General features: G+C 43.9%; 2 protein-coding genes and 2 long non-coding RNA genes across 6 annotated transcripts; 2 read left to right on the forward strand and 2 right to left on the reverse strand.

Annotated features, from left to right (window-relative positions):
* Positions 1-4,418: 4,418 nt before the first annotated feature.
* On the reverse strand, positions 4,419-5,251 carry LOC131325310 (uncharacterized). The gene is made up of 2 exons (XR_009199655.1): positions 5,137-5,251; positions 4,419-4,957 (listed from the first exon to the last, which is right to left on the reverse strand). It is a non-coding gene; the product is annotated as an uncharacterized LOC131325310 (long non-coding RNA).
* A 3,220-nt stretch (positions 5,252-8,471) lies between these two features.
* On the forward strand, positions 8,472-18,443 carry LOC131329357 (uncharacterized). Its single transcript, XM_058362456.1, has 7 exons — positions 8,472-8,725; positions 8,817-9,345; positions 9,501-10,496; positions 15,671-15,730; positions 16,189-16,293; positions 16,450-17,032; positions 17,098-18,443. The coding sequence occupies exons 1-7, from the start codon at positions 8,472-8,474 to the stop codon at positions 18,441-18,443; spliced, it is 3,873 nt and encodes a 1,290-aa protein (XP_058218439.1).
* Positions 18,444-49,856: 31,413 nt separating this feature from the next.
* Positions 49,857-54,558, reverse strand: LOC131325316 (uncharacterized). 3 transcript variants are annotated; one of them, XR_009199659.1, is made up of 4 exons: positions 54,342-54,558; positions 52,619-54,133; positions 51,092-51,170; positions 49,857-50,223 (listed from the first exon to the last, which is right to left on the reverse strand). It is a non-coding gene; the product is annotated as an uncharacterized LOC131325316 (long non-coding RNA). The 3 variants fall into 3 exon arrangements; XR_009199658.1 differs by having other exon boundaries at positions 54,247-54,343; XR_009199657.1 differs by lacking the exon at positions 54,342-54,558 and having other exon boundaries at positions 52,619-54,233.
* Positions 54,559-64,556: 9,998 nt separating this feature from the next.
* On the forward strand, positions 64,557-65,486 carry LOC131329373 (ABC transporter C family member 14-like). Its single transcript, XM_058362472.1, has 3 exons — positions 64,557-64,842; positions 65,174-65,260; positions 65,421-65,486. Exons 1-3 carry the CDS (start codon positions 64,612-64,614, stop codon positions 65,484-65,486), a joined length of 384 nt encoding a protein of 127 aa, XP_058218455.1. The 5' UTR covers positions 64,557-64,611.
* The last annotated feature ends 6,603 nt before the right edge of the window (positions 65,487-72,089 follow it).

A 72,089-nucleotide genomic window follows, 5' to 3' on the forward strand; every position in this document is an offset into this window, starting at 1 on the left:
AACGTTTACGTGTTTAATAAATTATTGGGGTAAATAAATGTTTATGAAATATTCACAAGAATATTTTACTAGTAAAAATTTATTTAGATTGCAAATAAGAAATATTTTAGATTATATATTAGTTAATCTTTAACTTTGATAAATATTAACTAGAATAGCCTCTCATAATTTTGTTGTTATAAAAATCTCATATTAATATTTAATATAGTTAGTAAATGCTAAATTTTGCAATAAATATTTTTTTTCAATAAAAAAAAATTAGTTTGTAAAATTTATAAATAGTATGAGAGTTAAAGAAAATGTTTAAATAGTAGAAATGTTTTATAAAATTTCTAAATGAGAGAAATAGACTTAATTTTAAGTGTAGTAATTAATTGTTTGACTGAATATTATTTTGTTACTCGCATGATAAATTCTATGACATGATTAATTTTATCGCATGGTTATGTGTTGTTAGTACTTTTAGTTGAAATGTTGAACCGTGTGATATTTTGTTGTGGCTGTAGATTAGACAAATAGGTTCCCTGGGTGGTTACGAGTAGTGACTCATGTAGACGATGTTAAGTAAATGGAAATTGATAAAGTGTTGAAAGTGTGATTGTATGGATTGTGATTTGAGCCATGGTGATGGCAAGGGTAACCTATGGGGCCCTGTGTTGAAATGGGTTACCTGAGGGGCCCGGTGTTGTGACGCTAACGTATGATACGTCATGGAAAGTTTCTCTTCAAGGAAGAGAATGGGTCCCATGAGACGGTTATAGTTAGTGAGACGTTAATGTATGATACGTCATGGAAAGTTTCTCTTGGAGAAAGAGAATGGGTCCCATGAGACGGTTATAGTTAGCGTGAGGTAGTGGATGTCCGACCCTAATGTACGATACGTCATGGGATGACTCGATCCTCCTGTTATGGTCTTAAGTGAGAACATACTCGGTACATAACTTAGATGTGCTCACCTAGGACCCTGGTGCAGGACAAGCAAGAGGAAGGGTGGACCCATGAGACGATTGTAGTTAGTGGATGTGGGAGGAAAGGATCTCGCGGAGAGAATCCTTAGATTACATGTAAGATGATAGATAGTAAAGAAAAAGACGATGTGTTATTATTTTGTACCTTCGGTGTATTATGAATTATTATATTGTTGATCTGCATATTGTGGTATTGGGTTTTAGGATTTCTACTTAGTGAATTATCACTCAGGATACGTTTGTATCCTGGCAAATCGTTTGCTTCGGCATTCAATTTGCCAGAGTGTGCAGGATTCCACAGTGGAGCAGTTGATACAGGTGGGACCCCTGAAACGGAGTCTGGGCCAACGTTGCTTGGAATTCGTGTCAAAATTACACTACAAGAAAAATTACATTGGGTGACGAATGAAAATCGTCACAAATTGCTTGTTTTTCGTCACAAATAATATAGGTGACGAAAAAAAATTTGTCGACTAAAGGTTGTCGAGGATTCCTACCTGGTGACGAAATCTATTTTTCGTCACCTATAGTGTCTTTTGATGACAAAATACTTCGTCATCAAAAAGTGAATAATTTGTGACGAAATTTTTTTCCTCGCTTATTGTGCTTTTTGATGACGAAATTTTTTGTCATAAATTATTCCTTTTGGCGACGAAAAAATTCGTCACTAATGAGTTTCATCGGTGACGAAAATTTTCGTTGCAAAAGACGTTTTCATATGGGAAAAAAATCCTTCTTTCTTGCTCCTGCTAGGTTTCGAACCCGATTCTATTGAGTTTTTCGCGCAAGCTCTAACCAACTGCACCACACACACTTTTCAGTAAATATTTGAAATATCTAATATATAACATATATGTTTTACATTAAAATATATTTTGAATGCAATTTTGAACCTTTAAACATTAAAATTAGTAATTTTGATAAACATGAAAGTTGTAGGCAATTGAGTTATTGTTCAAACACAATTTGAATTATCTCAATCGGAGTTTTTAGTAAAGAGTTATGTCCGAAATACATTTAGTGACGAAGCGTAATTTATAAATTTCATCACGAAAGGTACCCATTTGATGACGAAATATATTTTTCGTCCCTGAAAGCGTTAAAATGGTGACGAAATTATTTTTCGTCACCAAAGTTAAGCATTTGGTGACGAAAAAAATATTTCGTTACTAAATTGGTCTCATTTAGCAACGAAATATATTTTTTGTCACCAAATGATTATCTTTGGCGACAAAAAATAATTTCGTCACCTTTTTTAAGCTTTTGGTGACGAAAAATGTATTTCGTCGCCAAATGGGTACTTTTGGTGACGAAAATATTTTTTTCGTCGCTAAATAGGTATAATTGATGACAAAATTATTTCGTCACGGAAGATGTCAAAACGGTGACGAATTTATTTTTTCGTCGCCAAATATACTCATTTAGTGACAAAATTAAATTTCGTCGCCACTTTTTCTTCATCAATTTTGATTTTTCTTGTAGTGTTAGAGTCGCTCTGGAGTTGCTTTTATTAAGTAAATGTACATAGATTTTTGTATTATTTTGAAATTGTAAATTTTGTATAAGGATAAATAAGGGCCTAATAGTTTGTAAAATTCAGTGTATTTTAGAGTTAATGTTCCCGAAATCCCTTGAGAAATCGGGGCGTTACATGATGCCTCATGGCTGATCATGAAAATGTTGAATTCGACGGCAACTTTTTGTAGAAAATTATAACCAACTTTCTTCCCAAGTGCCTCCTTATCAATGGAGAATGGAAAAATGAGCTGTTTTTTGGTTTGGAGGTATATTAGGACAAGAGGGGAATGAGTAACCCTATTCAGCTAAATAAGCCAACTGGCTTATTTTTTTGTCCTTATTCAATTTTTTTTTCGTATTTGTTAGTTTTTCGTTATTTTTTTGAGAATTATTGCATCGTCATAACAAGAGGAATCTAAAAAGTAAAAAATTATGATCGAAACCTTTTTTTTTTTGAATAAAGACAAAAATAAGCCAATGAGCCAATTTTTTCGTCTTTATTAAAAAAAATTAAATTTCGATCATAATTTTTTACTTTTTAGATTCCTCTCATCATAACGATGCAATAACCCCAAAAAAATGACGAAAAACTAACAAATACAAAAAAAATTCAATAAGGATAAAAACATAAGCCAGTTGGCTTATTTAGCCGAACGAGTCTATTTTAACCCCAAAAAAGGGGGCCATATGATTTTGTAGTTTAAAGGACTAATGGCGGACTAACGAAAGTTAGTAATTGAACCAAATTGAAACAAAATGAAAAGTACAGAGTGTAAATCGAGCCAATTACAACTACATGGACTAAATTGACACAAATACTTAACTACAAGGACTATTTCAGTTTTTTCCCCATTAATTAACTAACTCCCCTAACCCTCATGTATGCCGTTTGAACAAAAAAAAAAAACCAATGGATTGGGGGATTGACGTCACATATGCTAGCTATGTGTAACTTTATTTTTTGAACACATAATTTTTTAATATCATGTAAAATTCGTGACAAAAAATCCATCAGAGAGATCAATGAGACAATATGTAATTTTATTTTTATCCTCGAAATTCATTTTTTCTTATTCCTACAAAAGAGAAAAGGAAAAATGGGGCTGTATTTGAATTATTTATTGGGATAGAATCACAAAGAAGTAATTAATGGATCGACAATGGGGTTAGCACCATTGGCGAGATTAGTGTAGCCACCAAAGACGTAATCATGATTAGGATAAAAATTAAGGGGGATATTTTTGGTGCTGACTTGTCAAATGTTTAATGGTTAAGAGTTAATCGAGGAAAAAATTATTCTATACTTTGGGGCACCGCCACGTGATGTCTAAATCTTTTTTCAATCACACATTGCAGTGAGATCTATACACTTTCTATTGGAATCCACCATAGTGTGTTAGAGAAGGGGGCATGGGACACCCCGCAGCAAGAGTGTTTTGAAGGGTGTTTTGGGTTTTATTGGAAAGTCAAGATGAAGCATAGTAATTCAAACTAATTAGGATGGAGACATAAGTATGTCTAAGATACAAGACCCCTATTTAAATACCCATTTTATATACTAAGGGTTTCTAGGGTTAGGGTTTCCTAAGTTAGAAAGTCTAGGTTCGGTTTTATAATTAACAAAACAATTTAATCAATAAAGACAATCCAATAAAACATTTAGTTTTATTTGGAAAAAAAAATTGACCAAAATTCGTTTAAAACCACAACGATATATGGGACAAAAACACACATATATATAAGAAGTATAAAAAAAATTAAATCTTTGTTTCTTACTCTAGAAAGAGATACATAAAAGGAAGATTCCACAAGGAAAAAAAAAAAAACAGTGAAAATCCTAAACGAAGAAGAGGCTAGACAAGAGAAAGTGAGCCTATATATAACTCCACACGGTGATAAAAGAAGAAGAAGAAGAAGATGATGATGATGATATAAGTCCACACAAGAACCATGCTTCCATCAAGCCAGGCATGGTCATTTTATTTAAGATTTCTATTTAGTATCTTACAAAGCATGATAGTACTTGGACTACAAGCCAGGCCAAGCATCACACAGACCAAACAAGTCACACACAAGCTTATCATATCTCAGTACCATACGTTTCTATAGGCCAACCACATGGGTGTACCATGGAACGATTGGTCAGGACTAAGGACCATCGGACAAATAAGATAACATTGCATAAGTACCCTCTTCAGCATCAAGCTTGGTTCTGATATTAGGGGAATGGGTGACCTTGGCTTTCTCTTTTCCGCACCCATGTATCTGGTGGGTCAGTACTAGTGGTCTGGTGGTGGCTGCTTTGATCGGATGATTCACCAGCATCATAATTCCAGCCGTCGCTTAGGAGCCGACGGTAGTTTGCTTTTTCTGCATCGGCTTGAAGAGGTCCAAGGGTCAGAAGTAGGGTTGCAAAGAGTACAAGGAAGAAGGTGGTGGTCTTCGTCTTCATGATCGAATCATCAATTACCCTGAAAAGACAAAGCTTAGATGTATATTGAATATATAAAAACTGTTTAAAAATAGTAATAATTAAACTATCGAATTAACAAAGACAAAGCTTAGATGTATATTGAATATATAAAAACTGTTTAAAAATAGTAATAATTAAACTATCGAATTAACAATAACCCAATTAAGTACTGCACACCGTGGCTTAGAGCTAGCTTTTCTTGGTTGGAGAAAACTGAAGAAAGAATGGATCCTTAGGGTTCTATTTTATAGGGTGTGCGCATGTGAGAACAAATATTTAATGAGACAGTTCTCCTTTATCCGCGCCAACATGAGGCAATATATTCCTTTATGGCTGACGCAAAATGGCATTGCTACAATATTACTCCCTCCGTCCCTAAATAAGTGTCCGGCGCGCAAAACTAAATTTTACAAAACATGCATATTTTTCATTAAAAAATTTAATTTTTTTCACAATCTAATAGAACCCATTGCTATCTATTGATTTGTGAAAAAAATTGATTTTTTAACCAAACAAATGTATTTTTTTGAAGACCTAGTTTTTTGCGCCGGACACTTATTTAGGGACGGATAGAGTATATGTTAAAACTTAATTAGCTAATTCCTTGAAATTTGAGTACCCACCCCATTTAACTGGTGATATTACATCTAATTAGAAATTGTTTACGCATACCAAAATATACTCATAGTTTGCCTTTTGATTTGCATGGAAAAGAAAAACCCAAATAAGTAAAAGAAAATGAATCGATGAATGTAAATGTTGAACTAGGACATTTGCACAATGTTGATGGAAAGGGCATTTCCGTATTCGAGTTGTATGTTTTGGAGCGGGATGGAAAATACAATCTGCATGTCATGCCAACATTAATTCTCAAAACTGAAGGATAAAGCCCATAGGAACTAGCTTTTTGCATTATCAATCATTCTACGTTCTTCAACCACATTTGAACCAAAAGACAAAGTACCTAGCTCGTAGATTATAATCTCTTCTTCAAATTATATTCAAAACATTACTTTGTTTTGAAATTTATGATGCACACATATATATGTACATCTAAATACTCACATATTCGTAATCTATTTTACTGACAAATTAAATTTAAAAAGGCTCACTGTAGGGGGCCGAAATATCCGAAGGATCACAGGGTTCACAAGGTCCAGAAGGGGGAATGAAAGTTCGCACACTGTTTGACCCGTTATCTAAGCTGTCTCAGTTCACCTGTAAATAAGTTTGGGCTTCGGCTTGATATGCCAATATCTATCCGAAGGATAGCCGGAACCACGAGTACTTCACCGAACGTCATAAGCTATATCCGAACGTACGTACACTTGAGTTCGCTCGGGGGTCTTACCAAACGCACGGGTAAGAACATCCACTTGTTCGGATAAGTTTCTTTTCGGTAAGGACACCAAACGCTCGGATAATTCCGTATGGCAGAAGTGGGTCCTGCCGAGTGCAGGCGATTATGGAACCTTCCATAAATATCTACTGATAAGTAGGCTGTCTTTTCTGATATTCGAAGTGACATCTCTGAACGATGTGACCTTTCTGACATCGACCCATGTGGCTCTGTAAGACTTGGGAAGTGGTGTTCATTAAATGGCCCTGCTACAAGGCGCCAACCGAGTAGAACGTAACACGTGGAAAGTATGACCAACTTGCTCAGCACTCCACCCCCTTTGCCTATAAATAGAAGAGCAACATCACTAAGAAGGAGGCTCTGGACTCTTGAACAACAGCATTCTTCTCTCTACCAGCATTTTTTCTCACTAAACTTCTTCTCTTCTCCACCTACTGACTAGTTCGTCGGAGCTTCTTCCTGGAGGAACAACCCCCTCCGGTTCTGCACGTACATCAAGATTGGAGTTAGCTCTCACCGTTCCACACACGAAGATAGCTACACAGGAAGGTTCACGAAGAATTCACGCCCCCACAATTGGCGACTTTGCTGGGGATGAACACAACCTTTGGGGTGTTTTTTGTGTTCTTCATGTTCTTAACCAGTTGAAGGCCTGATTCGATCTTCATCTCAAATTCTGTTTGATCCTCACGTTTAAACGAAACAAATGGCTCAACACTTCTCACCTCCGGGTCCAGAGAACTTTACCCTTGGGTTGGAGGGCTACGGGTCTATCAACCTCGAGCCCCGTCAAACGGCTAGGACGGTTCCCCACGTGGCCCGCCAACTTTCTTTTCCACCCACCGAGTTGGATATAGCCTTGGCCGAACAGAAGCGTCAGGCGGCGGTTATTGCCATGCTACAACAACGGCTGGAGGAGCGGGACGGCGGAATGACCACAACTCCTGTGCTCGGACATCCAGCCGAGCCCAGTCGACCGAACAAACTCCGCAAACGAAGCAGACCATTTCGTCCAGCCCCAACGGCCGAACCCGCAGTTTCCGAGCAACGAACTGTATTTGAGCGTCTTGACCAAGGAGTTCCAAGACCTCGGCTGACGAGCGTTATTCGTACCGAGAACTCACGATCCTTGGCTATAGGCTCCACTGCCGGTACCAATAAAGGGGGCGCGTCAGCCCGAGCACAATTCTGTTCCGAACGACAAATGAGTCCAAGAAGTGGGGAGAGGCCCGTGGATTTAAACGATCCACCTTGGCGCACACGTACCAGCAGCAACCGGGAATATTTGGCACGATCACGACACGAATCCGAACACCACGACGTGAGGCGTTCGGTTAACTCTGGCAGTCGCCACAGAACGGACAGCAAAGGAAACCGTTCGGAACACAATAATACGATTGTCTTGTACGATCAGTTCACGGGTTTGCCGACCATGTACCAACCCATCGACCCAGGTTTTCAACCTCGGCATGCACACTTGGCGGGTTCAAGAGGAGAGGCGCGTGCGCCTTCGGTTCCAGCAACTCGGAAACCGAAGGAAAAAGAAGAGCATCACCGGCACCATCGACGAGAACGAAGAAAGACTCCAGAGCCGCGTGTTGACGTTCCCCTCCCTATTGTCCCGCAAACCCCAGTTCAAGAGGATAATTCGAAGCTCGGGAAGGCAAAGGCTTCCCCCTTCGTGGACGCTATTCAACAGGAGCGACCGCCGGACAGGTTTGTCATGTCGAAGCTGAAGCGTTATGAGGCAAAAGAAGACGCAGTCACGTTCGTTTGTCGCTTTAGACAAACTATGAGCCTACATAACTTTTCTGATGCCCTTATGTGCAAGATCTTCCCACTCACTCTCAGCGAGCCAATTATGCTATGGTACAACCAGTTGGAGCCCAAATCAATTTCTTGCTTCAACGAGCTGGAGTTGGAGTTCAGTAAACGCTTCGTCACCAGCAACATTCAGCCGAAGACATTGTCTATGCTGGTGAACATGCGGAGAGCGGCTGGAGAAACTCTTCGGCTGTATACCGAGCACTACTAGGAAGTTTATAATCTTATTCCCGATTGTGATCAAGGAGTTGCGGCCGAATCTTTTATGAACGGGCTGGATCTAACCTCGGCAATGTTCCGTGATCTCTCACGTAATCCGCCAAAAACAATGGGAGAGCTCATGGCCATAATCGACAAGGATTGCGTCCACGAAGAAGCCATGGCCGAGCGAAATCCTCCAAAGGTTCCCGAACATGCCAAGACAACAGGGGCGAAGAAACAAGTATCAAACGTTCGCCAGGGGCAAGGAGGCCAAGGCGGTTCAGGCCAAGCAACCAACAAGCCGAACAACAAGGGTCGACCTCCGCAGCACTCACAGCCGCAGTCGTGGCCAAAAACGAAGAGGGAGCCACGGCCAGACGAGTACGTTGCCGAGCATACCGTATTCACCGAACCTATCTATAAACTCCTCAACATCATCGGCAAATTGCCATTCTTTGTTTTCCGTCGGTAGCGGACCAGGGATGCGCACGTACCACAAGGAGCGCGGCCACTACACCACACAATGCCCGCCTTTCAAACGGTATCTAGAAGAGCTTGCAGCGGTTGGGCACCTGAATCAGTGGATCAACGTTCGGCGAAATCCACTTCCACCACCTCCCCCACTTATCGGCAATCTTGTAAGCGTTATACAAGGATTGGTTTCCGAAGGAAGGGCGGCCAAGCTTCGCTCAGAAATTGACAAAGTCGTCTCTTCTTTATCCGTTTGCAACATTGGCGCTTCGGGCAAGCGAAAGTGGGAGGATTCGAGCCTCGACAGTACTATGACCTTTTCATCCGACAACTTGAAAGGTGTTCAAGTCCCTCATACGGACGCCCTCGTCGTTACTGTTGCTATTGAAAAATCAACCGTACAACGGGTATTGATAGATCAAGGAAGCTCGGCGGACGTGATGTTTTACTCAACATTCCTGAGCCTCGGATTATCTCTCGCTCAGCTTCGGACAGCATCCACTCCCCTTGTTAGCTTCACTGGAGCCCCGGTTTGGCCGTTCGGCTTAATCACTCTTCCTGTGCGGGGGGGTCACGGGTTCTCGAAATTGAATTTGTGGTGGTTGCTTCTCCCAGTCCATACAACGTCATACTCGGCCGAACCTGGTTGCATGAAATGAAGGCAGTCGCTTTTACCTATCACTAGGTGGTCAAATTTATTGGATGGAATGGACGCCAAGAAAGCCTCCGAGGGGATCAAATCCAATCAAAGAAATGCTACATCAGCACTGTCACAAACAAACAGAGCTGTATGGAGGTGCAATGCGTGGAAGCCACTCCCGTTCCTATAGTCGAAGATGTGGGAGTGCCGGCCGAACGACGATCTACCGAGGAGTTAATACGCTTCCCCATCCCTGGGGGCGAAGGAAGATATTTTTTAATTGGGAGTTCTCTGAGCATCGCCGAACGCGAGGAGATGTATGACTTCCTGATGAGGAACATCGAAGTTTTTGCTTGGACTCCCCAGGACATGCCGGGAGTGGATCCTTCGTTCGCCATGCACTCATTGAATGTCGATCCAAGTAGGCGGCCGGTGGTTCAGAAAGTCCGACGCTCGTCCGCCGCGCATATCGAAGCTGTAATGACAGAGGTGGATCAACTGTTGGAGGCTGGCGTCATTCGGGAAGTCCTATACCCCACCTGGCTTGCCAATCCGGTGGTTGTGCCGAAGAAAAACGGGAAGCTGCGGGTTAATGTGGATTATACGGACCTCAACGACGCCTGCCCTATGGATAGATTCCCCCTCCCTCGGATTGAGCAAATGGTGGACGCAACGGCAGGATGCGAATGCCTGAGCTTTATGGATGCATATCGAGGCTATCACCAAATAGCTTTGGATCCGGCAGATCAGGAGAAGACGGCCTTTATTTCTCCTCGGGGCACTTACTGCTACAAGGTCGTGTCGTTCAGCTTGAAGAATGCTGGTGCGACCTTCCAACGCTCCATCACAAGGATGTTTCCTGGAATGCTCGGCAAAAAAGTAGAAGCTTATATCGATGATCTGGTTTGCAGAAGCAGGTTCGCTCGGGACCACCTTCGGGACCTGGGAGAGGTCTTTGCTGTTTTGAAACAAAGGAAGCTTCGTCTCAATGCCGAAAAGTGTGCGTTTGGCGTAAGTTCGGGAAAATTTCTTGGTTACATGGTAAGTCGCCGAGGGATCGAAGCTGATCCAGCGCAAATCCTGGCCGTGCAACAGCTCCGAGCTCCGACTACTATTAAAGAAGTACAGTGACTTACGGGAATGGTTGCTGCCCTGAGCCACTTTATCCGACGTTCGAGTGATCTCTGCCGTCCGTTTTTCCGAGCAATCACCACTAGCCAATGCAGATTCGTTTAGACCGAAGAGTGTGAACAGGCTTTGCATTTGTAGGGGGATGAAAACAATTGATGCTTTATGATCAACTGGATTGCAACGGCTTTCTCGTGCCTCTTCACCGGAACCCTAATTCGTCGTCGGAACCCTAATCTGCAAAATAGACAAGGGGTGAGCGCACCTCTGCCTCTCTTGGCAAAGGCCCTCTGATGCCAAAGTTAGTATCACATACTAGCAGTCAAATCCTAATTATCATAGGAAAGCAAGAATGCAGAGTATTGCGTACCTTTTACCTGCACAAGTATTGCGTACCTGCACATAGGCCACCATCTTTTCATTTCGAGTTTCATATTCGCCGGACAGCTGATTCACCACAAGCTGGGAATCACAATACACCGTAACCCGTTTTGCTTTAAGGGTCTTTGCACTCCTCAATCCAGCCAAGAGTGCCTCATATTCAGCCACATTATTCGATGCACTGAATCCAAGCCGAACAGATAGTTCAATCAGAACTCCTTGAGGAGGAAAAAGGACAACCCCAATTCCAGAACCAGTATTACATGCTGATCCATCGACAAATAGCTTCCATTCCTTGGGATCCTGTTCGGCTACGGGTTGATCCTTCATGGATGATGTCTTAGCCACCTGTTCCTTTCTCGTAGGAGGCAGGGGAGCAATAGTTGGGGAAATTTCTGCCACAAAATCAGCCAACACTTGGCCTTTGATTGCTGTGCGTGGCTGATATTCGAGATCATACTGGCTTAACTCCACGGACCATGTCGAGATCTTTCCCGAGAAGTCTGCCTTTCGAAGCAATGATTTTAATGGAAACTCAGTTTAAACTACAACCTTGTAGCTTTGGAAGTAGTGTGGCAGTTTCCTGGTGGCTGTCCTAAGTGTCAGGACAAGTTTTTCTAACGGCAGATATCTCGTCTCTGCATCTAGCATCGTTTTACTAACATAATATATAGGGATTTGTTCGATCCCCAAATCCCTCAGCAGGACTGCACTTACTGCATGCTCAGAAACAGCTAAGTACAAAATTAAAGGCTCACCTGGCAATGGAGTTGACAAAAGTGGGGGCTCTGCCAGATACTTCTTCAGGTCCTGGAAGGCCTGTTCACACTCTGCTCCCCATTCAAATCCCTCCCTCTTTTTCAGCAATTGAAAAAAGGGTCTGCACTTATCACTTGACCTGCTGATGAATCTGTTAAGTGCTGCTGCCATTCCAGTCAGCCTCTGGACTTCTTTAGTAGTTTTGGGACTCTGTAGCCTCTGTAGGGCAGCAATCTGATCGGGATTTGCCTCTATCCCTCTCATGGTTACCAAGTGGCCCAAGAACTTTCCTGAACCAACTCCAAACGCACATTTCGAGGCATTGAGTTTCAGTTTGTATTTCCTCAAGATTTCGAAAACTTCTTTCAAATCAGCAATATGCCCCCGTTTCTCTAGACTTTTTACCACCATATCATCTATGTAGACTTCCATAGTCTTCCCAAGGAGCTTCTTGAACATGATGGTTACAAGTCTTTGGTATGTTGCCCCAACATTCTTCAGCCCAAACGGCATAACACTATAACAGTACAACCCTCGTGGTGTAATAAACGAAGTCTTCTCTTGATCAGGTTCAAACATAGCAATCTGATGATATCCTCGATATGCATCAAGAAAACTCATTCGCTCATAACCAGAGGTTGCGTCAACCAACTGGTCAATCCTGGGCAGAGGAAAACTATCCTTAGGGCACGCTTTGTTTAGGTCTGTGAAGTTTACACAGACACGCCATTTCCCATTCTTTTTCTTCACCACAACGGTGTTGGATAACCACTCTGGGTAATGGACTTCACGTATTGCTTTAGCCTCCAGTAAACGATTGACTTCCTCAATTACTGCATCAACATGCTGCACGGCTGCCCTCTATTTTTTCTGAATAACTGGCTTGTGCTGAGGATCAATGTTTAAATGGTGACAAATCACACCTGCATCCACCCCGGGCATTTCCTCTGGCACCCATGCAAATACATCAATATATTCCTTCAGAATTCTTATTGATTCAGCCTTTTCGTCTGCTGGTAATGACTCTCCAATTAAGAAATATCTTTCAGGATCAGTCTCGTTGATCTGAATTTTCTCCAAGCCTTCAACCACTTTTTCAGCCGGAGTTCTTCCAACATCCTCGATAGTTGGTTGATCTGGTACTTCTAATGTATGAACATGGTGGACCTTTGGGGCTATTTTAATGATGGAAATCAAACACTGTTGTGCCACCTTCTGATTGCCTTTAAGTACCTCAATCCCATTTGAACCTGGGAATTTCACCATCTGGTGATAAGTCGAGGAGACTGCTCTCATCTTGTGCAACCATGTCCTCCCTATAATCGCGTTATAGGAAGAAGGAACATCGACCACTAGGAAATCTGTTCTCAACACCACTGACCCAGCCCGAACAGGTAACGTTACCTTCCCTAGGGGCCAGACTGCTCCTGCACCGAACCCAATGAGAGGTGTTGTAGACTGCTCTAAGTCTGTTTGGGCCAGCCCCAGCTTCTTGAACGCATCGTAGTACAACACCTCTGTACAACTTCCTGAGTCCACAAGGATCCTCTCAATGTCATATTCCCCAACTCGTAGGGTTACGACCAATGCATCGTTGTGGGGTATTTGGACCTCTCCTAGGTCATCATCACTGAATGCCAAGCTCTCATTGCATACATCAGTCTCTCGCCCTCTCTTGTTTCCCAATCGCATCATGTGCGGATCGTGCTTAACTTGCCTTTGTAACAGCCTAACCTCTTTTCTCGTGTAAGGTGTGGCCAACCCATGTATCATATGGATTATTCCTTTAGGGTTTTGCTCGTAACCCAGCTCCATTGCCTTCCCTTTCTCCTTAGGATCCTCTTGGATAAATTCCTTGAGATAGACCCGAGAGACCAAATCATCAAGGTGCCTCTTGTACATCTCACAATCCTCGGTCATGTGGCCCCAATCTTTGTGGTAACTGCAGTGTTGATTCGTAGCACGTTTTGCATCCTTGTCTCCACCTAGACTCGGGGGCCACTTGAAATATGGCTGATTCTTTATTCGATAAAGAATCCTGTATATTGGTTCCTTCCAAACCGTAGTGATAGAAAAGAAAGCTTTTGGGTCAGGAGCTTGCTTATCTTTGTACGGCTCTTTCTTAGCCTGCCCATATTCCCTTCTCTCTCTATAAGTCTTGGGCTCTGGCTTATCCACCTTTTTGGCAGGTGCCTTTGGCTGTTCGGCAACCGTCCTGCCATCCTCACAGAGTATGTCATCCTCCATTCTGGCGTGTTGCTCTATCCGTTCCATCAATTTAGCCAGGGTGGCTACCGGATGTTTATTCAATGAGCGGCGCAGCTCTCCCCGAACAGGCAAACCAGTCTTGAAGGTTGCAATTGCGTACTCCTCACTGCAACTTTCAATCTCGTTGAAAGTCTCCCAGTACTTCTTTGCATAATCCCTGATCTGCTCGTTCTCCTCCTGTTTCATGGTGGAAAGACTCTCAAAGGTCTTTGGGGCTTTTCTGCTTGTCAAGAACCGAGCAGTGAATTCCTCGGCCAACTGCCTCCATCCTCGTATGGATCGTGGGGCCAGTTTATGAAACCAGGATAAAGCCACCTTGCCAAGACTGGAGGGAAACATCTTGCAGAAGATGGAATCATCCCCTTCATGCATAAACATAGCTTGTTGATAATGCTGTATGTGAGCCACGGGATCCGTATTTGTCTCGTAAAGTACAAACGCACCGTGCTTCACTCTGCTCGGCAACCTAGCCTCTTGCAACCTCTTTGTAAATGGGGAGGCCACAATATTACTTAATGCCTTGCGTGCTGCTTCTCGTGCAATCACTGTCCCATCCTCGAACTCTTTGGATATGTGAGCCGTGGCTTTGGCCCAATCAGCATCAGGTCTCTCGTACCTGTCTCGATGATGTTTCCTAGTTCCCTCCTCTTCGGGGGTGGAACTTCTGTCTCTGCTCTTCCCTTTTCGTGAAGAAGCCTTTCTCTCGGGTGTTGGGCTTTTACTTTTTCTTCCCCTTTTTCGTGGAGAAGCCTCATAACGCCCTATGACAGGACTTCTGCTCCTTCTTCTTCGTGAATGGGTCTGCTTATGGACTACCAGCGTCCTTCCATCTCTTGGGGAATGCCTACGAGAGAGTCCAGAATCTTCTGGGTGCTCTCATATCCGCTGCAACTCCTGTATCTCATACTCTCGTTTCTTAATCAAACGAGCATACTTCTCGATTTCTCCTCTCTTTTTATCTAGGAGATCATTGTCATCGTGTATACTTCTTGAACGGATGTCTGACTCATCCCTTCGATGTGACATACTCCTTCTCGTGGAGCCAATAGCAGTTTTGTCTCCTTTTTCTTTGGAGTTACCTCTGTCATGTCTACCAGTTGGCTTTCTCGGAGCGCCTGGTGGGGATTTATCTCTTCCCCCACCCAACTGGTCCTTTGGACTAAACGGAGTAACTGGATCTTCTTCCATCGTACTTATTTTTCTAAAAAGCTGGTTGTTTTCCCACAGACGGCGCCAATTGTAGGGGGATGAAAACAATTGATGCTTTCTGATCAACTGGATTGCAACGGCTTTCTCGTGCCTCTTCACCGGAACCCTAATTCGTCGTCAAAACCCTAATCTGCAAAATAGACAGGGGGTGAGCGCACCTCTGCCTCTCTTGGCAAAGGCCCTCCGATGCCAAAGTTAGTATCACGTACTAGCAGTCAAATCCTAATTATCAGTAGGAAAGCAAGAATGCAGAGTATTGCGTACCTTTTACCTCTAGGTTTACCTCTTCTTTATAGATTTTCGTATGTTTGTTGCCCAAGCATCCCTGTTTCCATAGGATTCCCAACTCGTATAGGAAACCCAGTACATCAAGGATTCTCGCTTCCTTTATCAGCTCATTAAAAGAGTCCTCTTTGGATTCTTTTCCATAATGAGCTGAACATCCCATTCTCATTGGGTATCTTTACTAGATGCTATACTCCCGGGATCTTATTCCTTTACGGGACATGACTACTCTGGAATCTTTCAGAGTATTCCCTATGCTCTTATTCTTGATTGGAGCTCTCTCTTTGCTCGGCCATCTCATGACCGAACAAACGGCTTGGACCATTGACTTCTCATGTCAGTGGTCCATCTTGCCGAACACTTGTTTAGCATGATGACTGTCATGTCTATATTCAAACTATGGTCCCACATACCATTTGCATTGCTTTTTAACCCGTGATCCCTCGTATCACGTGCTTGGTTCTTTGCTTCATTTGTTCGGCTGTTTTATAACCGAACAGTCTGCTTTGGACCATCTACTTCACATATAACTTGGCCCTTAATTTGCCGAACAGACAGCATGGATCAATGACTTCCCATATCATTGGTCCATATCGTTGTTCACCATATTGCCCGGCGGTAAGTCCTGTCATATTTACCACGTGCTCCCGAATATCACATGTTCGGCAACTAAATGTATGTGTTCGGGAATACCTCCCTACAGCATTCTTTAAAGCAATACCTGGCCTACTCTCCTTTGCTCGTCAAGCCCCTACCCGATGAAGATCTGTATCTTTACCTTGCTGTTTCTGATCATGCAACGAGCGCGGTTCTTGTTCGGAAAGAGGGGATGGAGCATCAACCAATCTTCTACTCCAGCAAAACGATGACGGACTCTCAGACGAGGTATCTGCCTATGGAGAAATTGGCATTGGCTCTCGTTTCAGCTAAAACGAGCCTCTTGCCATACTTTTAATCCCATAAGATTGTGGTCCTCACTGAGTTTCCTCTCAAAGCTGTTCTTCAGAAGACGGACACGTCGAGCCGGATCCTGAAATTCTCTCAAGACTTGGCTAACTTCGACATCCAGTTTGAGCCTCGGACAGCTACCAAAGGTCAGGCCTTTGTCGAACTCACTCCTGGCCTGCAAGACGAGGCCAATGCCTTGGCCACCGCCGCTGAAGAAGCTCGGATTCTGGAAGAAGAGGTTTTGGAGGGACCGTCCAGCCGTCCTTCGGAGCCACTCCGTGCTCGGTACTCCCTTGGACGAAAGAAACCCAAGCGGCAATGGAAGCTCTTCTCCGACGACGCCTGGCGACTGACCGTCGATGGAGCTTCAAATGTTCACGGGGCTGGTGCGGGCATCGTCCTTGTGTCTCCGAGCGAAACAGTGCATGAAAGCGTTGTTTCGATTGGATACACGGCAACGAACAACGAGGCGGAGTATGAAGCTCTGATTGCAGGCCTCCAACTTGCTCTTCGGCTGGATGCAGATTCGGTTCATGTCTTTTGTGACTCTCAGCTCATTGTGGGACATTTAAATGATGATTATCAAGCCAAAGATCAACGTATGAATGCTTACGTAAACCACGTATTGCTCGGGAGCATAACGCACATGCTGACGCCCTGGCAGGTCTTGCTTCGGTTTACAAGACCTCGGGCAATCGCACCATCACCTTTGACAAGGTCCCCAAACCGAGCTTCGAACAGCCGTGTGAACAGGTCATGGCAATCACCCTCGGTCCAAGCCAGCTGGATCTAGTGGTTGCTTATTTGAAGAACCAAGTGCTACCGACGAGCAACCGCGAGGCATACAAACTCCGCTGTCGAGCGGCCAACTTTTTCCTGGATCCGAAGGGCAACCTTTACCGACGAACTTTCACCGGACCCGATCTGCGCGTTGTCCACGACGACCTCGTGCAGGCCGTCTTGGAGGAACTCCATTCGGGAAGCTGTGGGGCTCATTCAGGAGGACGGTCCCTTGCACAGCGTGCTCTGACGCAAGGCTATTGGTGGCCGAAAATGGTGAAGCAATCCGAAGAATACGTGAAGCAATGTGTTCGGTGCCAAAAGCAAGCATCACTCATCCACCAGCCATCCTTCCCCCTTAAAATGATCACTAGTCCCTGGCCATTTGCGGTTTGGGCTTTTGACATAGTAGGCAAGATGCCGAAGGCACCTGGAGGATTTGAGTATATGCACACTGCCACGGATTTGTTCACCAAGTGGGTTGAAGCTTCCCCCATGATCAAGACCACCGCAGGTGACGTGGAACGCTTCATTTGGAAGCACATCATCTCGAGGTTTGGCGTACCGTACGCCATCCTTTCTGACAATGGCTCTCAGTTTGTTACGTCCGCCCTCAAAGCTTTTTATGCGAAGCACCACATCACCATCCATAATTCCTCGGTGGCCTATCCTCAAGGTAATGGACAAGCCGAAGCATCGAACAAGACCATCACTCGGGGGCTGAAGCACCGTCTGGATCGAAAACTCGGTAAGTGGGTGGAAGAGCTTCCACACGTCTTATGGGCCTATCGTACAACACCTCGGCGGTCTACCGGCCATACTCCATTTGCTATGGCCTATGGTATGGAAGCTGTCCTCCCTTTGTCTACTATGATCCCTACAGCCCGCACGGAGAATTTTAACCCTGTAGACAACAATGCGCTTGTGGGAACCGAGTTAGACCTCGCCGAAGAACTACGTGACGATGCTAACCTTCGGCACGCCGCGTATCAGCAAGAAGTCGCAAGGGGCTACAACCGCAGTATTCGCGCTCGTCCATTTAACATCGGGGACTTAGTCCTTCGGATGGTTACCGAAGCGTCAAAGCTAACCAAGCTGAAGGATCCCTATGAAGGACCTTACCGAGTGGTGGAGAAGATCGGGCATGGTGTCTACAAGCTTGCTGAAATGGATGGAACGCCAATTGCCAATCCATGGAATGCTCAAAAACTTAGGAAATTCCATGGCTAGTGTTGGCATCCTCCATCTTTTTATTTTTCTTCTATTGTATTTACATTTATGTTCGGCCAATACACTTTTGAGCGTCATGTACTTAATAAAAGTTTGTTTTCACTATTCTACTTTATTTTTGTTCTTATGAATGGGGTATTTCATCTAGCCCCGGGTACATCTTTTGTTCGGGTGAAAATTTCAAAGCCCATGACAATGTGTTTGTTCGGGTGAAAATCTCGAAGCCCATGACGATTTGTTCGTTCTGGTGAAATTCTCGTAGCCCTTGGTATTTTCGTTCGGGCTAAATTCTTGTGGCCTTCGATGTCTTTGTTCGAGAAACGCTAGCATAAGCCTTCGACACATCACTCGTTTGTACGACCTATGTCTGGCTCTGTTTACCCATTCTATTGCCTTATTCTATTCCCACGGTAATACAATAAAACAGGGGGCTACTATATGGGTAAACCAAGTTCGTTTCTTGGTAACTCCAATGAGGTATGCGTTTTTTCCGACTGAAAAGACTTGGAAAATTTCTGGTTTCTGGTTTATGATGTGCGTACCGAATAAAAAGACTTCACAAATTCTTATACTTGGAAACACAATGAATTCATTCCAAACAAGAAGACAGATTTGCAAGTTTGTTAGAATAAAGAACAAAGACGACTATCATTCACCAAGAGATTCTCCATGTCTTAATTACATTCATTGGTTCAGTAAGGTTCCATTTGTTCGAAGCCGACCATGTCCATTACAAAAACAAAAAAAACAAAAAAAAAAAAACAAAAATTTTCATCATCTATTGGGCGTCGGGAGGAGGTACGGCCGAGGTAGACTCCGTTTGCTCACCAGGAGCAGAGGCGGCATCCACAGTCTCGGAAAGAGGAGCGATTGGATGCTCAGCCTCGGCAGATGACAGGGGCGGGACCTCTACCAAGGACCTCCTTTCATCGTCTGGCTCGACCCCTGCATCATCCAAACCACTGTTATATCCGAGCATGAAGCTCTCTTTGTGCTGGCCTTCCTTGATCTCATCCTGCACTTCAATGATTTGATCGGCCACATCCTCTTCAGCCTGGGCATACCCTTTCTCATACTGCCCCTGCATTTCCTTTTCCATCTCTTTCTTCATTTCTTCCTGCCCTAGGGCTCTCCCTTCAGCCAGCCCCTCATCTTTTCCTTCGGCCCTCGTTTGCTCGGCCGACTCTTGCAGCCCCTTGATTAGGTCGTTCAGATTTGTAACCTGAACTTCCAGGCCTTGTCTCGCGAACTCGGATTGCTCCAGGCTCTTCTTATAATCCTCGGCCACGCCCTTGTTGTACTCGACCGACTGCTTCAGCAGTTTCGACTTCTTGTCGTGCTCGGTGAGATGAAGTTGGGCACTCATTATGGATTGGGTGGCCTGCAAACAAAACAAAATGAAAGTTATTTCGACGAAATAGGGCAGATGTACAGAAAATCATTGCAAGTACGAAAAAATTTACTTACCCTTCCGACATGATAGTAGTATTCACTCAGGGCTGCTTTCAGAGAATGGGGACTCTGTACATCCCTCGGTAAAGCAAGCCCCGAGTGGAGAGTGAAAGCCAGGGAGGGGTCCTCCCTCAGGCTGTCCGATTTGAGAACCTGTTTCTTGTTTGGGGTGATGAAGTTCGGCACCCATAGGGTGTCAAGGTCCGAAGCAGGCTCCCTCCCTTCGCCCTCTGCCAATGCTTCCTTCGGCTGCTCCATTTCCTGGCCCTTTTCCTTCGAGGCCGCTCTTGTCTTCTTGCTTGCGAGTGGTTCCTTCGGGGAAGAAGGGGCGCTCAGTGGACGTTTTTTAGAGGGTGGGGGAGGTGGGGTTTTCTTGCTTGGAGCCGAGCCCAAAGCGCCCGGGGCTCCAGCCTTCCGGAGCTAGGCCTTCTCCTTTTCTTTTTCCTCCAGCCTTTTCTGGAGGACTTGCTTGATATTTCTTGGAGGCATCTCTTCTTGCTCTCTGAACGGCTCTTTTTCGGTGGGAAGGCGGATTGTCCCTCGGAGAGGTTTATCCGAGCTTGGGCGAAGTTCCTCAGGAATCTCTTCGGGCGCCTGCTCAAGCTCGTCGGTTACCTTTCTTCGGATCCGACCCCCGTAGGTAGCTTTGTACTTGAGGATTGTTGGGGCGTCCCTTTCCTCCGCTGGGATGGTGAGAAGGGAGTCAGCAAGCCCGCAACCTCTCGCCGCCCTTAACAGTACCTTGTTGAGCTTGGTGGTATCTGCCGAAGAAAAAACACAATCGTTAATTAAATTTCTGACAAGTATAATAAGAGCAACAGAAGGAATGGCATTGAAATAACAGTAACTATTCTTACTCGGCGTTCCCCTTCGTGTGGCGATCTCGAATTGGTCGTACTCTGGTTCGGGGAATTGGAAATTTCCCCGAACCTCGACGTAGTCGGAGGCCCATTTTTCCGAGTCATACATGCCCTCGGGGATGATCTTTTGCATCTTCCTCCGGGAGCAGAGATAGTATCGAGAATACCGAACGTTTCTCGACACCATGTAATTTTCAAAAAAATGGTAGGCTTCGAGTCGGAACATCTTTACCTCAGCAAGGATGATTACCGAGTGAATAATGCGGTAGGAGTTGACGCTCAGCTGGCATGAAGTGAGATTGAAACGATGAAGGATCTCTCTCAAAACTCTGTGCATCGGGAACTGAAGACCCCCTTCCGTGATTGCCATCAGGGGAACGGTGATGTGTTCGTCACTATATCTTATTCGGTTGCCTTGGACCGGCGTGATAATTACATCATCGGGGAGGTCGTATACGGCTCGAAAAACGCTCAAGCTCTTCCTGTCTTGGAAGCATTCCAAGTAGGGGCAAGGGTCCCTCCCCGTTCGGTCGGGAATTACGTCGGGATCCATTGGAACGATTTTTCTCTTCGCCTTCGGAAGTTGCGACGAGGATTCTCCTACGACGCCCGCTCCCTCGGTCGTTCGGCTTGACGAAGCAATTGGAGTTTCTTGTTCTGACTCGGCTTCGTCAGCTCCCTCGGCCTCTTCCCCCTCTTCAACTTCGTCATGAGGAGGCTCCCTATCGGACGAGTCTTCGTCTATGTCTATTATGTTGGGGTCTGGCCCTGTAAGGGGATGAAAACAATTGATGCATCGGATCAACTGGACTGCAACGGCTTTCTCGGACCTCTTCACCGGAACCCTAATTCGTCGTCGGAACCCTACTCTGCAAAATAGACAGGGGGTGAGTGCACCTTTGCCTCTCGTGGCAAAGGCCCTCCGATGCCTAAGTTAGTATCACGTACTAGCAGTCAAATCCTAATTCTCAGTAGGAAAGCAATAAGAATGCAGTGTATTGCGTACCTTTTGCCTCTAGGTTTACCTCATATTTATAGATATGCGTATGCTTGTTGCCCAAGCATTCCTGTTGCCATAGGATTCCTAACTCGTATAGGAAACCAAGGATATCAAGGATTCTCGTTTCCTTTATCAGTTTATGGAAAAGAGTCCTTTTAGGATTCTTTTCCATAAAGAGCCAAACATCCCATACTCGTTGGGTATCTTTCTCAGATCCTATTTTCTTGGGATCTTATTCCTTTATGGGACATGACTATTCTGGAATCTTCCGGAGTATTCCCTCTGCTCCTACTCTCGATTGGAGCTCCTTCTTTGTTCGGCCATCTCATGGCCGAATAGACGGCTTGGACCATTGACTTCTCATGTCACTGGTCCATATTGCCGAACACTTGTTTAGTACGATGACTGTCCTGTCTATATTCAAACTATGGTCCCACGTACCATTTGCATTGCTTCTAACCCGTGATCCCTCGTATCACGTGCTTGGTTCTTGCTTCATCTGTTCGGCTGTTTTGTAATCGAACAGTCTGCTTTGGACCAGCTACTTCATATGTAACTTGGTCCAATGTAATCGGAATGTCTCTAATTGTCGAACAGTCAGTTTATAGCCATGACTTCTCATATTATTGGCCCTTAATTTGCCGAACAGACTGCATGGATCAATGACTTCCCATATCATTGGTCCATATCGCTGTTCACCAAACTGCCCGGCGGTAAGTCCTGTCGTACTTACCACGTGCTCCCGAATATCACGTGTTCGGCAACAAAATGTATGTTCTCGGAAATACCTCCCTACAATTGCTCCCCAGCTTCATCTATTTACCACTGTTCGGGGGCAATATATGACGCTTTAGAAACAGAATTTTATTTAGACCAGACTCTTCTGATCCCATGCAGTCATAATTTCAATATTTCATTGACGCCCTTTGGCACCTCCGTCATTATACCATTTCGGGGCAATGACTCCACGTGGCACGTTTTCGTATGCCAATCATTAATTTCGAACTGACGTTCTTTGAAACGGCGTCCGAACGGTCTTTGCTTTCCGTTACTTTAAGCTATAACGGCGTGAGAGGAGACGTTTCGTCTCCGTCACTTGCCCTTAAACCCCTGAAAGGGCTCCTTTTGGGTTTTTACCCAAAACACTCGAACTTTCAGTCTTTCTCTCTCTAAGCCTTCCGCCATCTGCAAATTCGATTGCATTCCAGGGAATCGTCGCAGTATTCTTGTAAGATCCTTGTTCTTACTCCATTTCTTCTACTTAGGTTTCCATCTGAGATCTCATTTCTCAGATTTGTGGGTTGTTTCTAGGGTTTTAGTTCGTACCCATTTCCAGTTTTTCTTCTTTTCTGAGTATACCCATGGCGGATGATAATGATAACCCTCCTAGACCCAGTAAGTTTAGGAAGCTCTGTGATACCCCTGCTGCCATGGCAGCATTTAGGTCGGAATATGTCATTCCAGATAACGTAGGACTCGAACTCGCCCCTCTAGGAGCAGATAGGGATGGTGGCTCCTGGGATAGAATGTGTATCCCTATTGTGGCCATCGTCGAAGGTGGAGTCCGATTTCCCCTTCACCCATTACTCCGCCAGATCCTAAACTGGTATCGTGTCACCCCCATGCAAGTATCAACAAACGTCTTTAGGCTGATAATGGGTGTAATAGCTTTGAATAGGATTCTAGGGACCCAGTTAGGAATTTCGGATATTCAGTGGTGGTACAGTATTGTACTAAACCCTGAATATAACACTTATTACTTCAAAGTTAGAAGGGCCGACAAGCGTCTCGTGCTAAACCTGCCAGACTCTCCTCGGGATCACGAGATCGATTTCCTTTACGTCACTGGAGCCTTTGAGCCACTAGGAGAGGATGGTCAGGTGGTGGGTCTCCACTGCCCCTATATATGGGGATACCCACGTATGCTCCTTATTTTTTTTGATCTTTGCAATTTGTTCGTTTACTGCTTTCTCGTAGCTTTCTATGTGTCTAAATTTGGTTTTATAACTCCGATCTTGCAGCTGAAAACGTCAACAAACGTCCTAGACGAGAGCCTAGCTATGTTCGAACAGAGGACATCAACAAAATCCTTAAATATAAAGGCGAACCTGGTACTTCTACAGTTGGTCGGGGTCGTAACGCTGAAGTGCTGCTAGGATACGACCCGTCGTACAGAGGGGTCATTGACAGGAGGCTCGCCCATCCAAGCATCAGTACCGCTTCCACCTCCACTGCTCCCCGAGCACGTAATTCAAGACTGCAAGCCGGTGTTACCCTTGCTGGACAACTGGGTGAGTTTGCTATCCCTGAAGGCATTCCTCAAACACGGGTGGTACTCAGAAGATCTGAACGCAGGCCAGTTGTCCCCGAACAACAGCCCGTTCCTCTTTGCATTACCAGTTAGTCATCCTCCTCGGGCTACTCTCAATCTCCCTTAACATCAGGTACGATGACTCGTCAACCAATTGATCTCAGTACTTTTCTAACTGTCTCCACACGAGGGCGTGGTGCTACCAATAGGGTGGCATCAACTGGCGGCACCGTCCCCTCCCTCTCCCCCCCCCCCCCCCCCCCCCACGATCTCGTCGTAATAGGGGGGGATCAACACGATCCTCATCTTCTCCTCGGGAACACGATAGTTCCCTTGAGGCTGTCGATGCTCATCGGGACAAACGTCCCAGGAGTGAAGAAACTGAAGACGCCACTGCTTCGGTCTAGCAGCCTCCTTCATCGAACATTCAGGTGCTTCCTCAAAGCTGGGCACCCAATCTCATTAGGGGTGATCGGCCTGTTCATATTGGGGATAGCGCCAGCTCTTCGGAGACATGACTCGCCCTTGCACAAGGTTTACTGCTTTCGGTTGATATGCAAAAGGAGTCCGAGGCCGCACCTGATCGGCTTGTTTCCACCGGACTCGTCAGTGGTATCAAGGTAATGTGATTTGAGCTTTCCATATAAGTTATCATGTATATTTCGTATACCACATTTCATGTATTGATATACCCGTTACTTACTGCTCGGTGTTTTGCCAGTTCATTCAAAAGATGGTCACACTGGGCCAGAAGTTCGAAGATGCTGATAATGAGAGGATCACGTTGCTGAACAACAACACCAGGCTGCTCCGTACGATCACTAGACTAGAGAGGGAAAAAGACAAAGCCAAAACAGACTTTGAAGAGGCAAAAGACAAGCTTGGAGCTGCTGAAGACAGCCTCATCCATGCTTTGGTTGAAATAGAGCAAACCAAAAAAGCTGCTTTCGAAGATGGCTACCAAAAAGGTTTCGACGCTACGACGGCCAGCTATGTGGAGCAAATTGCAGCCATTCAAGACCAGATCTGGGCATCTTGCTGGGAGACTTGTCTGACGAAGGTGGGGGTTGTCGAGGATTCCCCCCTCTGGGTGGAGAACGAGCTACCAAGCCGCCAAGTGGCAGCCCCAACTGATGATGTTGACCAGCAGATCGATGACTTTGCAGACGTTGATGAAGAAATACAGGTAGAATCACAAAATGATGTTGAGCAATCGTCTGTTCAGGAAGTGACCACTGAGATTGTCATCCCAGAGGAAAATACTGCTGCTGCTGCTGTTTTAGCTGGTGCTGACGTCCCTCCAGAGATTCAGAACCTGGATTGAGATAGCAAGCAGGTAGGGCTTTGTGTTCCTTATTTGATTTAAACTATCTGACTGGTCCTGCGTGACCATAGCACCTCTACCCTGCGTGGTACCAGTACTTTCTCTTAGTATGGTAATACTACAGGTATTCGGCCCTGCGTGGCATTTGCTCGGCTTCCCTTTTTGTTGCATCTGTTCGGATGCAAAACAGTTTAATCTAAGTATTTCGTACTTTGATCACTTTAATCATATACGTTGCTTGTTTGCATAAGTATTTCGTACTTTTAGCAAATCCTACAACACATGATTACTTGTACTGAATCTAAGTTTCTCGTACTTAAAATCATTTGCTTCTCAGTTTCTCGTACTGTTGACAAGTTATTTCATACTTGTATTTTTCACGTAAATACATACAAGTGTATTCATACTTGTTAAGTGTCTCGTACTGAAAATATGTTAAGTGTCACGTACTTAAAATTGTTGCAACAGACTGTTTACAAACAATCATACAGGTGTGAAGTTTCACGTACTCAACCAAATTTAAGTTTCACGTACTTGAATTAGTGTGGCTTAACATATATTCGTTATGCTTTAAGCCACACCAATAAACACTGTAAATTCCATACAAGTATTTTCATACATGTATTCGTTTAAGTTTCACGTACTTAAAGAATCATACTTGAGTTTAAGTTTCACGTACTTAAACAAGGCATACGTACTTAAACAAGGCATACAAGTTTAAGTTTCATGTTCGTAAATATATACCCTGCTCCCCAATACGAATGAGGGAAACTAATCTCGTAGTTCGTATTTTTCAAACAAATACCAAGAACACAGTAGGTATACCAAAAAGTGATTTTATTCATAATCTGCAAAACTCAAGAGGGCGTTATTCGTACCCCTTGCAACTAGAATAATCAAAACTAGAACAAGGGAATTATATTCGTAATCCCCACACAAGTACGTAGTGCAAATCTAAAACAGAATATAATGATTCTTTTAAACAAAGAATTTTCGTAGATTATGGACATTCCAAGGCCTCGGAAGTGGATTACCATTCAAATCTGCCAATTTGTAGGCCCCTATACCTACAATCTCGGTAACTCGATAAGGGCCTTCCCAATTGGCCCCCAACTTGCCTTCATTGGCCACCTTGGTGTTGCCGAGCACTTTTCGTAGTACGAGGTCCCCAACACCAAACTCTCGAGGGTGAACATGCTTGTTATAGCTCTTCGTTAGCTGCTCCTGGTAGGAAGCCAGATGGATCGAAGCCCTTTCTCTCCTCTCCTCTCCTCGGCGAGATCAAGCTCGATTTCAAGGGCCCTGTCATTACCTCCACTTTCAACCAACACGGTCCTGTTGGTCGGCAGACCAACTTCCAGAGGTATAACAGCCTCTGTTCCATATGCCAATGAATAGGGGGTCTCTCCCGTAGACCTCCTGGGCGTTGTTCGGTGAGCCCATAAAACTAACGGTAACTTGTCTGGCCATTTCCCTTTGGCTTTGTCCAGCCTTTTCTTGATCCCATCAAGAATTGTTTTATTAGAAGCCTCTGCCTGTCCATTACTTTGAGGGTAGGCTGGAGTCGAGTAATAATTCCTTATTCCATACTGAGCACAGAATGCTTTGAATTTCTTCTGAAATTGTGATCCATTGTCTATAATCAATGAGTAAGGGACCCCAAAGCGAGTGATAATGCTTTTCCACACGAACCTCTCTATCATAGGTTCAGTGATTTTGGCCAGTGGTTCTGCCTCAATCCACTTAGTAAAATAGTCAGTTGCCACAAGCAGGAACTTTCGATTCCCAGTCGCTTTGTGTAGTGGACCCACGATGTCCATCCCCCATTGAGCAAACGGCCAGGGACTTGTCAAAGGCACCAAATCCTCGGCGGGTGTTCGAATCATTGGTGAGAATTTTTGACACTTCTCACAAATCTTCACATACACCTTTGCATCTTAACGCATGTGTGGCCACCAGTAGCCTTGGGTAATTGCTTGGTGGGCAATGGATCTGCCTCCAGCATGGTTCCCACATGTTCCCTCGTGGATTACATGAAGAAATTTCTGCACCATCTCAGGATGCACACATAGCAAATATGGGCCTATAAAGGACTTCCTGTATAACTTATCCTCTGGGGACAGCCAGAACCGAGCAGATTTGATTCTTATCTTGTGAGCCTCCTTTTTGTCAGAAGGGAGTATCTCGTCTCGTAAGACTCCACAATTGGGTCCATCCAACTTGGTCCTTGGTTCACGTCCAAGACCAAGTCTACGTTCCTCCCAATGCTCGGCTCATTCAGATATTCTACTGCCACCTTCCTTTTGAACTCAGTTGGGACAGCTGCAGCCAACCAAGCTAATGAATCTGCATGAGCATTCTGCCCAGAGCTTATCTGTTCAATATACACCCTCTCGAAGTTATCAAGCAAGTCCTTGGCTGCCTATACGTAGGCCATCATCTTTTCATTTCGAGTTTCATATTCGCCGGACAGCTGGTTCACCACAAGCTGTGAATCACAATACACCCTAACCCGTTTTGCTTTTAGGGTCTTTGCACTCCGTAATCGAGCCAAGAGTGCCGCATACTTTGCTACATTATTCGATGCACTGAATCCAAGCCGAACAGATAGTTCAATTAGCACTCCTTCAGGAGGAAAAATGACAACACCAATTCCAGATCCAGTATTACATGCTGATCCATCGATGAATAGCTTCCATTCCATAGGATCCTGTTTGGCTGGGGGTTGATTCTTTATGGGTGATGTCTCTGTTGCTTGCTCCTTTCTCGTAGGAGGCAGGGGAGCTACAGTGGGAGAAAACTCTGCCACAAAATCAGCCAACACTTGGCCTTTGATTGCTGTGCGTGGCTGATAATCGATATCGTACTGGCTCAATTCGATAGACCATGTTGAGATCCTTCCCGAGAAGTCTGCTTTTCGTAGCAGTGATTTTAATGGAAACTCTGTGTAAATCACAACTTTGTGACTTTGGAAGTAGTGTGGCAGTTTCCTTGTGGCTGTCCTAAGTGCCAGGACAAGTTTTTCTAATAGCAGATATCTCGTTTCTACATCTAGCAGTGTCTTACTAACATAATAAATAGGGATTTGTTCCATCCCTAAGTCCCTCAACAGAACTGCACTTACTGCATGCTCGGAAACAGCTAAGTACAGAATTAAAGACTCACCTTGTTGCTGTGTTGACAAAAGTGGGGGTTCGGCCAGATACTTCTTCAGGTTCTAGAAGGCTTGTTCACACTCTGCTCCCCATTCAAATCCCTCCCTCTTTTGCAGCAATTGAAAAAAGGGTCTGCACTTATCACTTGACCTGCTGATGAACCTATTAAGTGCTGCAGCCATTCCAGTCAACCTTTGGACTTCTTTTGTGGTTTTGGGGCTTTGTAGCCTCTATAGGGCATCAATCTGATCAAGATTAACCTCTATCCCTCTCATGGTTACTAAATAACCCAGGAACTTTCCTGAACCAACTCCAAACGCACATTTCGAGGCGTTGAGTTTTAGTTTATATTCCCTCAAGATTTCGAAGACTTCTTTTAAATCAGTAATATGTCCCTGCTTATCTTGGCTTTTTACCACCATATCATCTATGTAGACTTCCATAGTCTTTCCAAACAGCTTTTTGAACATGATGGTTGCAAGTCTTTGGTATGTTGCCCCAGCATTCTTTAGCCCAAACGGCATAACACTATAGCAATACAACCCTCGTGGTGTAATAAACGAAGTCTTCTTTTGATCAGGCCCAAACATAGCAATTTGATGATATCCTCGATATGCATCAAGAAAGCTCATTCGCTCATAACCAGCGGTTGCATCAACCAACTGGTCAATTCTTGGAAGAGGAAAACTATCCTTTGGGCATGCTTTGTTTAGGTCTGTGAAGTCTACGTGGACTCGCCACTTCCCATTCTTTTTCTTCACCACCACGGTGCTGGATAACCATTATGGGTAGTAGACCTCGCGTATCGCTTTAGCCTCCAGTAAATGATCGACCTCTTCTATTACTGCATCCACATGCTGCACGGCTGCCCTCCTCTTTTTCTGAATGATCGGCTTATGTTGAGGATCTATGTTTAAATGGTGACAGATCACATCTGCATCCACTCCGGGCATCTCCTCTGGTATCCATGCAAACACATCGACATATTCCTTCAGAAATCTTATTGACTCAGTCTTTTCCTCTGCTGGTAATGATTCCCCAATTAAAAAATATCTTTCAGGATCAGTCTCGTTGATCTGAATCTTTTCCAAACCTTCAACCACTTTTTCAGCTGGGCTTCTTCCAACATCCTCGATAGTTGGTTGATCTGGTACTTCTAACGTATGAACATGGTGGACCTTTGGGGCTGTTTTGATGATGGAAATCAAACACTGTTGTGCCACTTTCTGGTTGCCTCTAAGTACCTCGATCCCATTTGATTCTGGGAACTTCACCATTTGATGGTAAGTCGAGGAGACTGCCCTCATCTTGTGCAACCATGTCCTTCCTATAATCGCGTTATAGGAAGAGGGAACATCGACTACTAAAAAATCTGTCCTCAACACCACTGACCCAGCCAGAACAGGTAGTGTTACCTTCCCAAGGGGCCAGACTGCTCCTGCACCGAAGCCGATCAGGGGTGTTGTAGATTGCTCTAAATCTGTTTGGGCCAACCCCAGCTTCTTGAACGCATCGTAGTACAACACCTCTGTACAACTTCCTGAGTGCACAAGAATCCTCTCAATGTCATATTCCCCAACTCGTAGGGTTACGACCAATGCATCGTTGTGGGGTATTTGGACCTCTCCTAGGTCATCATCAGTGAATGTTATGCTCTCATTGCACACATCATTCTATCGCCCTTTCTTGTTTCCCAATCGCATCACATGCTGATCGTGCTTGACTTGCCTTTGTAACAGCCTAACCTCATTTCTCGTATAAGGTGTGGCCAATCCATGTATCATATGGATTACTCCTTTAGGGTTCTGCTCGTAACTCAGCTCCATGGCTTTTCCTTTCTCCTTAGGATCCTCTTGGATAAATTCCTTGAGATAGCCCCGAGAGACCAAATCATCAAGGTGCCTCTTGTACATCTCACAGTTCTCGGTCATATGGCCCCAATCTTTATGGTAACTGCAGTGCTGATTCGTAGCACGCTTTGCATCCTTGTCTCCGCCTAGACTTGGTGGCCATTTAAAATATGGTTGATTCTTTATTCGATAAAGAATCTTATAAATTGGCTCCTTCCAAACCGTAGTGATGGAAAAGAAGGATTTGGGGTCAAGAGCTTGCTTATCCTTGTACGGCTCTTTCTTAGCCTGCCCATACTCCCTTCTCTCTCTATAAGTCTTGGGCTCTGGCTTATCCACCTTTTTGGCAGATGCTTTCGGCTGTTCGGCAACCGTCCTGCCATCCTCACGGAGTATGTCATCCTCCATTCTGGCGTGTTGCTCTATTCGTTCCATCAATTTAGCCAGTGTGCCTACCGGATGTTTATTCAATGAACGACGCAACTCTCCCCGAACAGGTAGACCAGTCTTGAAGGTAGCAATTGCGTACTCCTTACTGCAACTTTCAATCTCGTTGAAAGTCTCCTAGTACTTCTTTGCATAATCCCTGATCTGCTCGTTCTCCTTCTGTTTCATGGTGGAAAGACTCTCGAAGGTCTTTGGGGCTTTTCTGCTTGTTAAGAACCGAGCAGTGAATTCCTCGGCCAACTGCCTCCATCCTCGAATGGATCGTGGGGCCAGTTTATGAAACCAGGATAAAGCCACCTTGCCAAGACTGGAGGAAAACATCTTACACAAGATGGAATCATCCCCTTCATGCATAAACATAGCTTGTTGATAATGTTGTATGTGAGCCACGGGATCAATATTTGTCTCGTAAAGTACGAACGCACCGTGCTTCACTCTGCTCGGCAACCTAGCCTCTTGTAGCCTCTTTGTAAATGGGGAGGCCGCAATATTACTTAATGCCTTGCGTGCTGCTTCTCGTGCAGTCACTGTCCCATCCTCGAACTCCTTGGACTTGTGAGCCGTGGCTTTGGCCCAATCAGCATCAGGTCTCTCGTACCTGTCTCGATGGTGTTTCCTTGTTCCCTCCTCTTCGGGGGTGGAACTTCTGTCTCTGCTCCTCCATTTTCGTGAAGAAACCCTTCTCTCGGGTGTTCGGGTCTTGCTCCTCTCTTTACGTGGAGAAGCCCTATGTCGCTTTGGGGTTGGACTTCTGCTTCTGCTCCTTCTTCCTCGTGAATGAGCTTTTCTGTATTGTACCACAGCATACCCGCTGCCTCTAGAATTTCTTCGAGATAGTCCGGAATCCTCCGGATGTTCCCTGATTCTTTCTAATTCTCTGATCTCGTGCTCTCATTTTTTAATCAGACGAGCATACTCCTCGACTTCTTGCCTCTTTTTATCAAGAACGTCGTCGCTACAGTGCACACTCCTGGAGTGCGCGATCGATTCTTCCCCTCGATGGGATTTACTCCTTCTCGTGGATCTCGAAGCCGTCTTTCCATTTCTATTTTTGGAGTTGTAATGGACGGTAAGGGGGCGGTCCTTACTCGTGGTCCTCCTGTGCCCACCCTGGGGCTTTCTCGGAGCCCCAGGTGGTGATTTGTCCTTTCCTTCATTTAACACATCTTTTGGGTCGTGCGGTGTTGCTGGATTTACCTCCACCATGGTCGTATTTCAAAAGGGAACTCTTTCGTTTCCCACAGACGGCCCCAATTGTAGGGGGATGAAAACAATTGATGCTTCGGATCAACTGGACTGCAACGGCTTTCTCGGACCTCTTCACCGGAACCCTAATTCGTCGTCGGAACCCTACTCTGCAAAATAGACAGGGGGTGAGTGCACCTTTGCCTCTCGTGGCAAAGGCCCTCCGATGCCTAAGTTAGTATCACGTACTAGCAGTCAAATCCTAATTCTCAGTAGGAAAGCAATAAAAATGCAGTGTATTGCGTACCTTTTGCCTTTAGGTTTACCTCATATTTATAGATATGCGTATGCTTGTTGCCCAAGCATTCCTGTTGCCATAGGATTCCTAACTCGTATAGGAAACCCAAGAAATCAAGGATTCTCGTTTCCTTTATCAATTTATGGAAAAGAGTCCTTTTAGGATTCTTTTCCATAAAGAGCCAAACATCCCATACTCATTGGGTATCTTTCTCAGATCCTATTTTCTTGGGATCTTATTCCTTTATGGGACATGACTATTCTAGAATCTTCCAGAGTATTCCCTCTGCTCCTACTCTCGATTGGAGCTCTTTCTTTGTTCGGCCATCTCATGGCCGAACAGACGGCTTGGACCATTGACTTCTCATGTCACTGGTCCATATTGCCGAACACTTGTTTAACACGATGACTGTCCTGTCTATATTCAAACTATGGTCCCACGTACCATTTGCATTGCTTCTAACCCGTGATCCCTCGTATCACGTGCTTGGTTCTTGCTTCATCTGTTCGGCTGTTTTGTAACCGAACAGTCTGCTTTGGACAAGCTACTTCACATATAACTTGGTCCAATGTAATCGGAATGTCTCTAACTGTTGAACAGTCAGTTTATAGCCATGACTTCTCATATGATTGGCCCTTAATTTGCCGAACAGACTGCATGGATCAATGACTTCCCATATCATTGGTCCATATCGTTGTTCACCAAACTGCCCGGCGGTAAGTCCTGTCGTACTTACCACGTGCTCCCAAATATCACGTGTTCGGCAACAAAATGTATGTTCTCGGGAATACCTCCCTACAGGCCCCACTGTTCAGATAGAAGGCACCATGGTGGGGTAGTCGATTCCTTCTACACCCTCGGGGATCCTGCCTCTTGACCCCGTTCGGTAGCTCCGGGCGAAATTTCTTATAGCTTCGGCTAACTCTGGATCAGATCTACCAAAATTCGAAGCTTCGGAATCCACCGACCGATAGGATTCAGCCGAAGAGGTTGACTTCGAAGACTCTATACCTAGAAACAAATCAGTGCAGGGGATGAGACCGTTAGCGATTTGCATGGCCAGAAGTCTAAGTGCCTATGTTCGGTGTTCTATGTTGTTCTGAGAGACCTCAGGTTTGCTCGGTTACTTCCCGAACGAAAACTCTTCGGGAGAAACTCCGAAGAAGGGATTCCTACCGTTCAGGGACAGGTTTGGGAGCCCTAAGTGTCTCCATTGGAGATACAATGATTTAAAAAGCTTAATACGAATCGCTAAATTTCTTAAATGAATATTCCTTTGGGAAAAGCACCTACTTAAATGTACCATCTTGTACGGAAGAACACGATTTGAAGGTGTTCATGTGTTCTTCTGAACGCCTGGGGAACCAGGCGATTGTTTTAGTATAAACAAAAAGGGAAAAACCAACTTTGAGGGGGCAAAAACATTCGAAAATAATCAAAATGCATCGAGAAATAGAAGAACTCGAGCAGTACCTGAAAAATCAAGAGAAATCTGTGATCGAAACCTTTAAATCTGCAAATTTCTGGCAATTTTTGGTCTGAAGCGGCACCTGAACAGGAAAACGATCGAGAATGAGAGAGAAAGTGATTTTCTCTCTCCTTCCCTTACCCCTTTTATACTGAGTACAGAATTCGAAGCGGTCTTTAGCCCTGGCCGTTGGATTTGGGCGGGAGACTGATGTGACGCTCGATGAAGGACACGTGGCAGGTATGAAGCGTGCCGTACCACTACCCAATGAAATCGTGACACCTGGCATCGATTCAAATCGACGGTTACAGAAGCATTTAATGAAAGCTGCACACACATATCGAAGCATTCCAAACATTCTTTGTCTGTTCAACTTCAACAGTTTGTCCAGTCATTCGTTCTTCGGATTTATGTCGACGTTCGGCCAAATTGTTATTCAACTCCTCCTTCATTTCCGAGCAAGCAAAGAAGGAGTTGAGGGGCTATTGTAAGGGGCTGAAATATCCGAAGGATCATAGGGTTCACAAGGTCCTTAAGGGGGGATGAAGGTTCGCACACTATTTGACCCGTCATCTAAGCTGTCTCAGTTCACCTGTAAATAAGTTTGGGCTTCGGCTTGATATGCCAATATCTATCCGAAGGATAGCCGGAACCACGAGTACTTCACCGAACGTCATAAGCTATATCCGAATGTACGTACACTTGAGTTCGCTCGGGGGTCTTACCAAACGCACGGGTAAGAACATCCACTTGTTCGGATAAGTTTCTCTTCGGTAAGGACACCAAACGCTTGGATAATTCCGTATGGCAGAAGTGGGTCCCGCCGAGTGCAGGTGATTATGGAACCTTCCATAAATATCTACTGATAAGTAGGCTGTCTTTTCTGATATTCGAAGTGACATCTCTGAACGATGTGACCTTTCTGACATCGACCCATGTGGCTCTGTAAGACTTGGGAAGTGGTGTTCATTAAATGGCCCTGCTACAAGGCGCCAATCGAGCAGAACGTAACACGTGGAAAGTATGACCAACTTGCTCAGCACTCCACCCCCTTTGCCTATAAATAGAAGAGCAACATCATTAAGAAGGGGGCTCTGGACTCTTGAACAACAGCATTCTTCTCTCTATCAGCATATTTTCTCACTAAACTTCTTCTCTTCTCCACCTACTGACTAGTTCGTCGGAGCTTCTTCCCAGAGGAACAACCCCTTCCGGTTCTGCAGGTACATCAAGATTGGAGTTAGCTCTCACCGTTCCACACACGAAGATAGCTACACAGGAAGGTTCACAAAGAAATCACGCCCCCACACTCACAAACGCCCTGATGTATATAAATATAAAGGAAATTGGTAGCCAGTGGCGTATAAATATAAAGAAAAAGCCTAAAGAAACACGTCGTTTATACACTCGGTTGCACATCTACATGAATTGAAGGCTCCACGCATGCAGGTACAATGTGTGCAAATTTGGTTTTGTCCCTACCACTTATGATATTTTAGAACAACTTGTAGTTTCAAGTGTGAAAATAAAACATGTAGAGATGTCATTATTGGCACCGTAAGAGAGAATCCTACATTCGTGAGTTTCGTTTAATCATCCGTCATCTGAAAGCTGAAGTTAATTTGTTCCGCTGCAAAAAGCCCAAGCAGATCCAAGAAACAAAAAAAAAAAAACTTAGATTTGAAAAACTAAATGTATCTGACCAACAATCGTTCAAAAATAATGGGGAGATAGCAGGTGATATTCTCCTGTTAGTGAGAGAGTCTCAACCATTTTACAAAAATGAAGGAAGCACAGCCGGCCAAGGGTGGGTGCAAGCCCGGCCCCCTGGGCTGGGGCCACACACAAGTTCTTTTGTAAACACAAACAACATGGTTATATGTACATAATATTGCCGAGAGAAGTGACATAATCAATTGACATTCTTTAAGGTCTTATTGGGAAGAGCGTGATTTGTTCACTAAGTTGTTTTGGTGTAGAGGAATTTTTTTAAATTGAAGTTGATAAAAACTTATCTTTTCTCTCTAGCATCTGTAGAGAGAGGAGCCGTCAACTCTCTCCATTACTCTGTAATATTTAATGATTGTGTTTGCATTAGCAGACAGCAAACAATGTAGGGGGGGGGATCGACATATATATGCTAGAGCTAGAGTAAAATAATAATTTTTTGAACACATAAACTTTTTTCGAGAAATTAAACCGAGAACCACCGACCACTCACCTACCGATTCTACACTGACGAGCCCGTGGAGCCTTCGGTCATGGCCTCGGTAATCTAACCGGACCACCATTAACCGAGGCCTCATATCAGCATGGGCCAGTGTATATCCTTCTGTTTACTCGGTTGGTATCGAGTCCCCTGTCTACGCGTCAGTTAAATACCGAAGCGTGCATTCCGTTAAAGCCTCTTGGAAGAATGTTGCATACCAAGAGGGGACCAAGAGCGACACGTGGCGGAAAGAATCATCTAGGCCAGGTCTGGCCATGTGCTTCGTAACCGTCTTATCCGGTGCGTCATCTAAGACGTCACCCGAGGCGGTTACCTAAGCGTGACCTCCACGCACTAGCTTGGAGGCCAAGTTAACCTAGGTCTATAAATACAAAGGGATACTCATCTTTGAGAGGTATGCCATCTTTCCCTAACCCTAGACCTGAAAACATCTCTCCTTACATCTAACTTGATCGTCGGAGGGTCACTAGGCTATTCTAGCCTTAGTGACTTGTTGCAGGTTCAGCGGCGGAGGAACAGAGCAGCGGAAGAGAAGTACTAGTTCAGGCCAGGTCCCTCCTCCTAAATCGAACCCCTACAATTGGCGACTCTGCTGGGGACCTAGCCACCCTTTCAACTTTCACCTCCCCCTTTCAGCTCCGTTCAAACGTCCAGAATCAAACATGGTGGAGATCGACGACGCACATCACGGTGGTACCGCCCACGGGCTCGGTTCCCTCGTGGACCACAGCCTGGCTTCTAGCGGAGCGGCCGCCCTTGGAAAGACCCATGTATCCGTCGGAATTGGCGCTGGAGCGTCAGCTCCAGACGCAGGCCCATCTTCCGAGCTCCACTCCTACATCCGCCATCTCGAGCGAAAAATCGACGACCTCACAATGGTCATGGACCGCGATAGACACGTTCGAGATGAGTTGGCGGAGATCAAGCATCTCCTTATCTCCCCATCTCATTCCTCCGGGAGCCGCGACGGAAGAACAAACCGTCACACCCCCACACGCAGTCAGGAAGCCGGTCACCTACTAGAGCACAGACCCCGCCCCTCAGTCAAGGATCGTCTCGAGTCACCAAGGGCGGCGGACACTCGAGCCCCAAAAGACACATCGCGCAGGGACCGTTCTCGCTCTCCTGTGCAACTTCGAAGGAGACCATCGGCCTTTGACAGGCTCGGTGGTGGGAGCTTCTCTGCTTCCTCCACCCACTCGGTCCTAGTGGGCAGGACAAGCCGGGAATCTACCCCTAGCCTCACAAGGGCAGCCAGGGGGGATGACGGCCTTGTCGAGATCCAGACTCGGGGATACAGCGAGCGCCTGAAGGGCCCCCGACCTAGAAGTCCCATCGTCTCGCACCCCGGTGGCGCACACAGCAGGAGCCTGATCACCGAGCGCCTCGAGCCCTCTGCTCGGGACAGCTACCGCCATCACCGCCAAGAGCGTTTTTCCAGAAGATCGGTTAGTATTGTTCCAAAGAGAAAGGAACATGAACGATTGGACAAACTTGTCCCCAAGAAGCGTACAGCGACTGAGTGTCCAAACGGCCCCGACCGTTCGATCCGACCTCATCGCGACGCGCGGCTTACAGGACTCACGACCTCTCCCTTTACGAGAGAGATCGACTCGGTTACCCCCCCCCCCCCCCAAGGGATTCACCCAACCCAAGTTTGCCAAATACGACGGCAAGACCGAGGCGCACACTCATCTGGTTAAGTATAAAACTGTCATGTCTCTGTTTCTTTGGAATGAACCCTCGGACGACGCCTTCCTGTGCAAAGTGTTTCCTGCAAGCGTCGGCAACCTAGGTCTCACTTGGTTCAATCAACTACCGGCTCGGTCAATCTCCTCGTTCGATTCCCTCTGTGATGCCTTCATGGCCCGGTTCGTAACGAGCAACAAGCACGAGAAGGAGATCGACTCCCTCTTAGCCCTCCGCAAGAGGAACGACGAAACGCTTCGGCAGTACGCCGGCCGTTATTGGGAGTTATTCAACGAGATAGAGGGTTGCGACGGCGTCATCTCTGCCCGAGGATTCAAGCTCGGTCTCACCTCCCAAGAGGAGCAAGTCTACGACGACCTCGCTCGCCATAAGCCAAACTCCATGAAGAACCTTATGACTCGAATTGAGGGCTGGTGTCAACTCATCGAATCCAAGGCAAAGAGAGGCATTGGGAAGCCCACGAGTTCGAAGACGTTAAACACCTCGGTATCCATACCGGCTCCCGCACCTGTCCCAACACCGAAGAAACAGGTCAACACCATCAAGCAGTCGCCGAGGAGGGGACCGAAGCCAAGTGACTTCAACGCCGGAAAAACCGTCTTCACCATTCCCATCTACCAGATCATCGACCAAGTGAAGGACCAGCCCTTTTTCTCTTTCCCAAATCAAAAGCTAAGAACCGAGAATGGGAAAATCAAGAATCCCATCGTCCGATGCAGTTACCACAGAGAACAAGGTCACTTCACCACAGCTTGCAAGCCCTTCAAAGCCTACTTGGAGCAGCTTGTCGCGGGAGGCCACCTCGGCAACTTCATCCATCACGAAAAGACGACGGCTCGGGTGCAACGGACCGAAACAAATACGGAGGAAGAGGTCCAGACAATCCACGTCATACACGGTCCATTGAACCCCGAGGCCGCTCGTGTCATCCGGGCCGAGTTGAATGAAGCGTCCTCCTCCAAGCAGGTCATGTTAGTCGGCCCCGAACCAAAGCGCCCTAGAACCGATGACGATTCCAAATGGACGATAACGTTTATCGAGAAGGATCTCGACCGCGTCCAGCTTCCCCACAACGGCGCCCTCGTGGTCACGCTACGCATCGGAAATTTCAACGTCCATCGCGTCCTCGTAGACCAGGGTAGCTCGGTCGAAGTCATGTATTACTCTCTTTTCAAGGATCTGAAGATTCCCGAGACCGACCTCCGTCCCTCCGAAGTTCCCCTTATCGGCTTCAACGGAGCTCCTGTCTGGTCCATCGATATGATCACTCTTCCTGTCCGTGCCGGCTCGGTAACTCTTGAGATGGAATTTGTGGTAGTTGACGTCCCTGGCGCTTACAACGCCATTGTCGGTCGAACCTGGCTGCATAAGCTTAAAGTGATTGCCTCCACTTATCACCAAGTGGTACGTTTCATTGGCACTCACGGGCACCAGGAAGACTTGTACGGAGACCAGACCGCGGCCAAGCAGTGCTACGTCAACGCCGTCCGAAGCACCAAACAGACCTCCCGGGTGAATCTCATTGAAGCCCCCGAAGCCCCAGTTTTGGAGGACGTCGGCAGATCCCCCGACGACAAAATCGTTGAAGATGTGGCCACCATCCCAATAACCGAAGACGGCTCCCGTTTCTTCCTTGTCAGTTCCTCACTTAGTGACACTGATCGGAATGAGACGGTAGCTTTTCTCAACTGAAACATTGAAGTGTTCGCCTGGACACCAGATGAGATGCCCGAGCTCGACCCCTCTTTCATCTGCCACGAGCTCAACATCGACAAAGCCAAACGACCGGTCGTACAAAAGGCACGACGGTCCTCTCTTATCCACTCCGAGGCTGTCATTGAAGAAGTCAATCGACTCCTGAACGTAGGGGCAATCAGAGAGGTCCAGTATCCCAAGTGGCTGGCCAACACCGTCGTGGTCAAGAAAAAAACGGCAAATGGCGTGTCTGCGTCGACTACTCAAACCTCAACGACGCCTGCCCAAAGGACTTCTTTCCTCTTCCCCGTATCGACCAGCTCGTCGACGCCACCTCCGGACACGAGCGACTCAGCTTCTTGGATGCGTACCGAGGCTATCACCAGATTGCCATGAGCGAAGGCTACATCGAGAACACCGCCTTCATTACCCCCCACGGGATCTTCGGTTACCTTGTCATGCCCTTCGGTCTAAAAAATGCAGGGGCAACTTTCCAGCGAATGATAACCAAGATGTTTGAGCAATTACTAGGCGATACTATGTTGGCGTACATTGACGACATGGTGGTCAAAAGTTTGCCCGCCGGTGATCATCTCACTCACCTCGCCGAAGTCTTTGAGATACTCAAGAACCACAAGCTCCGCCTTAATGCCGAGAAATGTGTCTTCGGTGTTAGCTCCGGCAAATTTCTTGGCCACCTAGTCTCCCGACGCGGTATTGAGGCGGATCCTTCCCAGATTCGCACCATTGATCAGCTCTCGGCTCCCCACAACAAGCACGATGTTCAGCGTCTAACCGGCATGGCTGCAGCCCTCAACCGATTTATAAGTCGTTCTTCGGACAAATGTCAGCCCTTCTTCGCACTCCTGAAGGGCAGCCGACGAAGCTTCAATTGGACGGAAGACTGTGACTGAGCCCTCCAACGACTAAAGGAGTATCTTTCCGTGGCTCCACTCCTCGTCACTCCTCAAAACCAGGAGGACTTGTTCCTCTACCTAGCTGTCTCTCCGCACGCTGTAAGCTTGGTGCTCGTCCGACAGGAGGGCCGGGAGCACCAGCCAATTTATTACTCTAGCAAAACCATGACTCCCGCCGAGATGCGTTACCTCCCCCTGGAGAAGCTCGTGCTCGCCCTCATTTCAGCCTCCCGAAAGCTTGCCCCCTACTTCCAGTCGCATCGCATCATCATCCTGACCGAGTTCCCCCTCAAATCTCTTCTCCGGAAGGCCGATCTCTCCAACCGAATCTCACAATGGGCCGTTGAGCTTGCCAATTTTGAAATCCACTTTCAGCCTCGGACAGCAATAAAGGCTCAGGTGCTGGCCGACTTCATCGCAGAGCTTACACCGCCCAACGTATCCGCTTCGGCACCCACCCCGAGCACCGAAGCAGTACTCCAGGCCAACCCTAGCAAAACATGGCAGCTTTTTCACGGAGATGTTTGGAAACTGTATGTCGATGGCGCATCCAACAGCCGAGGCGCAGGCGCAGGCGTCGTTCTTCTCTCACCCTCCGGTGTCTTACACGAAAGCTCATTCTCCATCAATTTCCCAGCCTCTAACAACGAGGCCGAATATGAAGCGTTGATCTCCGGACTCAAGACTGCCGAAGCCATTGGCATCGAAGAGCTCGTCGTTTACAGCGACTCCCAGTTGGTGGTTAACCAACTCTGTGAAGAATACGAAGCTCGGGATGACCGCATGCGTACCTACCTCAGCACTGCAGTCCAGCTCATTAAACGCTTCAACGCAATCAGAGTCGAGCATATCTCTAGGGAACAAAACGCCCATGCCGACGCCCTCGCAGGGCTCATTTCGGCATTCTCATGTACCGGACACCGCTCCATTTCCTTAAATTCTATTGACAAGCCCAGTTTTGAGCTCGAAGATCTACAAAAGGAAGTACTCAACATAGAGCTTGGCCCGAGCTGGATGGATGAAATCGTCCTTTACCTGAGGGATGACTCCCTTCCCACTGACAAAAAGGAGGCTCACCGACTCCGAAACAAAGCTGCTCTCTTCTGGCTCAATCCTAACGGCAAGTTTTACTGAAGATCATTTACCGGGCCGTACTTATTGGTTGGGCACCCACACCAAGTTTCGGGCATCATTGAAGAGCTTCATGCCGGCGACAGCGGTTGTCACTCCGGTGGACGGTCGCTCGCCCACCGAGCCCTCACTCAGGGATATTGGTGGCCGACAATGAAGAAGGATTCTGAAGAGTTTGTCAAGCGTTGCAAGAAGTGTCAGATGTTCGCTCCCATTATCCATCAGCCGGCCCGGGACCTTAGCCCTCTCACCAGCCCCTGGCCCTTCTCCCAATGGGGCATGGATATCATTGGAAAGCTCTCAGTCGCTCCGGGTGGATTCAAGTTCCTCTTAACCGCAATCGATTATTTCTCAAAATGGGTCGAGGCCGAGCCCCTGGTAACCATCGAAGAAATAGACGTCATCCGCTTTGTGTGGCGCAACATCATCTCACGCTTCGGTGTGCCGTTCGCCATAATTACTGACAATGGAAGGCAGTTTACAGGGCAGAAGTACCGGGCTCTGCTTGACGAATACGACATCAAATGGGACACATCCACCCCGGCTTACCCCTAGGGCAACGGACAGGCTGAGGCTGCAAACAAGGCAATTTCATCTGGACTTAAGCGACGACTCGAGTCACGACGAGGAAAATGGGCCGAAGAGCTACCCAGGGTACTCTGGGGCTACCGTACGACGCCTCGGCGATCCATCGGTCGCACTCCTTTCTCCTTGGCATTCAGAATGGAGGCGGTCATCCCACTCCAAGTCGGACTCTCAACAATGAGAACATAAAATTTTGATGAGTCGGTCAACAACAACACCATTGCTTCGGACCTCGATTTAGCCGAAGAAGAACGGGACAACGCCAGGATCAAGCTCGCTTCATACCAACAGGAGGTTGCAAAGGGTTACAACCGAAGCATGCGCCTCAGGTCGTTCAAGCCTGACGATCTCGTTTGGAAAAAGGTGGTGGAGAAGTCCAAAAAGCGAAAGCTAATGCCCAATTGGGAGGGTCCCTACCAAGTTCTCAAGCACCTCGGATCGGGTAACTACAAATTGGAGAAGCTGGATGGTACCCCCATTGCTAAGTCATGGAATGCAAATAACTTGAAGAAGTTCTACGGATAGTGCTCGGTTACCGAAGCCCGTTTGCTCTTTATTACGTTGCATTTCCTTTTAAGAAAGTTTTGAAGGCAATCTGCTTATGTATTGACAATACTCCACCGAGTTTTAATGAGAATTATCTATTTGGCACTATTCGTACACTGATTGTTTAAATTACTTATACTTGGTCCGTTCTTGCCCGGACCATTTTATACCGACTTCAGGGATATTGTTCTCCCATAGGTGATACCCTCGGACAAAATTCCCACCAAGTCGCCCAGGCCTCTTCGGTCGTCTGGATTTTTGGTCACTCGCTCTAAGGATACTCGGCCTCTCTCCGAGCCCTTTATACTGACCCACCAGAAGTTTCCCACTGCTCGGACTCGCTGCGTCATGAACCTATGGCAGAAGCCCTACCCCTTCGTGACCCCGGCCTACGTCCCCTAGCAGTAATACCATCTCGCGTCTGCCCGATAGGCTCATTTCTATTAATAAGCAGGGGCGTGCAAATCGAAAATTCATTAAACAGTTGCTTTTGATTCGATCCCTACCGACCCTCCTACTAGTAGGGGCTTCGGATCAAGTCACTTTTTCTTGATTAAACATCTTTTTTATGATTCGCAAAACTCTTCGGTTACTGCTTCGGTTAAACCTGTTTCTACAAGCTTTTAAAGTCTAACCGAAGCAGGGGCATCATAACCCAAGGAGCAAACCAATCATACAAGATAACATTCAAGAAAAGAGAGCATTCATTCACAAAGCATTATGGGTTTCCAACAATCCATAAACAAAAAGTTACTGCTTCAATATCAAATATTTACAAACTCTGGAACAGCAAATTCCCAATGTTCGGAGCCGTCCAGTCAAAAGTTACAGAATTCAAAGACAAGTAAAAGAAGACACTATCCTAAGAGCGAGCAGAGTGGTCGAGCTGGTCCTCGGACGCTGGGGCATTTGGATCGGCTTGGTTCCCGAGGCCTTGGTCCTCGAGTGCAGGCTCCACCACCTTCTCCTCTTCTTCTGGAAGGACAAGCTCCTCGGAAGGCGCCTCGGGGAGTATCCGGAGGTCAGAATCTTCAGGGAGGTTGAGCTTCCTCAACAAGGCTTCATGGCCGAACCGAAGGCCGTCCAAGAATCGGTCCCGATGCAGCTCAGCCTCAATCTCCCGAACCTGCTTTTTGTACTCTACTCCGGCTGCATCCCAGCCTTCATCGTAGCCTCCCTTCCTCGCGAAGTCAACCTTTGTGGCCCGGGTGACTCGCAGTGTGTTGGCATCCTCCTCGGCCTTGGCGGCTCTGGCCTCTGCCTTCACTCTCTCCCTGTCGCACCTTCGGAAGTCCGCCAGGTAGAGCTCGCAAGTCTCCTGAGCCAGCTTGAGGTCTTCCTCCTTCCTAGCCAGCTCCCAAGCAAGTTTGTCGGTCTTTTCTTCCTGCTTTTTGCATCTGTCATTGATAGCCAATGCCCGAGCTCCAGCCTGCAAAACAAGAAAAGAGAAGAAATTCAACAAGTGCAAACTTTCAGATTGAAGAAAATGGGACGCAAACCATTGACTTACATTGAAAAGCGCTTGAGCTATCTCGGCCGTGATGTCCTCGGTCAAGCCGGTGACAGCCTGGGCATCCCTCGGAAGAATGCTTCCTTGGAGCATCCCGAAGGCCACGCCGAGGTTCTTGACACTGTCGGCGTGGTGGATCGGGCGGCCAGCAAAGTGGCGAAACTCCGGAGCCCAGGGGAGCTCCCTCAGATTGACCCAAGAGCCCTCCTTCGGTCCTCCGGTTTCCCCCCCGGGCTCTCCCTACTCCTCCTCGATCAGGATTGTCTCCTAACCTCCCACATCTCCACCTTCCCCCTCCCGCCGAGTCCTCTTCTCCGGGGGCTCCTGCGGTGAGATTGGGGTCGCCCTTGAAGTCCCGGCACCAGGAGTACCGGGGACTGTTCCCCTGCCCCGACCAGCAGGTCTTCGGCGCCTGAGGTTCAGCACCTCCCGAGTTCCAGGACCCGCCATCTCCGCGCTCAAGCCGGTCCTTTCTGGCGTCTCCCGGTCGACTTCTTCTCGGATAACTCCCCGAGGAGCAGATGTGCTACCCTCGGCTTCGTTCTCCCCGCCTGTCCTCTCCCCTCTTCCCACACCTCTTCCGGTTCTACCTCCTCGGCCTGCCCTCGGAACCCCCTGCTGCCTTGGTTTCTTCTTCAAGAAGCTCATATAAGTTGGGACGTACCCGAGCAGTTCCGGAGCGTACCGACTGGTGATGGGAATGCCGAAGGCCGCTGTAATTCAGGCCCGGTCAGCTCTCTCCCGAAGCTGTTGAACGATTCCCTCGGCTGCAAGGCAAAATCAAAACAAGGAATCAGTACAAAATACACAGGGCTTAACGAAAACATACGAAACATTTACCGAAGAGTAAATTCTACCGACTAGGAGCCCCGGTTCCAAATTGCACTCTGGTTGTGGTATCAGCATTCTCCCCGGGCCCGAACATAAAATTGCCGGTCACCGATATGTATATGTTTGCCCACTCCTCGAAATCAGGGAGACGATCGACAAGGAACGTGTCGTACCCCGTTCTGCACGAGAGATAGTAGCGGTTGCTCTCTCGGTTGACTCCTAGGAGGTACACGCCGAAGAGCTCCTCGACCCCAAAGGTCAAGTTGAACTGCCTCCTCAGCTCAATAATGCTTGTGATGATTCGGTAGGAGTTTACCGTAAGCTGGGAGGAGGTAAGGGAAACAGTTTGGAGAACTCGTCGGACGAATTGGTGAAGGGGGAATCTGATCCCTCCCTCAGTGACTGCCATCAAGGGAAAAATCAATTCCCCCGGTCGGTGAGGAAGGGTCTTGGGGTTGTTATCTGGAAGCAGCCGGACCTCTACGTCCGAAGGGATGCTCGGCGAGGGCAGCCGGTGTTCCATTGAAGTATTGGTTCAAGTAAGGGCACGGCCTCATCGGCCTCCTTCGTCCCCGAACCTCCTCGGGGGCATCGGCGAATGGGCCCAGTCCGTGGCCCGAAGTACTTGGGACTTCCATCTCCTGAGGAGCGAAGGTTGTAGCGGGGCGTGAAGCTCTAAGGGGGTCTGAAGGCTCGATGATGTCCAATGGAATTCGGTAAACGGCCTGGGCACGACACTCCTCAAAAATTTCCTCGAGATCGGCAGAAAGGGAGCTACTGGTACTGTCCGAGGAGACTTCAATGACCATTCGCCCCTACCTAGCAAGAAAAGACGTGCAAAAACCCGTTAGCTATATGCTCAGGGAAAAGCAACATGACCTAGCAAACAGGGGCGAAATGGTCATCGCTCCTCGGTAAGTTTCTGGGGACCTCTCCCCGAGAAAGGTCCCCGAGGCTGGTGGTCGTATCTATAGTCTCGGGTTGAAGATTGGCCTAGGGAAGAATGTGGGCCTCGGGTTGAATCTGGAGCTCGGGAAAACTAAGAGCAACGCTGGAGAAGCCCAGCGCCGTAGGGTGAACAGCGGCGAGCGGCGGAACAGTCGCAACGCTTAAGAAATGTGGATTAAAGGGAAGAAGAACTTCTAAAAAACAGTCAAAACATGAAAACCAGCAACTGGAGATCGTCATACCTGAGTTTCGTGACGAGATCCGCGTCCAAAACGCTCAAAATCTCAATTGAATGCTGGAAACAGACGGCGGCGGCGGTTCGACTTCAGAAGCAGAGAGAGAGTAGTCGTTTTCCCTCTGTCTTCCCTATTTATAATAGGAGAGACGGAGAGGAGCGCGGGAAACGAAGCGTCGTGCACCGAGCCGTCAGATCTTCGACGCGTGTCGCCATCGGACGGCCAGAGTTGAGGGGTCTGCACCGAGGACAGGCGCCGAATTTTCAGACCTTAGGCGTGATGACGCGTGTCACCGAAGCGACGTTTCGTACCAATTAACTGACATGGCATGTGCCGAGACAGCCTTTTTATTCTGAGACCTCGGCAACTGCTGACATGTGGCTCTTCTCTGGCGCGGGTTGAGCAGAATCTATCGAAGCAAATTCACTCTCCGGTTATTCTCTAAAAAGGATCAAGGCCTGATATTTCATACGATGGGATCAAGACCCTGAAGCAGAAGTGCAAAGCTCCAGGGGCTTGAGGGGCTATTGTGGAGACTTCGGTCATGGCCTCGGTAATCTAACCGGACCACCATTAACCGAGGCCTCATATCAGCATGGGCCAGTGTATATCCTTCTGTTTACTCGGTTGGTATCGAGTCCCCTGTCTACGCGTCGGTTAAATACCGAAGTGTGCATTCCGTTAAAGCCTCTTGGAAGAATGTTGCATACCAAGAGGGGACCAAGAGCGACACGTGGCGGAAAGAATCATCTAGGCCAGGTCTGGCCATGTGCTTCGTAACCGTCTTATCCGGTGCGTCATCTAAGACGTCACCCGAGGCGGTAACCTAAGCGTGACCTCCACGCACTAGCTTGGAGCCCAAGTTAACCTAGGTCTATAAATACAAAGGGATACTCATCTTTGAGAGGTATGCCATCTTTCCCTAACCCTAGACCTGAAAACATCTCTCCTTACATCTAACTTGATCGTCGGAGGGTCACTAGGCTATTCCAGCCTTAGTGACTTGTTGCAGGTTCAGCGGCGGAGGAACAGAGCAGCGGAAGAGAAGTACTAGTTCAGGCCAAGGTCCCTCCTCCTAAATCGAACCCCTACAGAGCCCATTTCGGGTCCCGCACGGATGATCCGAGCAATTCAATAATTTTAAAGGAAAACCTTGAGTGGGCCCCGCAAGAAGAAGCTCAATCTGATATGTATTGGTGCTCGATCTAATCTTTCCATCTTTCACTCCATTTTTCTTAAATTATTGAACTGCTTTGAGCAACCGTGCGGGACCCAAAGTGGGCCCCGCGGGCCCTTCGGTGTAGAATTGGTAGGTGAGTGGTCGGTAGCTATAGCATCCTCCCAATTTTTTATTTTGATATCATGTAAAATTCGTGACAAAAAATCCATCGGAGTGATCAAAAAGACGATATATATGTAATTTTATTTTTATCCTCGAAATTCAAATTTTCTTATTCCTACAAAAGAGAAAAGGAAAAAATGGGGCTGTATTTGCATTATTTAGCGGGATAGAATCACAAAGAAGTAATTAATGGATAGACAATCGGATTAGCACCATTGGCGAGATTACTGTAGCCACCAAAGAAGTAATCATGATGAGGACAAAATTAAGGGGGATATTCTATGCATCGGGTGCCGCCACGTGATGTTCCTTCAAACTTTTTCTCCATCACAGATTGTGGTAGAGTTCATACATTTTTTATTGGATCCCACCATAATGTGCGGTGGATAAGGGAGCCTCGAGCATCACGTGGCGGTGCACAAGAGCATAAAATAATTTTTCGGATTGAAGTGTTTCTATGTTAGGTATCAACATTGATGGGTAACAGGAGTAGTGTAATGCAATTGATTACGTCTAGAAAATTATAACTGATTACAATTCTCTGCACTTCGTTAAATATATCAATGATAGGGAGCAAGAACTGATGGTTTACTGGAGCAGCAGCGCAGTTGATCGATTGCGTCTAAGAAATAATAACTGATTACAGTTCTCTGCACTACGTTAAATCAACGTTGGGGATCAAGAGAGCTGTTGAGGCCGGTTATTGGAGTAGCATAATGCAATTGATTGCGTTTAAGAAATAATTACTGATTACAGTTCTAAGCACTTCAATATTAAATCAATGTTAGAGATCAACAATTGTGGAGATTACTTGAGTAGCATAATGAAATTAATTAGATGATTCCGTCTAAGAAATAACTCATGATGCTTATAGTTCTCTACACTTGTGAAACTGTACACCATTCTTCTACTCTATCGAAAACACGTTGTATCCATATTGGAAGCTGAAATTTTGAAGTCAATTTTGACATGCAAATTTGTGGCCAATCGCGATTTGCCATTGTTACCAAGGTCTAATTAATAGGGCACAATAGTTTTTTTAATTAGTCAAAAAGGCAATAGTTTTATTGATAGAAAACACAGATAACAATGATCTCTCTAAATTATAGTCAATCTCACAATCCATGATCCAATTGATGCATTATATCTACTGTATTACTTTTTGGTGGAATTTATACAGTAACACATATAACGTTATCTGTTCTTTTCTTTTCTTTTTTTTAAAAAGAAGATACAGAGAACGGTTAACATAGATTGTCTGGGACAACGTTATCTCTTTGCTCTTTTTAAAAGATACAAAGAATAATTAACACGAATAACAGTATTTGTTATTTTATTTTTAAAGAGAGAAAAAGAATAGATTGTGAGTGATAAAGTTATCTATTTCTATTTGCTTGACGATTTCCTAGTCCTAAATTAATGGGTTGCCTCAAGCGTAGGGCTGAGACCGATGTAACATAATATTCGATAAGACCGAAGTCGAATCTACAGGGACGGTGATGTGTGCTGACTTAAAACTCGGATTGTTATAATTTAAACGGGCTCTTCGGTAGCCTCCCCTTGTAGTCGATTGCTGCTAAGATTAAACTTAAGAAATTGTTTGATTTTTTAAATAATTAAAAAGGTGGTACGGTCATAGGGTTCATAGTGCTCGCAACCAGTCCGGATATATCTGCTCCATTCGTTGTTCTAAAAACATTCGACTTCAGAGAGAAAAAGATACCCCGAAAGATGCGAACCTTTATGGTTGCCGTTTACCCATGCGCAGCGGAGAATGAGTTTTGGACCCTCATTCTCCCGTTCACATGGGCTCTAACAATGCCCGAATTCGTCTACGGAAAGTATTTTACCAATCTAAAATTGTCATTTTTATTGTTTGAAAATAGGAGCAATGCTCAGACTGGCTACGTATGCTAATTACCCCGCAACCCTACCTATACAACTACTCACTCATCATTGAACAAGAAACAAAAGAAACTTTAGATTGAAACATGCTTCTATCACACAAGATGAAAAATAAACAAGAAATATCAACTAATCAAATACCAGCGAATAACTTTTATTAAGAACAGAAATTAAAACGAATTACCGGAATGAGAATAATTGAACAAAGCTTCAAAACTTGAAAGAAAAAACTCGAAAGAAAAATAAACAATATTTGGAACCGAAAGCCTTGGCAGCCCCATCCTTCCTATTCTTCCGTCCGAAAAAACTCCTTCAAGTCAGTACTTCCGGTAACTTATAGATTACTAGTGTCACTGTTCATGCGTTGCACGAATCGCGTGCGCATTATAATGCATCAAATTTGAGTTTTTGCTATGTGTTCTAATTTTGTTTAATTTTTCATTAGAAATTTATTAATGGTACAAGAAAACCGTCATTAGAAATTTATTAATGGTACAAGAAAACTATATTGTCTGAGGGCAAAACTCAGGTCGGAAGCCTAAGCAAAGAACTCTCGATTCCAATCACTTTAATCAAAAGCAAAGATTAAGGTCTTGATTTCTATCTTCCCAATACAAGACTTGTTATAGAAAAAGATACACACCCAAAAAAAAAAACTAATCTCCGAAAACATAAAATTACAGAACAAATCTCTATCGCAACCAACTTCATTCATCATCAAAGGTAGAAACCAAGTTTCTGAGCCATGTCTTCCAAGAATAGCTCCCTCCTCTTCAGACATGAAGGATGCATACACTTGCAGGCATCCTTCGAATAAGCCATACTACGCATAGAACATTCTTGCCTGCACCGAAGGACAAAATGTCACAAGCTTTATTCATATGCGCGCCCATGAACAAAAGAATTCTAGATTTTTTCCCTTCAAAAAGAAATAATGTTATGTCAAACAATCTAAACCCTTTCCTTAGTTATCAAAAGACAACTTTTAATCCCATGTGCACTTGAAACTTGCCTAACTGTATCAGGCAGTTCCTTACATTTTTTAAGCAACAAATAACAAATACAAGAATAGTATTAATGAGAATTAATACCACTTCTTCGTAGGGGACATCCTGTATTCTCAAGATAGCATAAGAAGTATTACCACAACCTCAATGAATTCAGAAAACATGCTATCACTAACAAAGGTAGGAAACAGAATAAAAATCCTTGAGAGACATCCCTATATGTATACCTTAATCTCTTTGAAAGACAACTAATCTTATGATCTTAAATCCAGTTAGGTGGCGTAACACACCATTACTATGCCAACCCTCTGCCCAACATGTTTATAGTATAATTCATTCCAGAATCCAAGAACTTAAGAAATACCCAGCTAAAGTTGTCTTCAATTTCAATCTAACATGTAGTAAGTAAAAGAGCAGGTCTTGACCTAAGAAGTTAGCAACCAACTCCATCGATGAGAGAGGTACACAAAGAAGCTTTCACCACATAAAGAGTCTTTCAAAGGAAGCACAACCAATTATATTTATAGGTAAAAATCTGCAAACCAATAGAACACACATCGCCATCTTAGGGCTATAACTCTGAAATAAACAATCACATTCTGAAGCCATACAGTACCAAAATAACTTATATCTCCGTCTAAGGGTGATGATTCTGAAATAAACAATAAGGCTCTGATGCCATATAGTCAGGGATTCGATTTATACCCGGTACGCCCATCAGAGTTTAACATTAGTTCTCCATTATTTGTCTACCATGCGGACTCCATGCTGGAAGACCAAATCACTATGTAGGTCATCAGAAAACACAAGAATAAGAATTAAACGACTATTCAATAACTCAACACAACAATGAACACCCCTAAAACAATGACACACCTTTTAAGAATGAAAACAAGCAGTGTACTTGATAAGCACCTGAGAATGTAATGTAGGGTGTGTTAGTGTCTAGTTTTAGTTTAATTTAAGTACTAATTAGTTATTGTTAAACGTTGTTTGCTTGTAGAGTGTTCTAGTTCTGTTTTGTAGGTGAATCGCCAAATAGGGGAGTTTTCGAGGCCTAAGGCATGTCATGGCCTGAAAATGACCCGACAGCCAAGACACAGCCAAGGCAGAAGTTACCCAGCCAAGGCAGAAGCAGAATTGCCAAGGCAAGAAGCAGGCCAGAGCGCTAGAGCTATGGGGCTCGGCATCGATGGGAAGAATGAAAGTCCATCGATGCCGAAGCAATTAAGAGGATCAGTGCTAAGGCCTCGGCATCGATGTAAGGTGAAACATTCCATCGATGCCGAGGGGCTTAGAGGTGGATTTTCAGAGCATTTTTGGAATATTCCGTGCGCGATGGCGGCTGACATAAAAATGAGTGACATCATTTTGTAAACCAGATTTTTTGAGTACAATTTCTAGATCTAGATTAGATTTCATTGCAATTCAAATTGTTCTTGAGAGTTCTTCATTTTCAGTTTTAAATATTTTAATTTCTGTCTTTAGTTGTTAGTTTTTGATATTGTCGCTTTAATTAAAGTTGTTTCTTTACTCCCGATCTATCTTAATCTCTAGTTTATTTCAAGTCTTGTTATTTCATTATGTTAAGTAGATTTTCACTTGCTCATATCTCAATAGATATGGGTGAGTAGTTTTTCAAGGTTAGGTCATGGGGTGATTAACACCTCATGGCTCAAGTAGAATTGTGTTTTTCACCATAAAGTTTAAATCTTTGGATTCGATCATTGATGTGGGGTTCGGGTTTATTTGTCAAATTGCTAAGGTGTTAATCTCCTTGATCATGTGTAGGTAGGAGCATCGCCTACCTACCACACATGATGCTTGGAGCTCTGACGCACGAGGCATTTGCTAAATAAATTCTAGAGCTAACTTGGTGATCGAACCATTCTATTTTCCGATTCGGGAACCTTAATTGTGTATCTTGAATGGGTGAGAAATGCAGTTTGACTTGAGTCGTGAGTGTTAGTAATTCCTAGACCTAACCTATCTTTTATCTTAGTTTATTAGCTTTTCAATTTAGCCCATTTTAATTTCCACTACGCACGTAAAACCAAGTTGGCTGTCTAAAATCCGAAAGCCCTTACTTGCATCTACAAATCCAGCAAAGCCGTATTAATTATTCCTTTGGGTACGATCTCGGATTTCCGGATTATCATGCTTCAACTGACGTATTAGGCCCTACGCTTGGGGTGTTATCTCTTATATCGGAGCAAACGAAGCAGTACTTACCCATTAAATATCAGGTGTGAGCGATGTCCACCGGTAGCACTCATCGTCAATAAAAGACCAAGGTAGAAAACAAACTCAGCGTAAGAGTTATCAACCACCATGATCGAAAAAATGTTACAGATGAGACTTATCATCATTTTGCGACTGCATTAGTTGTCTCTTGAATGTCTCCAACTGTCAAAACAATTTTTTTCATCATACAAATATTACAAAAGCAGAAAGATTTTAATGTCCAAACTAATACTAAGAGCAATTTGGCGGAACCCTCCTACCAAATTCATCAAAAGTTCATCATAGTCAATCAAGAAGATATTAACCAATTCTACATAACTTCAACTATCAACTGATTAGGTCCATAATACTTCCAAACATACACATTCAGAACATATAATTAAAGTTTCTCCGCTTGTAGAGAATGTCCATAAAAAAGTAAAGGATATGGCTGAATTTACCATTAAAGGAAAAAATTCAAGAATGTTTGCCTGCTATCTTGTCAGAGACATCTAATTCAATAGGGAAGTTATAAAAACATCCTATGATCAAAGAGTTTGATGTTTTTCTTTATACAATACACGTCATCTTATCAATTAAAGAAGATTTGGAGGAAAAATTGGCTTCACGGTCCCGTCCCTTACTTAGACCATGTATGAGAACTTTGGTCAAGGGTCCAATTACAAGGTATTCTACTCACGAGTTTCCAATTGTCTCTCACTTGGAAGATCTTTAGTGAAGTAGAAAATTATAAATCGAGTCAAGTTCAAGCTCATCAGGCTCCAACTTAAGTTCCCTTAACATCATGAGGCATATGACTCCAAATACTATTGCTCTTCACAAGCCTCACTTGGCTTGTGACACTGACACTTATTTAACATTCCAATTTAGCACGAGGAATCAAAGTTGAGACATTAAATGGGCTATAAAATACATGTAAAATTTATGAACTCACATCATTTTATTTTTTTTTTGCAATGCCATTAGTTCACATGAGCACCCAAACCATCGTCACAATTTTTGTATTCATGTACGCTTCATAAGTGTCCTTAAGTGTGTAAGATGTGAAAGTGAAAGCCATTCTAGCTATTCATAAGCCTAACTTGTTCAAGCAGAGTTCATTAAATAATAGTGCATGAACTTTGAAACAATAACGTATGAACTTCGAACGGATGTTTCCAAGCTTGATTCATCTAATTAATGAGTGACCCAACATGATTGAGCTTCTGAAAGATTCATCGTTGGCTCTTCCCAAGTACCTCACTGTTCATGGGGATACCCATGTGATATACAAAATTTCCAACCATTAACAAGTACAGTGTGATATATCTTTTGCGGGCAAAAACAACCAGGTGTCCTACACAATACCATTAATTGTAGAATTTAGAGCAAGTTATTGTTATAATTCAGCAAAGTCATGCATCTATTTGCTATTTCCTGCTCTCTCAAGGTGAATGGGTCTTCAAAAGCACATACCTGGCAGTCAATGCATATAAGTGGGTCATTGTTGGAAATCATCGCAAGCTGCTCCATACAAAAAGAATAATAAGAAATCAAAATCAAGCCAAGTAGTATCATATGAAATTTCAAAGAATAGCTACATATATAAGAGTTTCCTAAGGAAAGGAATAAGTTACATTTTCAACATGATTTTTAACACCGGTTTGGAGTTGACCGAGGAAAGAATTCAACCTCTTCTGAACAATGTCAATTTCTGTACCCATGGATTCACCTGTAAAGGAATGTATCATACCGATGTCATCCGAACATAAGAATAACTTGATATTAACAATAGACAAATTACAGTAGATATTGATCTCAAGTGAAATGGCAGATTAGTGTATGGGCGTGTTCATCTCAAAATGAACTATAGCCTAATTTCTCTCAGTAGGCTAAATGAACTATAAACCTTTTATTTTCTCTTTTCAATGTCCTAGTACAAAATACAAGTATTTCACACAAACTAGTAAATGCCTTATTTCAATGTCCTAATTTCTCTTTTATTTTACCTAAACATAAGGTTTAAGAAGCAACCAGTAAATGCCTTATTTTCACACAAACTATAAATTCAATGACTACAACAGATATACACCATAGGCAAACCCATAGCCAATGTAACACCCAATCCTACACTGGAAGTCTACATGGATGATCTTGGACATATAACAAACCTTGTGGGCTACTACTAGTACCTTGTGCTTAAGCTTTTGGGCCATGTGGTGTGCTTGTGGATCAAAATCAAGGTATTGGGCTAGTGATCTGCTTGGGGCATTACAGGTGGTATCAAAGCCATCCATGTGCATGACCATGTGGGCCTTGGAGTTTGGTTTGATTTGGTTGTTGGTTTGATTTGTATTGGTGATTATAGTGCTCAACCCCTCGCGAGGCTATAAAGTTGGGGAGATTGTAACACCCCATCCCACATTGGAAGTCTACATGGATGATCTTGGGCATATAACAAACCTTGTGGGCTAGTACTAGTACCTTGTGCTTAAGCTTTTGGGCCATGTGGGTCAAAATCAAGGTATTGGGCCAGTGGTCAATGGTGTCAGATTGTGTCCTATTTTGTATCTAAATTTTGGGTGCCTTAAAGATAGCGATGGATACTCACTTATTTTTTTTTTCTAGTTTTGCTTATCGATGATCAAAGTGAAAGGACTATACAGACTTTGGAGGATTTATTGAGACCATGTACCTTAGAGTGAAAAGAAAATTGGGATGATCAATTGCCGTTAATGAAATTTGCGTACAATAATAGTTATCATTTGAGTTGGGAGTTATTCCATATGAGGTTTTGTATGGACGGAAGTGTATATTCCCTATCCGTTGATATGAGGTTGGAGAAAGGTGACTTTTAGGACTTGACTTGGTGGAGGATGCAAAAAAAAAAAAACTATTTGGGAAAGGTTTGTGACCACTTGGAATGGATAGAAAAGTTATGCAGATAATCATAGAAGGGATTTGGAGTAATTAGATGGCCCTATGAATACTTTTGAAATGATGGAAATCTAGTGACTATTATTTTGCCATTCTTTTACAATTTTGGTAGTCTTAATTTGATTGACGGGGTTGACTGATTAATGTTTTTGATAGATTTGGGCTTGTTCAAATACTGGTCATATTGTAAGAGCTACTGATTCGAACCGTCATTAGAGGGATTTGGAGTTTGTAACTAGAGCTTGTATTTCTTAAGGTGTCCCCATAGAAAGATGTTATTCGGTTTGGCAAAAAGAAAAAGTTGAGTTCTCACTATATTGGGCCGGTTGAGGTTTTGAAAAGGATTGGTAAGGTGGCTAGTCGTTTGGCGTTGCCGCCTAATTTGGCTAAGGTTCATAATGTTTGTCATGTGTTAATGTTGAGGAAGTATGTGCATAGTTTGTCCAATGTGATTGATTAAGAGCCACTTCATGTTCAAGATGATTTGACCTATGATAAGCAACCCGTTGAGATACCTGATATGAAGAGAAATGCACTTCAAAAAAAAATTTTGGTTAAAGTGTTGTGGTGTGCACTTGGTTTATGAAGCTACTTTGGAGTGTAAAAAGGAAAGGCACAGAAAATACCCTTGTTTGTATGCTTGAGGTTAGTATGCATTTTTGAGGACGAAATTTATTTTAAGGGGGGAAGGATGTTACGACCTTGCATTTTTATTTATTTAATTAATTATGTCACCATTTATTATATGTGTGTTATGGTTGGGTTTAATTAATTATTTTGCGCGCGATATGGGTGTTATTGACATCATTGTAATCCTTGGAGTATGAGATTGATTTTTGGTAAAATAGTGGTACCGGATGGTAATTTTATAAATTTGTGTTACGTTAGCTATATTTGAGGGTGTGCGTGGTTATCAGTGGGTAGTTTAAAAGGGTTTCACTTGGTTAGGTAATCACAAATTCATTAGGGTTAACATTGGAGATAAGAGGCTGGAGAGAGAAAGTAGTGGCCGCATAAGGGTATCGGAGTCGTCTTCGTACTCGTCTTCCGACATGGTAAGTTTCGGTAATTTTCTTGGTTGTTTACTCACTTGGGATCAGTACCATTTATAAAGGGGCGGGTTTAATTGGATGGATATTATTTTATGTTGATTTGCTGGGTGGCAGCTTGTGTGTGTGTGAGAGAGAGACAGAGGAGAGAGGGTTCGGTGTTTGTGGCGGTGTGCGGCGTGGAGAATATTGGCCAAATATGGGGTGATGGTGTTGTGTAGTGTGGGTGGTGGTTCGGGTGATTGGAATTGCTCGTGCTAACAATGTTCTTTTCTTAGTTATTACTTATCTTAGTTTATTGTTAGAGATTTGTTGGGTGGTGGCTTGAAGTTGAGAGGCTGTAGGAAATTTGGGAGAATGGGTATTGGCATACAGTGGCATGATGATTTTGGATTTGGGTTTTATCAGTTGTCGAAGCCTTGGGGGTTTTAGAGGGTCTGGTAGTTACTTAGGTGTAGTCTTTTTCTGTTAGATTATGTCATTTCGAGATTAGTTAGTTACTCGTATGCTCTATCTTTGTGTATAGGATAGTCTCATTTTGCGTTGTTGGATCGTACTACTTTTGGACTCAGGTGAGTGGTTAAGCATGTTACGTATTTTCGAACTTCCGCACGTTCCTTAAATTATTTGTTTAGAAGATTTTATGATTGGAATGGGAAACCCATAACTATTTTATTTGGTTACTTAAATCGGCATGCGGTAAAACATTTGGTGAAATCTTTTATTGTTTGAATAAATCTTTTTGGTGAGAACTTTGTGGATATTGTTGGGAACATATTTTGGAAAGTCCAAGGAAATTAATCCTTTGTGTGCGGGTGACTCTGGCCATTAGAGAAGAGACTGGGTTAGGCCGGTGACTCTAATGCTCAACGGCTTTCTTTTGCCGAATCATTCTTAGGGAAAAGTTCCACGGGCTGCCTACTCGTGGTGACTCTAAGTTTTGATATTGGATCCAATTATGAGACATTTATTCACTGACACTTGGTACTATTGATTTTGGTTGTGGTTCCCCATTGTTGTTAGAGGTTGTATTGTGATCACCATTGAGACTTATTTCAGATGAATCGTTAATTGGATTAATTGATTATTTTGTAGTTCACCTGTATGCCAAATTTATATTGACATGGTAAATTATTTTGATCCCTGTTACAGAACTCTATTCTAATATACATGTTTTGCCATTCACTGAGCTCGTCAGCTGACGAATTTATTCCAACTTCTTTTTCAAGCAAGTTGGGGAATTAGGCAAGGATTCTGGTGGCATCTCGGGGATTTCTTGTATTGACCTCCTTAGGGTGTCTCATCATATTTTATTTTATTAATCGCTTCCGCATTTGAAATATTTTGTCAGACATCTGGATTCTTTTATTACTGTTGGATCACTGGATTTTATTTGGTTCATGGGATGTTTGTGCCCCATTCTTTTTGTGGAATTTATTGGTTGGAGATGTTCTGAATAAAAAAAAATGGTTGACTGTTTGGTGTATCTTTGCTTGGGAGTTTTTATAAAATTTCTTTTTCGGCTACATGTTCTATGAGCTTTGGTCTTGTGGTTCATGGCCGGTCACTTCTCATTTTGGGGTGTGACAGCCAAGAAGTTGAAACACCACAAAGATATCATACAACACAAGTTGTGTCAAGAAATCAACATTTTAAAAACCAGAAGCAATACAATTAATCAACCAACAATGCTTTGGTCCCATTGAACGGGGTAGCTAGGAAGAATGGTTGTTTAGGGAAGAAGTAATTTCATGCCATTTAGGAGTCAATAACCAAAAATGGTATCCAAGGAGACTGCAGTATAGGGAAGAAGTAATTTCATGCCAATAAGCAGCCTAAGTTCTTATGAGCATTAACTGAAACAGTTGTCAAGCTATGTAACAGGTTTCATTGTAAAGACTAAAGCCTTCAACTATGCTACCAATTTGAAATCAACTGCATTTAGTAAAAGAGCTTAAAAGGGTTTATACATATGCCCAAAAGAAAAGAACTTTTATGATTACTACACACCATAGCACGAAACGAAGTAAGTGTAGCGTGTTCGGGGGTCTAATCCCCGGATTGTTTGGTGAAACCTACAGTCGGCTTCTTTGTTCATTATTTTCCTGGAGGCTGTGAAAACTGATCAGAGAGTTCAGCGGAATTGAGCTCCAAATTGGTTCAAGTAGAACCCCTTATTTACGCTCAAGTAAAGCATGTTTCCGATTATGGGCCATTACCACACCAAAAATAGGGATTGGGCTTAGGGTCATTGAGACATTTTGAGTATGCAACTGTGATGCAACAAGTACATTACAAGGAAGTAACACCAAGCACATCTCCTGCCCTTACTCATACTTCTACTCAAATTTGAGTAAAAGCTTCATTTGGTAGGAAGCACTCTAATGGGAAAACCTAAATCTAAGCACAAATTCGAGTAAAAGCTTCACTAATGGCATCGTTGCAAATTGAGGACCGAAAAAATACCATTACAACATCTAAGTTTCCCTTCATTAGAGTAACACTCAAATTTGGTATAGATTTGAGTAAAAAGGAGCGGAGTAGATTTTGGTGGAATTTAACTCAAGTTTTTAGTTTGAGTGGAAAAAGGGTAAGGGATAGAGTGATCAAATGCAACAACCCACTGTGGGTAGCATGCCCTTAGGAAGGATTCCGTTCCTTCCCAAAGCAGGGCCCATAATCGAGGGAGCGCGAGCGCGGATGGCAAGCGCTCGGAATATAGAGTCACCACTCGGGTTTGAAGATCCGACATCCAAAGAACCATATTTCGAAGCACCTGCCACGCTGATTGATTTGAAAAAGTGAAAGCACCAGTCCGTCATAACCATATCTAGGTTCAGAGCCAGGTTCCAAGAGGGGAAGGATTTCAAGGCATCTCTCTCGCCCAATCCGGAGATCAGTTTCTACTTAGGCATTTGCGAAAACGTTTGCGATTCTGTTTGGTTAATCGATTCTTTAGCCAATTAGGGGTGGGGAATAGTTTAATGGGAATTAAAGCTGTAACACGATTTGCAGGGTGTGATTGTATAGCATGGATGCAAAAGCAGTTAGTATAGGATGAAAACAAACTGCTGTGGGAGTTTAAATAAACTGGGAGGCTACTGTTTTGGAGTGACGTGCGCAGGTGAAAACCAGCATGCACTGATCAAATCACTATATGCTGACCAGACCTGTGTGCGCTACTACAAGACCCGCGCGCGCCAGTAAGCCTAAGCCCACAGCTCTATTCTCAACCCTCTGGGCTCTAGAAGGACCAATGCACACCCAGGACAAACCAAGCAGTTTAGGCAGTTATAATATACAGTTTAAAGGCTGAAAAGCCCTACAACTTAACAAAACACCCCATAAACAGTGTGGGGACAAAACTACGACCTAATGCCAAGTTACCCATGCAAGACCACTCACTGGTCAGAGACAGACTGGCGTGCGCATATGGCGCTCCGACGCGCGCGTATTGCGCTTCGGCGCCCGCGTATTGAGCCCTGCCGCGCGCATGTCTGCCATTCAACTAGTCTTTGGTTTACATGTTTCTGGGTTCTGGAACATATCCAGAATGATCTCAGGGGTACTCCATAGCAGCAGATATGCATATTGAAATACAGCTAACAATTCTAACAAAGGAAAGTAGTAAACGGGTTATTTACATGCTCGCAATGATCTATATACAAAGAAATGCATAAAACAGCAAGACACCAATCCCCACGCGGACCTGCACGCGTAGCCACAGAGTGGCGCGCGCGTGCTGTGGACCGGCGCGCATTGGTTCCTACCAGGACGGTTTTTGAAACCTTGCTAGCTTTAGGGTCAAGACTGGTATTGATTACCAGCCTTGGCCCTGCCAGCCCCCCTCAGGGATCAAAACAGGAAAACAGTGGATATGCTATACCTAGATTGAGTTTGAAATGTGCTTGAGCTTTGAGTGTGAGGTTGTTTGAGTGGTTAAATGATTGTGTGATGGAGGAGGAAGAACAAGCTATGTTCTTGGAAGCTTTGGATTTTTCTAACCCTAGATGTGTGAAAATTTGTAACCTTTTTAAAAGACTTGGAACCCTTTGAATCTCTTTTTTTTGGAACCCTTTTAATGGAAGAACCATGAGGGGCATACATAGAAAGAGAGGAAGGTAGATATGGTGCTAAAGAGAGGATTTCAGCTAGTCCACGAGGTCTGGCTAAGGTTGCTTGGTGGTTAAGCTTACCAACCCATAAAGGTGATAGGGACAGGCTCAACCGGCGCGCGCGCGTGTTGTGCCCTTGCGCACGTGGGTCAACGGTCAAGCTTTGACTGTTGACCACACCTGGCAGCTTGACCCGCGCGCAGGGGTTTGTGAGCAGCACACGCATGTATCACCTACTCACGCGTTGGTCAATGGTCAAAGCTTGACCATTGACCAACACCGGTCAAGTTGATCTGTCAGCGCAGGCTCTGAACCAACGCGTGCCAGTAGGGTTTTTGGCTTTAAAAGTGGCTTCGGCTAGATTAGGTTCAAGTAGGGATGGCATTCGGGGCAAACGGGGCGGATATTGGGTATTCCGTACCCGATACCCGAAACCGAAGTACCACCCATATCCGCCCCGATAACCGAACGGGGAGGGAACTGGGTAACCATAACCGAACCGAACCGATATCGGGTAGTAACCGAACCGAACGGATAACCGAAATCAAGCAAAAATACTAATCATTTTAATGAAGAAAAAAAACTAATCCTACCAAGTTTATAGTGAATAACACCTTTAAATCAAGCAAAAATAACCTTGCAAACAAATAATTGACCTTTTCTTGACAAAAAACAAAAGACTAATACACCCTTGATAGCCACCAGTGAACCATTTTATATCCCAACATTCTCAATAGATAATAGCTACCAATATTCACAACAAAACACCCACCACATGCTGCCAATCAGTCCACAAAACAACTACAAAGCAAAGTAAAACTAATACAAACTTCAGTCAGTCCAGTGATTCCAGTCACCACATGCACACCAATCAGTCCAGCGAAAGTTGAAATAATACAAAGTTCAGTCACCATATCGCACCACATCACAAATCTTGAAATAATACAAAGTTCCATTTGCAGAATTAAGAGATGGAAAAATAGAATCAATTTTGATTTCCATCTTGAATTGCCAACTTCCATTTGCTGAGTTCATATCTGTTAAATTGAAAGGCAAAAAAAGTGAATTAATATCAACAAAAAAAGTTCAATTAATATGAGCAATATGTAATGTTAAAACCACAAGAGACGTAAGAGAAATGCCAATTACCTCACGAGTCACGCACGAATCCCCCGTTTCCGCATCATCTAATATAGTGGCGTACCCTGATGTTGATTCACCTAACAAATATAAAGTAAAAAATTCATAAGTACTAGTTTTAGTTTACTAAAGTAGAAAAATGCAAGATACTAAATTCATTACCTTTCATTTCAGCAGCCCACAACCAACTTTGAGCACACATCAAGGCTTCCATCGTATCGAGATGAAGTCTACTACGATGTGGACTCACCAACCTACCACTCGTGCTAAATGCGGACTCAGAAGCAACCGTCGATACCAGAATAGCTAACAGATCCCTAGCCATGGCTTGCAAAATTGGATACTTGGGTTGATGTGATTTCCACCAATTCAAGACATCAAATCCCACGGATTTTGGCAAGACATCTTCCGACAAATAATGATCCAACTCCAATTTTGCAGTATCGATTGTCCTACTTCTCTTCGACTCCCTAAGCATGTAGACATCATACTTTGATAGTGACTTTTCATCAATGGAACTTGATTAGGAAGAAGAGTCACCAATACCCTCCATCATTGAACTAGGACATTGATACTCCTTAAGCAATTTATAACAAAGTACACGAACTTTCTCAACTTCTTCCTTATAACTTGTTGGAAACAATAATTTAAAGTAGAATTCCAACACGTTGATCTTATACCTAGGATCCAACACAGCAGAAACCCCCACAACACCATTTACCACAGACCAATACTTGTCAAATTTTTCCACAATTCTTTTGGCCATTTCCCTAATCACCTGATTCTCAGAACGGAGCCAATCTCTTAATTCAAGTCTAATCTCACATATATTTGGAAAGCATTGATTAGTAGTGGGGTATTTAGTTCCAGAAAACAACTCTGTCACCTTAAAAAAAAAATTGAGCTTCTGACAAACATCTTTAGCAAACCCCCACTCACGTTCACTCGGTAAGGAATTATATTGAGCAAATCCCGTTTGCTTAAGCGAATGAACACATCCTTATAAAGTAGGGCTGTTTGAAGCATCAAGAAAGTTGAATTCCACCTAGTCGCACAATCAAGTCCTAATTTCTTAGTACTAGTCACATTCAATTGGCGGACTGTTTCTTCAAATTTTTCGTCTCTTTTTTGTGATGCTGTCCAATAAGCTACACTATCCCGAATTTTCTCAATACCCACCTTGATAACATCCAACCCATCTTTAACAATAAGATTAAGAATGTGCGCACAACAACGCATATGAAATAAATCCCCACCCAACATGAGCGACACACTATCAAGTTTGTCCCACAAAAGATCAATCATGGCATCATTGGTAGAGCAATTATCAACCGTTATACTTGAAATCTTCCTATCAATGTTCCAATCCATCAAACAATTCAACAATTGGTCACATAGAACTTCTTTTGTATGTGGACATGGCACATATATGAACCTAACATGCAACATTGATATTTAGTTAAAAATAGAAAAATGAAGATTTACATTGCATAAAGGAATAAATATAGCGATATAAGTTAGAAATGCCTCAAAATGCGACTTTGCAAAGTCCAAGAATCATCAATAAAGTGCGCTGTGACAGCCATGAAGCCTTTCTTTTGATTACTTGAAGTCCACATGTCCGTTGTGATAGCTAATTTACTTGCATTACTCACCACCAAACTCATTGTCTTCCCCCTCTGGTACTCATAAATCTTAAATATTTCAGCTTTCATTGTGTTCCTACACGGCACCTTAAATAAAGGTTGAAGAGCATTTGAATACCTCTTAAATCCAACATGGTCCACAATTGAAAGGGGATACTCATGCATGATTATGGCACTTGCAAGTTCTTTCCGTGCTGTCTCATGATCAAAACTATATGAAGTTAGTAGCGGAGGACGGTCTTTGTTCATGAAATTGTTTGTTAGAACTTGTTGCCTCATGTTATCCTTCTTTTGGTGTTTCCTTAAATAGTGTTCTTTCAAATGCGAAGTTCCATTCCTTGTTTCTCCAGAAATTTTTGTTCCACAATACTTGCAAATGGCCTTGAAAATCCCGTTAATTTTCACCCTATTATAGTGAGCCCAATAAGGACTCCTTAACCTTTTTCCACCATCATCATCATCATCGGATTTTCCTGATACAACTTCAACTTCATCAGTAGGATTGTCACTTGGATGAGTAGGATTGTCACTTGCATGGTTAACAAGAGGGGATGATGATGGTACGGGGCTACCACTTGGTTGTGATGGTCCAGAACCATCAACCGAATTTGTTGACTGAGCACTCGAACCGATAGGTGATTCAGACATAATTAATCTAATCCTAAGAAAACACCAGCAGATTTAGACATGATTCAAGCTACAATTACAGATTTAAGCTACAATCAAATCACAAACTAGTTAAGCAGACTAGAGGGGCTATGCCGCCACCTCATTCTCAACACAATTCTATGGGGTTATGCCACCACCACGTTATATAACTAAAAGCAATAAAAGGCAATTGATGCTCAATTTAGCTTCGTTACACCTCAAGTCGAATTGGTGGCTCAGTTAGAGGTATTCGCTAAATTGAGCTCAATGTACGCAAAGGGAGCCATAATCAAACAAAGGGAGCACAAACAATGACTATTCATTCTTTTATAAAAGCTTCCTAAATGGAGTAGCAATAAGAAATATCCTTACCCTCCTTTGTGACTGTGAGTGGAAATAAACTTAAGGCGCAAACGTCGTGGATACAAAATGCAACTATCCAAGAAAACATATTGTTTGGTTCACCAATGGACAAGGAAAGATACAATGAAGTCATTAGAGTTTGTTGCCTGGAGAAGGATTTGGAAATAATGGAGCATGGTGACCAGACCGAGATTGGAGAACGCGAAATCAATCTTAGTGGGGGCCAGAAGCAGAGGGTACAACTTGCTAGAGCTGTTTATCAGGACTGTGATATTTATCTTCTTGACGATATATTCAGTGCTGTTGATGCTCATACTGGATCAGAAATATTCAAGGTTACACTGAATTCTACATTGTCATAGTTGATATTACTTGCAATCGCAATGCTCTTTCTTTTAGTGATACTGTTGAGATGTCCACATCTCATATCTGTCTTGTGCTACAACTATAATGATTATAGAAACTGAAGCATAGATGATCAAATCCTTCTGGGATAAGAGTGATCATAATGACCCCAAGGCATGATAATTCAATAATAAAACATGCTGGACTCTGATGATTTTGCCAACATATTTGTTTCCTTATGAGACAGAATAACAGATCTAAAAGCTAAATGCTCCTTTAATGTTTTAACTCTTCATGAGTTCTAACTTTCACTATTTGCAGGAATGTGTGAGAGGAGTTCTCAAAGATAAGACCATTTCACTCGTGACACACCAAGTTGACTTCCTACATAATGCTAGCCAAATAGTGGTAAGTAGGATTCGTTTTCTTCATCGGTTATCCCTGAAATTTATGGTCCAACTCCTACTACTATAGAAGCACAAACAATGACTATTCGTAAGAGAGAAAAAAATTATCTTGATTCATCAGAAGTTGAACAGGTAAGCAAATTTATGCTCTCCTAGTATAGGGATCAAAGCTTCTATTTCTATTAGCATCCTGTCCCGTGAAAGATCATGAGCTACCCATAATCTGACTAAAATCCTAAACCCCAAAATTATCCAAACCCCAACTTCCATTTTTACTTCCAGCCAACACAATTGACACTACTTTCACAACCATATACCCATTAAAATCCTAAAATCTGATTAATTCAATGCCACAACCAGATACCCATCAAAATCAAGAATCAAACACTTGGCCCACATGCAGCAAATTCAAGCACACAGATCTGAAGCAGATTATATTTTCGAGCACAAGAGAGAGAGAGAGAGAGAGAGAGAGAGAGAGAGAGAGAGAGAGAGAGAGAGAGATAAACCAATGATAACAGTCGACTGAGTCAACTGGGCTTCGAAGAGTGGCGACTGCGGAGTGCAGACTACCAGATTGCTGCAATTGATTTCCTGAAAAAACCGAGAGATGAGAGACAAGATCGAGAGAGAGAGAGAGAGAGAGAGAGAGAGAGAGAGAGATAGAGAGAGAGAGAGATCTCACGATCGAGTTACAGTCGACTGAGTCAATTGATCGTCGTAGCCTGCAAAAATAGAGTTACAGAGACATGAGAGTGTGCAATAGAGATTAGAGAGTCCAGATTGAGAGAGAGACTAAGAGAGATCGAGCGAGAGAGAGAGATCTCACCGAGTAGTCGCTGCTCTGAAGCTGTGGAGTGGAGTTTGGTCTGGAAAGGTTCGAGAGGAATCAGGAGTGGCCGAGTGAATAGAGATTAGAGAGAGAGAGTCCAGATTGAGGGAGAGACTAAGAGAGATCGAGATTCGATCGCGAGAGAAAGATCGAACGGAGCAGTCGCTGCTCTGGAGCTCTAGAGGTGGAGGCGAGTCTGGACTCTGGAGTGGCCACTGGCCGAGTGAAATGAAAACCCTAAGTGGGTGTGGGAAGTGTGTATATATATATATATACAAGGGTATTTTTGTAAATACCCAGTTTCGGTTCGGTTCGGGGAACGGTTCGGTTATCAACTCCACCGTAACCGAACCGAACCCGTTCGGTTATCTTCCAACCTCCGCCATATCCGCACCAACTGGGAATATTTCGGTTATGGTTCGGGAAAAAAAAGCGGTTTCGGTTCGGGTACCCATCGGTTCGGCCGAGATTGCCATCCCTAGGTTCAAGGATTTTGCAAACACTCAAAACTCAAACACTCGACATTCCCGGGGTGTTCTTGATCCCGTTTCATCATTGGGGAATCAAAACCCGAAAATAAACTAATCTGGAAGCCCAGATTGGGGTGTCTACACCCACATATTACCAAACTATGAAACAAATACAAATACATGCCTTGAGGCAAAGAAGCCTAGTCAACAACATGACACAACTTATACCCTTAGTTTCAAGTAGGAGATAATTATAATATACGTGTTTATATTCACACCTATAACCCATTGAGCAGCTAACTACTGTACTGAATGCCTATCCACATTTTTCAAATCCTTGCTCAAATAATAACACACACAGCTACAAAAGAATTGCTGCCAAAATACATTATCTTGGTTGATAAATTGCAAAAATATCTGAATTAACATTTTAGGTTTGAAAGTTGTCCTGAGTTCAACCTGAATTATAAAGACAACTTGTTGCTGCACAACTTGGATTTGACCTCATGTATTTTCAAATTTTCAGTATCGTTTCTGACCCAAATCAATAGTTGGGGATCTTCTATATTAGGCGATATTTGGTTATTGGAACCCTAATTTCAAGAAAATCCTAATTTCAAAAAAATCCTAAATTTAGGGATCTTCTATATAAGGCGGTATACAAAATAAAGCCAGGCTTGGTTATTGGAACTTTAATTTCAAAAAAAACCCCAATTTCACATATTATTGGAACATCAATCAAACAAATAATTTCATATCAACACGGAACCCTAATTTTTTTTGGGTTGAACAAGTTATAGTGGGGAAACGGAACACACACACACACACACACACCCCTTGGTGTGGCGTCGGTTGTATTCGCAATGCTGGGCCAAACAGATTTTGCCTCTTGTGGTGGTCACCGGAGGTGAAGGTAGAGGCGGAGGCGCCTCCGATAGGCGGTAGTTGTGGTCGGCGGTGGTGATGGTCGGCGGCGGTGGTGAGTTGGAATATCTGCCATTCTACTCTTCCTTTGTTTTCGTCTGAGAGAGAGCGCATTCTTCCTTTGTTTTCGTCCGTGGGAGAGAGATTGGATGAGAGCTTGACCCTTGAGACAGAAATCCTGAATTCCAGCTGGAATTCCGTGCATACAGTAAAATGGCCAAGCATTTTTACCGAAAAACCTTCAAGCCCAACACTACTACATGACAAAATAGTTTATAAAAATCGGGACACAAAGGGAAAACATCGAAAGTCCAAAAACCCGTTAAAGTAATTCGTAAATAACCTAAATAGTGTCTATGGCCCATCACTTTTGAGCGTGAAATTACCATAACACCCAAAATCCCAAAGAAGTAAATTCAACGAGCTAGTTTCCCAACCTAGGGACATTATCGTCCGAAGATGGCCAAAGTGTAAGCCACAATTCGGAACTTGGTTGCTTTATAGGCGGCCTGTGGATAGGAGTAGGGTTTTAATCCCCTAATAACATAAAAGGCCATTGGACTTCACATTATAAGACATTAGCCATTCAACTTTGAAGGACTTTGCATTTTGATCCAAAACTTCTATAAATTCTTATTTTACCCAAATTATTGGAAACCAAGCTCGAGCAGCCTATAAACAGAAATAAATATCAATTAACCAAAATGAATGACTAATAAATGTACGTTGAAGAGCCAAAATATGTATATTTTGGCACGTATCACTATTTTAGAAGATATAGAAAAATAGATTAACCACAAATAACATTATCTATTACTTTATTTTAGAAGGAGAAACACACTGCCATACAACAAAATTGCAAAGATACAGAAATTCAAATGGAGGTTGGAGAAGATACAAATACACGGAAGAAATACGGATTTAATTGTGTTTTGACTAGAAATCTTGCTGTATTTGGTATCGGTAGTTTGGAGTTTGTCTATTCTCAACTTCTTGTTGGAAGTTCCCCCCTCCAATCTCTCTCTTCTTTCTCTCTTTCCCTCTCCCTCTCCCTCTCTCCCCCCCCCCCACACACACACACACACCTTTTCCCCCCCCTCCTCGATGTACCCATTGTCGAGTCTATACCTAATAAAATTTTTGCTGTTTCAAAAAAAAAAATATAGAAATTCAATTTGTTACTCCCTCCGTCTCTATTTAATAGAAAATTAAATAGGGACGGAGGGAGTATGGCTTGTTGAAATTATTTTAGTTTATTGAATAGAACATATAAACTTATATGTGCTGCATTATATATATATATATATATATATACACATACAGTCCGGATCAAGTCCACACCCTTACGGTCCGCACCCGTCCACACCTCCCCTTTTCCGATTGAATTTCAATGATCCGAGCCGCTCAATGTGTTCAGAACGTGATTTTAAGGGTATCCACGTGAAATTAGCAAAAAAAATGATCAGGAAGGGCTTGATCTGAGCAGTTTTTTTTTGAACGGTTCAGAAAAAACTGCTCAGATCAAGCCCTTCTCGGTTATTTTTTTTGCTGATTTCTTGCGGGTACCCTTAAAATCACGTTCTGATCACATTGAGCGGCTCGGATCATCGAAATTCAATCGGGAAATGTAAAAAATGGGGAGGTGCGGACCGGAGCTCCGGTCCACACCTCCTGACCTGATCCTGACTGTGTATATATATACATAAACTAGAGGATGAGCCCATGCCTGAAGGCGTGGCGCAACACGTTCTGAGCACAACTAAATTGAATTACCCTTTTTTGCTTCTAACCAACACAATAACAAACCCAACTTTTTCAGGAAAATATTTTTTAAATATGCTTCAAAAAGGATACATGTAATCAATTTCAAGCAAGCAAATTTCAAAAAAGTATACTACCGGCCTATTTACAAACTACCAACAAAAACAAAGTCGTTTAAATTTCACAAAAAAAAAATTCACAACCTAAGCCAATTTAACCACTGCATAATGATCCACTCTTTCAACCTCACTAACCTTTGGAAAATATGCATAAAGTAGTTTTAACAATTCTATCAATGAAGTTAGATACAAAATTGCACATTTCCTTATACAATTATACCCATCCAGAGAATGCTAACTAAAAATGAATTCTAATAGTAAATATAAATGAGCCCGTGCCTGAAGGCACTTATTCAAAAGTATTGACAACGACGCTCATTCAATTTTCAAAAATTCTAGTACCACACAAACACTCACACACACCCACTCAACATAGGATCATCATAATTTAGTGCATTGAATTCTAAAACAATCAAGCAATTTTTTAAAGTTAGGGAATACAAATCAAAGAAACTGACTACATTACAATTGCATGTGTGGCTCATACCAACCTAAACCAGCTACTCTATTTCTATTGACCTCAGCTGTCTAACAAAGGACCCAATAGCTCTATCTCCAAAATCATTGATACTTGAGAAAATAAAATAAAAATCATATTCATGTTAATTGGTAAGAAGGGTTACCTGTTACGGGCTCAAGATGAGAGGCAAAATATGATTTCTTTTACACTTTACTTCATAGAAGAATTGCCATAGTCAAAGAATGCAAATCAATCTTTTGTATTTGATGTGTATTGCAGAAAGCCAGAGGGGCCATATTACTTATGAGGCTACTGCTCGTGTGTTTTAGAGAGAAATCATACAATGTGTAGCGACCCAAAATATACTGGCTCGATGGGCGACCGAGCCACAGGGTTTGGCTACGATTGTTCGGTCCTGACGTGGGTCAGATGTATGTGACCGTCACAATGGCCACGCTCGGTACAATGCTTGGTTGAGTTCCACCAACATGCCCGGTGCGGCTTGGACACCTGTGAGACACATATTGGGTGTGCCCATTAAATTTTAATGTTTGTAATCGTGGGACACGCGCGTTGACACGCAGGAGACACGACAGGCTGATTTTATAATTTTTTTAATTATTTATCAGGTAAAATATTTTTAACTCTAGCAGTAATTGGATACAAAAGTAATATGTACATTTGCGTATGTATATAGGCATGTAAAATCAGCCGATAATGCACTCTATAGGAGTCTTATCCTAATTAATTATTGACTAAATATAGGTTTGCATAACTAAAAAAAGAAGTAGAAAATTTTCGTCTACCTAGCCATGTCTGTGTCCACTTTTTTAGAACACCAGCAACAATATTTTCTATGGTGAAAGGGAAAATCTAGAACGCGCATCTTTGTTGATGATGGGTCCTGCTATTAAGACTTTTGGGTGGGACTTACCACAAAATGAGAATTTCTCCCACTAATGAAAATTAATACGCAAAGAGGAGTTTAACACAACTATACAGAGAGAATGGATTGAGCAAACTACCTTCTGATGTGCCAGACTCAGTGGAATGGTTTTAATGGTTCAGACTTCAGAATCACAGTAGCTGCAAAAATAAAAATAAAAAACCCATAAAATTAGAACTTAGAAGCCACATAACTAATTAAAATTAGAACCAACATAACTCAGTGGAATGGCCTTAGATAACCTGAAAATATGGATTAAATATTAGATTTTGTTTGCAAAATATGCAACTTTTTTCCAATTAGGATAGTTTGCAACATTTGTAAAATTCGAATGAAATTGATAGGCGGTAAGAGAGAGATTTTCGTCCAAGATTTTTGGAGTCAGTCTAGCCTAATTGTGAAAACTTGTATTTGAATAGCATCAATTGACTGCAAAATGAAAGGAGTCGTTTTCATACCGAAGGTGGATTGAGAGCTGATAATGACTCCATGTTAGTTCGACCCCGTATAGACCCGAACTCGAATGGTGGGTGGTGGGGGTTTTGATCTGAATCTGTTCGCTTCTGGACCAGCAATATTAATTATTTCTCGAGGCCTCCCCATTGTATTTGGAAAGAAATCAAGCATGAGACCAAACTATTTGAGGTATTACAAATAAAGCTACCTAAGTTTTTTGCTTGTAAATGGTTCTAAACTTTCGAGTTATTCTTTTACCATTCCATCACAAAAGAAAGCATTAATGACCAACCCATTTAGAAATTCCTAAGAAGTAAAACAGGTGCTCAAATGTTATCATGTCCCCGAATGCTACCAATCGTCATTGTCCCCAAATGATACCAAGTTGAAACATGAATGGCATGTGATTGAAGACAATATACAGGGGGCCAAAACCTAGATAGATGCGCGTATGTCATTCAAAAAATTATTAAAACATAGCATAGAAAAAAATTAGAGTACCAAATGGAATCATGCCCCCAATAACAAATTGCTAGTGATTACCAGTATGCATCAAAAAACTACAAACATGAAGCCTCAACCATGAAGTCCAAGAAACTGAGCCTCAACCATGAAGCTTCCCAGTTTCGTCTGAGAGTAACGGAAGTGGACGATGGTGGCGGAATCGATGGTTCCAAACACCCTGTTAACCACTAGAGGGATTTCTGATCAAATTCGTTTTTTTCTAGTAACATCACAAAATTAAGGAGCAGAATTCAAACCTCACAAAAACCATAGCTAGGGCTTCAAAACCTCAACCATGAAGCCTCCCAGTTTCATGTAGAAAATGATTCGAGCAGTTAGGAGTCTGATTGAAAACAGA

This window comes from Rhododendron vialii, chromosome 1a (assembly GCF_030253575.1).
Source record: "Rhododendron vialii isolate Sample 1 chromosome 1a, ASM3025357v1".
NCBI lineage: Eukaryota > Viridiplantae > Streptophyta > Magnoliopsida > Ericales > Ericaceae > Rhododendron > Rhododendron vialii.

Excerpts from the sequence above, each read along its gene's own strand:
- LOC131329357 (XM_058362456.1), top strand. The coding sequence starts at position 8,472 with ATGGGAGAGCTCATGGCCATAATCGACAAGGATTGCGTCCACGAAGAA. Across the intron at positions 10,497-15,670 it reads GAAAATTTCTTGGTTACATG|ATGCTATACTCCCGGGATCT; the intron begins GTAAGTCGCCGA and ends TATCTTTACTAG. Across the intron at positions 17,033-17,097 it reads TTATCAAGCCAAAGATCAAC|GTCTTGCTTCGGTTTACAAG; the intron begins GTATGAATGCTT and ends ACGCCCTGGCAG.
- LOC131329373 (XM_058362472.1), top strand. The coding sequence starts at position 64,612 with ATGGACAAGGAAAGATACAATGAAGTCATTAGAGTTTGTTGCCTGGAG. Across the intron at positions 64,843-65,173 it reads CTGGATCAGAAATATTCAAG|GAATGTGTGAGAGGAGTTCT; the intron begins GTTACACTGAAT and ends CACTATTTGCAG. Across the intron at positions 65,261-65,420 it reads ATAATGCTAGCCAAATAGTG|GGATCAAAGCTTCTATTTCT; the intron begins GTAAGTAGGATT and ends CTCCTAGTATAG.